Here is a 72,089-nt window from a genome sequence, read left to right as displayed (position 1 = left end):
CTCTTATAAACTTAGAAAGATAATAGAGGTCTTGCATTAGTATGAATTTTCTAAATGGTATGAAATCTGAAACTCAAATGTCTGTCATTATTTTCTAACTTCAGTCTTTAATGATTTGTCACTAATTTGCCAAAAAAACACAATTTTATGAAAAATGGACCAAAAATGTGATGTAAAAATATAAAATAGCAGCACAATACAGCTGGGAACCTGTCAAAGAAGGGATACTTTAATATTAGTACTGCTAACTTGAGCAGCTGACAAAATAAAAGAATCTACATGCATTTATGAAATAAAAGTAATCTAACTGATTATTACAGTTATTTCTTAATTATAAACCCTCCAGGTTTTCTTCCAAAATTGCCATTTTGTGGAGGGATCATTAGGGGAAGAGCAACATTTTGAGCCAAAATCAGGGACAGTTGAGAGATTTGGCTATGCCTAATTCTATAAAGCAATTTATTTGCATGTACCTCTCAACCTGTTAATGCAATAAATCTGGACAAGGCCAAATATATTGGGGGAACATATAAACAGTACTAAAAATTGCTCTTGTATAAACTGAGACAGTTGATAGAACAGGTCTTACACTTCAGCATGCATTTTTCTGAAGGTTATGAAGTCTGAAACTCAGTGTGTCATTATTTAGTGACTTAATTCCTAAATGATTTGCCAGAAAAACACAAATTTTATGAGGAGCAAACCAAAAATAAGAAGCAAAAAATCTATTCATTCTTTGAAAATCTGGACAGTTGGGAGGTATGGTTCAGCTGGGGCTGCCTAAATTTGCCGCCCTTCCCCCTCACAAAACCATGGTCGAATGGAGCCACCCCCTGCAGCCATTCCAATGATCCATTACTTGGCTATTTCACTCCATTTACCATAAACACTAATGTGCATACTGATTTACTTCTATGATGATTTGAACTTCATTTGAAAGTTTTATTTTGCATTTCACAGCACAAACACTAAGAAATCTGATAAACAAACTTGGCATTAAAGCTTCTCTGCCATTGAAACAACATTGAAACCCATATTCAAAGAAAATACATTTTACCCGTGGCAGATAAAGATTAATTCTGGGCTGTTTTCAAATTATAGGCCCCTTGCATATGAAACATACATGTGCTCTTTGATGCACCTAACTATTGCTTTTAACATTGTTCCAGTAAACAATGAAACAAAATGCATGCACCAATGACAAAACTGCCCAATTCAGAACATTTCCATCATAAAAGTCTACTCAAACTTCTACAGTCCACTATTATCAGTAAATATGCACAATTCTACAGTCCATCATTATCAGTAAATATGCACAATCTCTGAAGTAGTAAAAAAGTAATCTAAATAATTCCACATTAAATAAATCTGTAATGAAGAGGTTGCTGCTAGCAATCACCTTTATATTTCATGGTTTCTTCGAAAAATAAAGTGTCTGATGCCCCTGAGGAATAAATTGCCTAAATTACATTAAAAATAAGCTAGTAATATTGCAATAGGAAATGGATGGCAAACTGATAACAGGCTCATAGTTAGTATCTTAACTTTCAGTACGGCAGCATTCACCCCTTATGGGAGTAGAACCAACAACCTTCTGCATCAAAAGCAAGTACACAACCTGTGGTGCTATTAGCAATGCGAGCTGACTTAGCATAATCAGCACTAAACTTCTCTTCCCCTGCAGCTCTCAGCTCCTTGTAAAATCTACTCAATACTCAACTGCATCTCAACTTCGCAGCACAAGAAATCTGGAAAAAGCCAAATTTATTGGGGTGGGTCAAAAGGGCAAAAACCAGTGACACATTAAACATTGCTTGTATAATCTTGGAAAGCTGCTAGAATAAAATGCTGTGCTACCACCATACATTTTACTGCCAAGGTCCCTGTGCAAAAGAGTCAGAACAGCATACCACTATGCCAAATCACCTGCTTTGTGAAAGAAAACTGCTGTGTTACCACCATACATTTTACTGCCAAGGTCCCTGTGCAAAACAGTCAGAGCAACATACCACTACGCCAAATCAGCTGTTTTGTGAAAGAGAGGAAGACTGAAACTTAAATGGCTATCATTTAATGAATTCAGTTCTCACCATAGCTGTCAACCTCTTAGCACAAAACACCTGGACAAACCCAGTAATGAGGGAATACAGCCCTCAAACGTATTCAGTGAATTCAGTTCTTGACATAGCTGTCAACCTTAGCACAAAAAACCTGGACAAAGCCAACAGTCCCAAAAATAAGGACAAATTTCAAGTAGTCATCTTATAAACATAGAAAATTGCTATAATAAAAGGTTGTGTTACTATATATTTATTGCTAGAATAAAAAGTTGTTTTACTATGCATTTTCTGAAGAATATGAAGTTTGAAATTCAAATGCCTGTCAATTTTACTTCTGACGGAACAAAAACAATTTTCAGCAGAGGCCCAGGGAGAAATACTGTAGACACATGTCTTTGTAAAATGGCAGGACATCAGAGCAAATCCATACAAACACAGGGATAAGATGCAGACTCCACACAGAAGGCACCCCAGCCAAGAATCAAACCAGAAAACCTATAGCTGTGAGGCAACAATACTGCTACTGCACCATCAAATATGTAAGGAATTAAACATTCAGAAACCTGAAGTCTGAAATTCAAATGCCTGTCAATTTTATTTAACATTTGTTAATCAGGACAGTCTGACTTGGAACAAAAAAACAATTTTCAGCAGAGGCCCAGGAATAAATAATGCAGACATGTCTTTGTAATATGGGAGGACAGAAAAGCAAACCCACACAAACACAGGGAGAAGATACAGACCCCACAAAGATGGCACCCCAGCCAAGAATCAAACCTGAGAACCTGCAGCTGTGAGGCAATAATGCTACCACTGCACCATCAAATATCAAGCATTGCAACATTTACAAACCACAGATATTATGAGGAACAGATCAGATCAAATATGAGGCAAACATCTGCAATTTTTTTTTACAAATGGTGGTGGGTAGGGAATTCACCTCTTTAACACCTGCATACAAGGTACAGGGTTCAAGCCTGAGGTATTCCCTACCACACCACCATGAGTCTAACCACCAATATATTGCACCTGGGGCATTTTCACACACACAAACACACACACACACACACACACTTACCTGTAGCATAAATCCAAATCCCTGTCGGAGTAAATACGAAAACCCGCCCACGTACATCCCCATCGCAAGATCTTCCCCTGACGAGACTGCAGCAAATTCCAATCCACACCAGACTCTGCCTGTCACGAGATTGATGCCCGACGAGACTGCAGCAAATTCCAGACTGCTGACTTTGCAGTCCGACCCCGACGCGTTTTCCCAGCGAGTTCCAGGACAGTCTATGCAGTTTAAAACTGCATAGACTTCTGGGAGCTCCCAGTCAGGACTGCTGCTGAAATAATCTGCGCATGCTCCAGACTGTCTCAGCAGCAGTCCGGACTAGTGCACATGCGCGAAAGTCTGCGATTTTTAAAATTTTTTTTTTATTTTTATTTCTTTATTTTAAGTTGAGGGGGCTGCAGTCCAATAGCACGGGCCGCCCCTGGAGGAGAGTAGTTTGGGATGGAAAAGGTGCAGTAGGTTTGTTTGGATAAGGGAGGGGGAAATGGAGCGGAAGTGAGGGAGTTGAAGAGGTTGCGGATGAGTGAAAGTGATAGTATGAGTAGAAGGTAGGTATGGGTGAGCTTTTAAGGAGTATGAAGTAGCATGAGAGAGAGGAATAAGAAAGATGAGAAGACAGAAGGGGAGTCTGAAAGTAAGGAGGATTTGGGAGGGCATGTTTGGAATGGGTGGGGTATGGAAGTGAGAAATAAGAAAGGAAGTAGGAATTAGTTGTGGAGAGAAAGGTAAAGGAGTGGAAGGGAGATATAAATTTTTGGAGTGGAGAGGGGAAGGTTAATTATAGTGAGAAGAGGGAGGAGTAAGAGTGGGTGGGGAGATAAGAGGGGGGTAGAGATTGGTTAATTGATGAAGGAATTGAGGGAGGAGGGAAAAGACTGATTGGTTATAAGAAATGGTGGGAGGAGTTAGTGAGGTATAAATGTAGAGGTGCTGGGGGCGGGTGAGATTTGGGGGCAGGGTAGGGGAGCAGAGTGAGCCTGCAGGGTGAACAGAGCGGGAAGAGCCAGAGGAGGAGAAGTGAGGAGGACAATCAGTAAAGAGTGAGTATTCAGAAGGCAAGTTTTAGCAGAGATGTGAATAGGAAAGGTAAGTGAAGCAGAGATGTGAATGGGTAGTAAGATGTACAGAGAAGTGGAGTTAGAGGGTAGATGCAAAGGAGAAGGACAGTGTGAGAAGGAAGAGACCAGAAAAGGGATAGAGGAGGGCTGTATATAAAGCAAAGAGTGGTTAGGATTCCTGGATAGTAGAGAGGGAGAGAGCAGAGGGAAGGATGTTAGAGGGCTGTAATAGGGGAGATAAGGGAGGAGTGGGAAAAGTAGAGGGGATATCAAGAAGGTAGGGAAGCACCACCTAGTGGCCAGTCAGTCTGAAACAGTAGAGATCCCAGGGGGAGAAACAGGAAAGGGAGGAAGGAACTATCGAGGGTCAGGATAGGGGGTAAGGAAATACGGGGAGAACTAAAAGCAGCAGAGAAGGGGGATTGAAAATAAGGGGAGAACTAGTAGTGCAAGCAGTAAAGAAGAGGTGGTAGTGGCTGCTGGCTAGACTGGCAGGGAAGTGTACAGCAACCTAGTAGAATCAACTTATTAACTGCACAGGGTTACAGTAGTACACATACTTTCTTGAATCCTTGTTGTAGGAAGAACTCAGGGAGCAGTGAGGCCTTATAGTTTTGGATTAGGAGTCCGTTTTAGCCGGTTCTTGGCCAGACTGTTCAGGAGGGTATTAACCGGAGGTTAGAGCAGGGTAGGCAGGTGCCCAAGCTACAATATACAGGAGAAAGAAGAGAGATTGTAAGCAGCAGTGAAGGCAATTCAAAGGTACACAAGAAGACAGTTGTCAGGCATACATAGAGTAATTTTGAACAAAATAAAATGCCTGTTGCAGCAAGAAATACAAAAAACAATAGGTTACACTCTTACAGAATTTCACTAAACAGCTAAATAAAAATGCCTATTGCAGCAAGAAATAAAAAAAATAATAGGTTGCACTCTTACAGAATCACACTAAAGCAATTAACACAGGTAGATAACAGAGATACTCAGTTCTGTTTGTATCGAGGAATAAGAGTAGTAGACAAATATATACATGTGAGGCTTCAGGCAAACGCTGAGAAGCCAGGAGATATGAATATGAATACTGTAGAGATTCTAGCAGAACCTAGCACAACAAATACCTAGGCCTATAGCTTGGGACAACAGGCTAAGGAGTCTGATTAAATAAGCAAGCCCCAGCAGTTGAATTACAGTGGTGAGCTTCACGACAGAAAACAAGCATTTACAGGCAGCATTTGTTAGAATACAGTGCAACTAGCAAGGATTTAGTTAAAGGAAAGCCCCAAAACAGTTACAAAAATAAATAAATAAAACACAGCACAAGCTATACAAAGAAGCATTTAGAGGCTATATAGGTTTGAGTACTGTGCGACTAGCACGGCTTTAGTTAAACTAAAGCAAGCCCCAAACATTTAGGAACACAGCCTAGAGCTACTCTTGGCAAACAAAGCATTCAGGAGACATTACTTTGAGCTCAGTGCGACTAGCTCTGGGATTAGTTAATACAATAAACAAGCCCCAGGCAGTTACGGCAAAGCCGAATGCAGCACGTTAGAAACTAAAATGTGCGCTTTCAATATTGTTGTTTCTGTTATGCTTATACAGATAACATTAGAACCCTCAGTGACTAGCACAGTTTTAGTTAATACTATCAGCTATCATAGTATACAGGTGGGAAGACTGTAAAACATAATTTACAAACATGCTTATACAGATTACATAAGAACCCTCAGCGACTAGCACAGTTTTAGTTAAACCTATCAGCTATCATAGTATACATTTAGGAAAACTGTAAAACATAGTTTGAATAACTTTAGTAAATAAAACGACAACAAACAAGCAAGTCCTTTGCAGATTAGACGCCAGTTACGTGAGTAATGCGCTATCTATATGGCATGTACAATCGGGAGAAACAAGTACAAATTCACATTTTAGACAGCCGATAAAGTACCATGAGCAGCCCTGTGTCACAAGAAGAAGAAAAAACAGTAACTTACTACTAGGGTGCGGACGCTGGAGCCAGGGTAGCACAGCGGCTGAGGGGTAGAATAGGGAAAAATAAAGATGGCGTCTATTTGGAAAACGGGAGCTATAATGAGTAGGAGAGGAAGTGGGCAGAGAAGGGGGAGGGAGGGGGCAAGGGAGGAAGGAGAGGGGACAGAGAGAGCAGATACAGGCCGAAAGTTGAGGGGGAAGAGCCAGAGGAGGAGAAGTGAGGAGGACAATCAGTAAAGAGAGTGAGTATTCAGAAGGCAAGTTTTAGCAGAGATGTGAATAGGACAATCAGTAAAGAGCGAGTATTCAGAAGGCAAGTTTTAGCAGAGATGTGAATAGGAAAGGTAAGTGAAGCAGAGATGTGAATGGGTAGTGAGATGTACAGAGAAGTGGAGTTAGAGGGTAGATGCAAAGGAGAAGGAAGAGACTTCAGAAAAGGGATAGAGCAGGGCTGTATATAAAGCAAAGAGTGGTTAGGATTCCTGGATAGTAGAGAGGGAGAGAGCAGAGGGAAGGATGTTAGAGGGCTGTCATAGGGGAGATAAGGGAGGAGTGGGAAAAGTAGAGGGGATATCAAGAAGGTAGGGAAGCACCACCTAGTGGCTAGTCAGTCTGAAACAGTAGAGATCCCAGGGGGGAGAAACAGGAAAGGGAGGAAGGAGCTATCGAGGGTCAGGATAGGGGGTAAGGAAATACGGGGAGAACTAAAAGCAGCAGAGAAGGGGGATTGAAAATAAGGGGAGAACTAGTAGTGCAACCAGTAAAGAAGAGGTGGTAGTGGCTGCTGGCTAGACTGGCAGGGAAGTGTACAGCAATCTAGTAGAATCAATTTATTAACTGCACAGGGTTACAAAAGTACACATACTTTCTTGAATCCTTGTTGTAGGAAGAACTCAGGGAGCAGTGAGGCCTTATAGTTTTGGATTAGGAGTCCATTTTAGCCGGTTCTTGGCCAGAGTGTTCAGGAGGGTATTATCAGGAGGTTAGGGCAGGGTAGGCAGGTGCCCAAGTTTCTTGATTCCTTGTTGTAGGAATGTCTTTGGCACAATCAGAAACCTATAATTCAAAGTGGAAAGGGAAAAAATGAATTCTTATTCTTAATGGATTTGCTCAGTGTCTACTTTATTTATCAGCACTTGGCCTATATAACCGCAGACTATCAAACTTGTATCTAAATGAATGGTAGCAATTGCTGAGGCATATAATCCCATGCAAAGAATACTTTGTAATCTTATACGTATGTTTTTTGCAGGGGCCCAAAGCCTTCACCCTCTGATGTAGGGGTTACATACCTCCCACTGTCAGCTACATTACTGCTTTGATTTCACACAGCACCAGGGAAAGATAAATACATTGTTTAGCAATGAGACAATTAATTTACCTTTTCAGATACATTAACTGACCCTGGAGTATGAATATAAAAGTAGAGAAGGGAGGGGATTAGCCCACATTACTCGTTTTCTCCCTACAAAACATACTTCATTAGTACTCAGCTTGTGTGGCAGCAGCAGTTTAAGAAGATGGACATGAGGGGTTGTAATTCAGTGCTTCCTGTCCATGTTATAGTTTCCAAAGGTTGTCACAGTTAAAATCCAATGCAAGAAATCCAAGCAGATAAAGGACATGCATGACATAAAACCAACAATTTATTTAGTAAAAAACATGTAAGCTCTTTCGCTTAGTACTCCTACGCTTCATCAGACAGGAGTACAACACGAAAGCGCTTACGTGTTTTTTTCCTAAATAAATCGTTTGGTTTTATGCAGTACATGTCCTTTGCCTGCTTTGATTTCTTGCATTATATGTGTAATCAAAAATAAAACGCTGTCGCTTTCCCACCTATCTGTTGACAAGAGAAAAATTTAAGGAATGGACAGTGGAAATAATTCAGGAGTTATTAGAGAATATAGAAATTTCTTCTGAAAATATAGCTAGGCAGTGAGATAAAATTAAAAGTGGAGTTTAAAATAGGGTGGAAATAAAAGAAAGAGATATGGTTAAGAAGTAACAGGAATTATTCAGGGGATTGACTAATGTTAAAGTATTACAGAATTACAGATAGAAATGGTGATATATAACCAACCCACAGGAAAGTCTCCAGAAATAGATGGTATTCCTGTGGAAGCCTAGAAGATAGGAGGGAAAAATGATAAAGATGTGGGAGGTATTGTTCAACAGTATTGGAGAAGCTCCATCATCCTGGAAGAAAGCAGTGGTGCTGTACCACCTAAAGAGAGTAAAGACCCATTAGATCCAGCTTCATAAAGGCCCATTTAAAACCTAAACTATGATTAAAGTGTTTATGTCTATAAAAGAATGGCAAAGGTGGTGCCAAAATTAATAGACATGTACCGTTGTGATTTTTTGGAGTGGAGGCAAACATTTGACAACATTAACAGAACACTGATGTTCCAGGGGGAAGCTGAATGCAAGAAAATACCAGTGTTGCTGGTGGGGTTTAATGCAGAGAAAGCACTTGACAGAGCAAGCTGGGAGTGCAGAACAATGTAAACATTTGCATTTCCAGATAAAATTATAAGGTTGTTTAGGTGGATATATGAAGGATTAAAGGCAAAAATTAAAGTTGGTGGGTTCTTGTCAGATAATTTCTGTTTGAGCAGAGGAACCAGACAGGGGTGCCCTCTTTCCCTTTGTTATTTGCACTATATTTAGAACCACTGGCAAAGAAAAGAAGAGACTCAGAAATTCAAGGATATAATTTGCATGGTAGTCAAGAAAAGCTGGCTCTATTTGCAGATGATACTGTTTTATACCTGATAAAACCAGAAAAGAACATTTCAGTGTTGTGCAACATTTTGAGACAGTTTCATATCTTTTTGGGATACAAAATTAAAGAAGCTAAAATACAGGCAATATCTGTGAATTATGTAACCACACACAAACTGGTTCAGCAATTTCCATATTTATGAAGACATGATAAAATGAAATACTAGGAGTATGGATTAAAAAAGGATTCTGGTGTGGCAGGTAAGGCTATGTGGGAAGAGACGAAACAAAAGATAATACAAAAAACTGAGAAAGTGGAAGTTCTGTTATATGGTTATGGATAGCAAGATACATGCAGTTAAAATGTTTATAGTCCCTTTAGTCTGACACATAGGTCAGTCATATTTTTATCAACCAGGAGAGAGGTTGTGGATAGCAATTAATAATGACCTGAAGGATTTTGTCTGGGAGGGAAAGATGGCAAGAGTCAAGAGGGATAAACTGATTCTTCAGTTGAACAAGGTGATTTTGGATTATCAATTTGAAGGGGTATTTCAGAGCTACACAGTTAAAATTCCTATACACAACACAAGCAGAAACCTATAATTCAAAGTGGAAAGGGATGATGATGAAATGTGGGAAGCTCAAGAAACAAGGAGAGACTGGGATTTTAGATGCAGATCTTCAGGGAGAATAACAATAACTATACAGAATGTTATATTAATAAAGAACTAAGCCACCAAGGGATTGGAGAAAGGAGATTCTTCCAATAGGGATGACTGCAATTAGGGATATAGACAATAGCCAAGAGGGGGCTGGAATGTAATGGAGAAAACTTTTAAAATAAGCAAGGTATTTGGAGCAAATAATTAGACAGGGAAAGGTAATAGAATGGGAATAGTCCAAGAATTCATTTGGACTGCAGGCTAGAGATTGATAATCAATCCTTGAAATGGAAGGCAGGGTATAAGCAAAGAGAAAGAAATAGGGGGATCCTAAGTGAAAGACCATTGCAGCACTAGCAGACTTTTTAGTAGAATCCAAATCAGAAGCTCCTGGGAAAAAAGGAAAAATTAGTAGACCATACAAAATAGTGTATGATAACTATAAGAATCAATCAGAGGTTAGAAAAGATTGGGAAGAGAGATTGAATAAGCAATTCACAAAGGAACAATGGGGGTATATATATGTCTCATAAATATGCAACAAAGTCTACAAGATTTAGGATCTTTACTTGAAGTGTTTACACAGGTATTGTTATACCCCAAGTAGACTGCAAAGAATTTTTCCTCAGGTAGACAACAAATGTTGGAGGTGTGATGGGGAAGAAATGGGTAAATGAGAACATATTTTCTGGGAGTATAATGAGCTGACAGACTTTAAAGATTGCCTGTAGACTGGTCTGTCAGAGATGCTGGGTGAGCAAATTGGTGTAACTAAGGAAATGATTCTTTTGAACTATGATACAGAATCGGAATTGTCTAGACATAGTAAGGCATTGCTGAGTCTAATTATGGTGGCTGCCCAAAAAGCAATTACTAGAAAATTGAAATAAGAGTCTAAACCAACGTTACTAGAAGCAGTGAATTTAGTAACAGAGGTAAAACAACTGGAATTGGAATCTTTAGAAAAGTTTAGGAGCAAATTACATAGAAAAAAATGGGAATTGTGGGAACAATACATGCAGATGAGAAACGAGGTTTAAAAGAAGGCAGGGTTTGAATGAGCTATGTAATGTTTGACTAGCAATAACTGGATAGATTATAAGGGATGTATAATATTTGCAAATAAAATCATATCAATATACTTTTTGATGTATGATGTTTGCAACTAAAATTATGTCAATATGGCTTGTTTTCATTTATATAAATGTATGATTGTCTATGTCATAATTTAATAAAGATGCTTCTTGTTTATAAATAAAATTAACTGAAGTCTCCACCTGTCTGTAGATTGTGTTTTTAATTATAGTCAGCTTTAGAACTGTATTTGGTGAAAATATTTTTTTTTCATTTGATGTTTTATTTCTTGCCATTAATGCTATGTGTGTTATGCAGCTATGTCTGTTGTGCTGCAGCAGTTAACTCACTGTCAATCTGCCCCACCATCTCCTGCTGGGTATCCAGCTGCCAACAGGCTTCCTGTTCCACAGGGTGACTGTCATTATCCATTTGGAGGTGACAAGGGTTCCATTGTAGCCACAGGTGGTCTGTCACGAGGGAAAATGTTGCACCCTCGGAGGATGCCACTAGAAGGTTCTGAAGTGGCGATAGCAGTGGTGGATCAGTAGCTCGACATCTGCATTGGCTACCTGAAGAGTCAGGTAAACAGAGGTACAGTCAGTAGGGAGGGCAGTCATGGAGCCATGACCTTTGGATGGGTGCTACCTTGGGCAGCATGAACAGGAGAGGTCACTGCACCCTGTCCCCCCATTATGATATTCCGCAATTCTTCATCTTAGACTTTCACTTCCCCATCACCAGTTGATTTCTCCTCAGTCTAGAGAGAGGCATACTTACTTTGGGGAAGACAACTGATAATAATGGGCGCTTACCATACAAAAAAAAAAACCCTCTTTCTTCCCTATCCCACCATTCCAATAGGTACTTGCCTTTCTCACAGTGGCATAACCATGCATGTGCATGTGTGAACACACATAGTTACAAGTATGCTACATACACAGTTTTGGGATTTGAAAGTTACTTGATTGTTATCACAATATGCTCCAGTATTCATGCTCAGAGCATTTTACACAGGTAGATTACTTAATCACCCTTAGAGTAAATGCCTGTTACACTGTTAATTACCTTACAGTGTGGCTGTGTAAGGGATATTTTTAAATCCTACGAAAAGTTTCATGTTGTTGCTAGTACAGTTTTTAAAGAAGAGACTCATTTAAGCCTGGGCTTAAATACAGAAAGAGCACTTGATATTTTAGATCACTGCAGAGGATTAAACTCTTGCTTGAATTACCTCTTCTTATATTTGAAATAAAAATGAATGACTGAACTCAAGTAGAATCATATTTTAAAATACATTTTTTTTTCTCATGTCTAATTTCAGGAATAAGTTCCTTAATATAATTCTTGCCTAATTTCAGGAATAAGTTCCATAATATAAATCTTAAGTTTTCTCAGCATTTTCACAGCATAAAAGGTTTTTATTGTAAGTTTGGTAATCAATGTGTTGCAGACTTAGGAAGAAGGCATATTGCAGCAGATAGAGAGTCTTTTAATGTCTGTTATTTTAATGTTTCTCCAAGGGCTTCAGCATCCAAGATGTTGTAGAGATATTTGGCAAGATGTGTGATCTTTATGACATCTTTGACCATGATAAGTACCACTTCAGTATGTTTGTCATATCTAAAACTATTACAGTCTGGAGTATTTAGTCATTTTGCCATTATATTTGGGTCGTATTGTTGCAGTTAAGTTTGCAAGTGATGCAATTTGTTAACAGAAGAGAAAAACAAATGTGGCAATATTGTAGTTTGGCTAAAAAAACAAAATCTGAGGTGGTTTCCTAACTGTACAAGATCATTTTTATTTGCTTTAACTTTTATTAGTGGTATTTGAATTACTCTAAAAATTTATAAGTTTCCTTCATTATTGTTAGAGGAAATTTCTATGTATTCTGTGTAGCAAGAAAAATATGTATTACAGCTGCATAACTAGAGAGCTAGTGAGTGTGTGTGTTTTAGGGGTTGGAGACTGATGGACTATTAATGGAAGGGTAACTAACAGATTATATATGAAAAAGGCCCTATTAAACTGGGATCAAAGCTGAGTGGTTGGTGCTGACTAGATCATAAGTCGTGTGTGCATACCAATTCACTCCCGTACACTCCATTCTTACTAAAAAAGGGCATGCATTCACACGGATACAATCGCAATATCACATTGAAACTGAATATACATGATTATTTATAATGGAACTGCCATAAGCATGACTATGCATGAGTAGACATATAGGTACCTGTATTAAAGTTGGAGTTAGACAAGATATTCAGGTTGTATTATGGCAATGTATCCTTTAGGGGGTAGAATAGTAAGCTATAGGCATAATAATGTTAGTTGTGGATAGTCATGTCAACGACTGTTAAATCTAGCAGTAGAGATACAGCAGTAGTTACAAGATATTTACACTAAATATATTTTATTTACAATTGACTGTCCACTGTTAATTACTAAGGCTCAAATGTTTTGAGGGACAAAAAATGTAACAATGTGGTGGTAAGAGAGTTGGCCATTTGTGTTAGATTTAGCCTGGGGAGCAGCAAAAGCACAGCCAAGAAGAGTCATTGAGATGGCTTTAGTTGATCTTTGAAGGTGGACAGGTTGTTATCAAGTCTGAATGGTACAGGTATTGAGTTCTACAGTTTGGAGAACCGAATGGAATAAAGGGCTTCCCCTGAGTAGTAATTGGCTTTGTGAGTGGATAGTAAGGCTCTTGTTTGTTGAGCATAGGCTTCTGGGGAGAAAATAGAGTTGAAGGATACATTTTAGGCTGGGGAGCTTGTTAGATTTATGTATGAAGTAGTGGGCAACAACTTGTGATGAGTAGCTGAGGTGATGAGGTCGTTTTCTTTTTCTCAATTGCTTTTACTGAAACTTTTAACAACAAAATGTTAATATATAATAACACAAATATTATAAAAATATACATATCTAAAATAATAAACTAAAACAACTATTTAAATGGTGTCTACTATAAAATAAAGCTTTTTAAACAGAAAAAGTAATGTGATAAGTGTAGTTAGTTAATTATTAAACTCTGTTTATCCAGCAGTTCTTTGAATTTTAACCATATATTATATGAAAAGGTGATTCTAGATGTTCTTGTCTTGATTGTGATAAGTTCAAGATGACGAACTTCAGTTGCCAAGTGTACAAACTCCTTCATACTAGGAGTAGTCTAATTCTTCCAGTTCTTGGTGACGACTTTTGCTAATCTTAATATACTCCATAAAAGAGGTTATTTTATTTTCATGACACAAGTGGGAATAGATGTATTAAATAAAATAAAAGATTTGGTCAACATAAATTTATCATTAAAAACAGACTGTGAGAGAGAATTCATATTAACCCAATATGTTTTAAGTTTTATGCAATCATAAAACATATGCTGCCAGTCAACTTTTACATTTAGTTTACGTTTCCAGCATTCTATGTCTTTATTATACATCGATTCAACTTTATGTGGTGTGATAAAGGTTCTATGTAAGAACTTCTAAGAAAATATCCTCCACCTGAGTGATGTTCTGAAGATTGGAGTATTGTTTTTTTTTTTTTATCATCTTCACTTCGCGAGTTATTATTAACAAGTCTAAAATAATCCCAATAGCTTTCTTCGTGACATACTGTTGATTTGTTAAGAACCTTATATATTTTAGATCGATAAAAATGTAGTAGTTGTTGTTAAATTAAATGTATTAATACTATTTTGAGTATAGGCAATTAGAATTACAAAGAAAATCATGATTTATATTTAGGGTTCCTGAAAATGAAATTTTTAAAGGAGGTGTGATGGCCTCTCTACCCCAGGCCAGTAATCAAGGAGCCTCAATCCTCACCACTAACACTGGTGAGAGACAGTCACTAAAAACAGGAATGAAATTAAACAGTATTTTCCGATGGAACTCTCTGAATTAAGCACAGATTCTCCCAAGAGAACACAAGGAATATGGTTCAGACCTGGGACTGGACTCTCTGTCTTTCCAGAACTCAAACAAGATTCAGTTTGGAGCACTGTGTTCCAGTTCCAAGTAGCTGACACACCCACACCTGGGTATTTTTCACATACACACACTCCTGGGAAAGACTAGTACAGATTTACTAGGTGTACTCCTGCCCAGGCTATAAAGTATTTTTCCTGCCACCAGTCAACTACTCTCAGGCAGCTCTTACAAGTGTATTCAATTATACTGAGTAAAGTCAATACTAATATACATGGCAGAGTGTAACCAACGCAGCCAGGCTTTTCGGAGTGGCCAAGGCATCACTAAAATAAGCACAAGTACTCTCAAGATGTTAAAAGTATTCTCTAAAAGACCAGCCACAATGAAAAGTACAAAACAAATTCAACAATAAAGTAGAAAACATGAGAATACTTAATATCCAAGTACAATAAACACCAGAGTTTCAATCACAGGAGAAATAAAAATAACACAGTTGGGCAGATTCAAACAGATGCAGAAAAAAACAATACTCAACTAATCTCACTGTATTTCCTGGCTGTCTAAAGAGTAACTATTCCCTAGCTAACTTAATTAATACAGCAAGGCAAGATTAGATGTTGAGATGCTTACTTCCACAAGACAAGGTGATGAGCTTCTAACTAACTGAACTGAACTCAATCAACTGTATATGATAACTGACATAGATCTTTATATCAGGTTCCAAAGAAAACAAAACAAAACAAACTGTTGTGAGAGTTCCATACTCTCAGTGCTGGTTATAGAATGACATCACATTTGATCACCTGACTAGTACAGTACAGAATAAGAGCTTTGCTAAGATCTGTTGCAGCATTTGAAACTTACAGAACAATTTCAAAAACTTCTACTCTTCCCTTCCAGAATTCTTTGTTTAAACATATACTTTTAATCAGTTATAATAACACTGTTGATATGTTTTTTAACACAAGCATCTGTACAACCCAGTGATAGTTAAATGACACAAAACCATTTACAAAACTCCAGCCAACCACACTGACACGTTACACATGCATTGCCCCATTCTCCCTAGCACAGATGGCAACATGTCACATAGTCACAGAAGGTTATTATCATTTTAATACAATAAGAGTTAACTGTGTTTTTTTATAGAAAATAGTATTTTAATAAACAATTAAAATTTATTAGTAGCTATTTTAGTATGATATGATTTTGTTAAATTATTGGATTTACACCAAATACCTCTCCGAATATCTTTTCGTTTGGCATTATAATTATTTAACCAAGAAATTATTGCCTTAACTATTGAGGATAAGGAATATAATTCTAAATCTGGAAGACCAACAGTACAGTGATGGGCCCTACAAAGGTGGTTGCAGGCAAACCTGGTAATTTTGTTGCAGCTCTGTTGTAAATCGCCATACCAGCCAAATCTCCAATCTGCAAGTATAAGGGAGGCATAAGGTAGTAGATATGCTGATGCTGTAGTTTTTCTACTAGGTTCAGTGAGGTAGTTTTATTCAGTATAATGTTCCAAATTTTTGATTACTTCTTGTAAATGCAGATCACATTTTAAGTTTTCATCTATAATAATACCTAATAGCTTAACATGTGTAACTTTGCGAATTTGTGTTGTTTGAGGAACTGATTTTGAAGTCAAGGTTAGTTTCTGATTGAGATTTAGGGGGTAAAAGAGGAGTAGGTTTTTAGGATTTAGAAGAAGTTGAGAGCTCCAGCCAAGCTTCATAAAGAAGTACATGAAAAGCACCTTTCAAGGCATGTCTTGCACACTAATTCAAACATGCTTCACATTATGTACAGCTGTCCTAGTAAAAATAATTCAGACAGTGTTTAGAGTGTTTGCACAAACTGTTAGGTCTGGAGGATTAGTTTCTAAAAGGGCAGCTGCATAAGACTGTGAAATTTTAAAAAAAAGAGCAGGAGGCATTTTCTTGCCTCCTTTCAGGACAATTTTATGCATGCCAATCTTTTTTTGTTAAAATCACACAAGGGCTATATGTAATGTTTGTTTGCAGTGATGGGAACTTCATCCCTACTCTTTGAAATCATACTGGTTTGGGGGAGGGTCTCCACCTTAACCCAGGTTCACAGAGCACAGCTGAAGTTAATGCTGCACCTGAGACAGGTGTAATCAGTGGAGTGGGTCTGCATTAAAACTAAGGAATACAAGCAAGAGTAAAGGTATAAAGTAATGTTAGTGGGTAGCAAATAGTGTGCAGAAAGAAAGTAAGGCTACTGCAGTGGGCACTAACATTTAAAAATGGAGCTAGTGAGTAGTATGAAGTAACTAAGAGAGAGACAGACAGACAGACAGACATATTTGCAAGGAGAGGAAAAGTATAATCAAAAGAAAGTCTGAAGAGAAAAAGAGAAGAATGGAGGTTGTCCAAAGTGAGAAAAAGGGGAGGTACTAACAAGACCTAAGCAGCGTCAGTGTGATGATATGTAAAGTTGCACATGTCTGATAATGACATTGTCAAGGGAAGTTGTTGTAGGTTTTATTTATTTAAGTATTTTTTGATGGTTAGAAGGAGAATTATTGAAAGAGATTATTTGATTGAGTAGGGACTCGGCACTTTGATTAGTTTCCTGGACGGTTAATGACTATACTGTCTGTATAAAGTGGATAATTAATTGGTTGTCTATAGTATCATTTTGTTTCTGAGTATTTGGTGTTGTCTGTATAGTCTGTAATGGATTTAATACTTTTGAGGCCCCAAACAGTTTTGGATTATTAGTGTGTGTGTGTGTTTTGATTGGTTGAAGAGTAGTTTTGTTTGGTTTCTTACTTGTCTACATGCTACTAAAATTGGTGGCATTTTATTTTTCTCCAGACCGTCCATGCTTTGTCTCTCTATTCATGGGTTGTTAAGTTGCTCTCAATAACCATGGGACAGGGTTGGCTTTGACTCCTTTTATTCTGATGGAGGTGTGTGTGTTTACAACACCTAGGAAGATTTTGGTAAACTCAAAGACAGCATTATCTGACTCCCTCTTAAGGAGATGTAGTGTATTAATAAAGGTGTCTTCATAAGAAGTAGTAAATTTTCTTACCACTCTGTAATTATGTGTTTTGGGGCTGTTGCTTTGGTACTTTATGGTATAGATTGGCAAGTGATCATTTAGGCTGTCTGTCAGATGTCCATGTGGTGATATTGTATTTGGAGAAGATGCTAGGATCCAGTCAAGGGCTGATTGTATGGCTGTGGCTTTATTATATCTAGTTGGTGTGGTTATTAGTTGGGTGAACTTGTGCAGATGTATAGTACTGGTTAGATTTTCAAACTGCATGTCTTGCCAATCTATGTTAACATCACCAGTGTTATGGTTTCATGAGGCATTTTGAGGAGGCCCAACAGAGAATATCTTCCAGTGTTTTAGCATTTTTACCTGGGGGTATATAAACCTTAGCTCTAAATGACTGTCACTACTGAAGTGATTCCCTGACCCCATGTGTAAAAATGGGAAAACAAAGTCATGAATAGATGGATGGATATATATGCCCATGTTTGCAACTGCCTCGTGACTGTTTCATTTCAGCATAGTTAAGTCAGATTATTTCATTTACCGACTGCGAACACCAAGAAGCTAAGGAAATGAAGCATCTGGCTTACACAGTGTAATCTAATGGTCAAGTGAAATGACACTGGCCAGTTTGTAAGTAGTCCTTAAAGTGCAAAGACTATTCCTTTGTGGGGACGGTCTTAGCCACTTTTATATTGTATGGAGGCAAAAAAGTTAATACGTAAGAAGTTCATTTATTGCAACAGATGGAATAAGAAACACAGTGAGTCAAAGCAAGAGAAGAGGACAGAGAAGGTAACGCTTATGACTGTATGGCCAGTAGTTTTAGCAGGAAAAAAAACAGGTTTAGCAGGAAGTGTCATAAAAAACCACACTGTAAAGAGCAAATTATCAGAACATAGCACTACACTGATAAGCAAATTATAAAATCAGCACTTAATATGCATCTGCCAAATTAATCAATACATCAAAAGAATGTTGTATATACCAAAGAGCATTCAATGATTCATTCTATCCTGAAAAACAGAGCATTACAAAACTAATTACCTAAAATTAATGTGTAGCAGTACATTGCACCTACGTAAAAGGAGTGCAACACATTTCTTTGCAACCATAAGGTATCGCAGCACAGCATCATAACTGCAGAGAACCACCACACAAACATTATCACTGCAATGGTATTCTCATTGACAACAGGCACCAACACTGGTACCATACGGTGATGATATCTCACGGACAACAGGCACCAACACTGGTACCATACGGTGATGATATCTCACGGACAACAGGCACCAACACTGGTACCATACGGTGATGATATCTCACGGACAACAGGCACCAACACTGGTACCATACGGTGATGATATCTCACGGACAACAGGCACCAACACTGGTACCATACGGTGATGATATCTCACGGACAACAGGCACCAACACTGGTACCATACGGTGATGATATCTCACGGACAACAGGCACCAACACTGGTACCATACGGTGATGATATCTCACGGACAACAGGCACCAACACTGGTACCATACGGTGATGATATCTCACGGACAACAGGCACCAACACTGGTACCATACGGTGATGATATCTCACGGACAACAGGCACCAACACTGGTACCATACGGTGATGATATCTCACGGACAACAGGCACCAACACTGGTACCATACGGTGATGATATCTCACGGACAACAGGCACCAACACTGGTACCATACGGTGATGATATCTCACGGACAACAGGCACCAACACTGGTACCATACGGTGATGATATCTCACGGACAACAGGCACCAACACTGGTACCATACGGTGATGATATCTCACGGACAACAGGCACCAACACTGGTACCATACGGTGATGATATCTCATGGACAACAGGCACCAACACTGGTACCATACGGTGATGATATCTCATGGACAACAGGCACCAACACTGGTACCATACGGTGATGATATCTCACGGACAACAGGCACCAACACTGGTACCATACGGTGATGATATCTCACGGACAACAGGCACCAACACTGGTACCATACTGTGATGATATCTCATGGACAACAGGCACCAACACTGGTACCATACGGTGATGATATCTCACGGACAACAGGCACCAACACTGGTACCATACGGTGATGATATCTCGCGGACAACAGGCACCAACACTGGTACCATACGGTGATGATATCTCACGGACAACAGGCACCAACACTGGTACCATACGGTGATGATATCTCACGGACAACAGGCACCAACACTGGTACCATACGGTGATGATATCTCACGGACAACAGGCACCAACACTGGTACCATACGGTGATGATATCTCACGGACAAGAGGCACCAACACTGGTACCATACGGTGATGATATCTCACGGACAAGAGGCACCAACACTGGTACCATACGGTGATGATATCTCACGGACAACAGGCACCAACACTGGTACCATACGGTGATGATATCTCACGGACAACAGGCACCAACACTGGTACCATACGGTGATGATATCTCACGGACAACAGGCACCAACACTGGTACCATACGGTGATGATATCTCACGGACAACAGGCACCAACACTGGTACCATACGGTGATGATATCTCATGGACAACAGGCACCAACACTGGTACCATACGGTGATGATATCTCATGGACAACAGGCACCAACACTGGTACCATACAGTGATGATATCTCACGGACAACAGGCACCAACACTGGTACCATACAGTGATGATATCTCACGGACAACAGGCACCAACACTGGTACCCTACAGTGACGATGACTCTCGGGTTCCAAAAACAAAACAGTAACAAAGAAAAGTGTGACAGTTAAGTTTTACTACCTGTCCAAATAAAATGAAAAAAAAATCACCAAATCAAGAGAAAAGGCATGATATACGAGAACATTTTTAAATAAATGTAAGCACATTATGGGACCACGGCAGCATCATTACTGTGCCTACAAGCAATTTAGAAGACGTACTGTCAAACAGCTTTAGTAAAATCTGTACTATAACTACATTTAGTAGATTGTATTTCTATAACTGCTTCAGCACTTTCTGAAAGAAACCAAAAGAGCTATTGTATGATAGACACCATGAGTACAAGAGATGCTAGGAGCAGAAATAGACATTGATTGGGAAAGAGATGATGTTAGGAGCAATTCCTTATCTTACTAAAGTGGTTATCTGCTTGTGACATTAGGTCTGCAAGGTAATCATCATACACTTTATATGAGATGTGTGACTTGAGCATTCAGTTGCAGCTTACTGTACAACTTGATAAAATATTGTATTACTGGAAAGAATTTCTACGGCCTAGACCTTTATTGACATGTAAGAGCTACTGCTGGAGGAAATGCTTGTGCACCAAGCATAGGGACTACACTGTATGTAGAATATACCTTATTTTCTGTGCATTGTCAAAAAGCTCTTGAAACTGAAAAAAAGAGGCTTTTTATTCTGTTTGTGTAAATCTCGATAATAAACCTTATATGTACAAGCATATATACTAGGTGAAGACACATCCCAAGGCATATTTAAAGCTTTCACTTTCAAAAACATGTATTCATTTTCCAGACTTCACCTTATCCGGTTTAGGATTGTAGAGGAACCTAATTTGCAAATGGGCATAAAGTATGTAACCATTGCAAAATGCACACACATCAGGATGAGTACTACAAATACATTTGAAAGCAATTTTCCAGTCCGTAACTGCATGTCTTTGGATGCGAGAGCAAACTGGTAACACCATCAAGGATCCACATAGACAGAGAAATCACATATAATTCTGTGCAGAAAACACCCCAGCCAGGAAGTGAAGTAGAGAACCAACAATATGAGGTAGTACTGGCAGCTATACCACTGTGCCACCCAAATTCTGAAACATTAAACCAAAATTCATTCAGTGCAACCAAACTGAAGTGGAAAAGTCTCCTGACTGTCACCATTATTAACGATTCAGAATCCTGTGAAAGTAAGTTTTAAAACACCACACTATCCAGTAAAATGTGTGTCTCCCCTTGCTAAAAGCAATCAGGTTGACATTTTTTTTCCTAAATAAATTGACTGGATAATATCAAAAAAGAGTTAAGAAACTACAGTTTTGTATGAGATTTTTAACAATTTCAGCATGTTCTTTTTTTAAATAATGTTTTGAAAACTAATTAGTAACAAAATTCTCAAGTAGGTGCTTAAAATAACTACTGTTTGCTGGAAAAATACTTGTCTCCTTATATAACTAAAAACAAAAGATACATCTGCTATTTTTTTCTGGGTCAAAAGACTGGTGGAATAAAAGTTACTTCTACATGTGCATTTTAAAACTCACATGTTCTACTAAGAAACTCAAACAGCAGGAGTTTTGTTTTTCTGCTAGTCCAAATGAAATGATATGTCTTCAAATCAAAAGGAGAATGTTAGGTCAGTAGGTTTAGTAGGAAAAATATAGGTTTAGCAGGAGGTATAGCTACGGAGAACGACATTATGCACTCTATATATCATTTTAACATACATGTTTGAGTCAATGGGACTATTACAGACCCATTACTGTACCTCTCATCACCTTATAAAATATACTAATAGAAGAGAAAATGTTTTCAAACCAACCTCTACAACAAGCAAAGAGTGTTAATAAAATCTGTATTATAAGTAAGTTTAGTATCCTACATTTCTCTGACTGCTTCAGCTTATGACTTAAGTGTTACTGGAAATATTACTTTAGAATTCAAGTTAGTGTTAGTTCAGAGCAAAATGTTGTAAACTTATTAATAAAACTAGTATGCACCTTAGTAAATGACTTTGTTAGACAGACTTGGCTTCAGAAAAAAGAACATGGTTTTGCAATCCACCTCTGCCTACAAACAATAGGTTTATGGGCTAAAGAATGTCTGACTACAACAAGCATACACGTTCTTCATCACTTACATGGTTATTCACAATAAGCTTATACATAATGTGAAATATCTTGCTTTTCTCCAGCTCCACTGGCATAAAGGATAAATTCTTGCATACATCCTAGGTGACCACAATTTGATGAATAGATCAGCCATTTACTGGAGCTAGTGGGGAGCCAGGCAAGGAGGAGTGATATGCCTTAGCCAGTTTGCATCGCTTTAAGAAGGTGATTGTGAGAGCACATGCCCTGGGTGTAAGGACTGCTGGCTTCAAAGGGGTTTGGGCAGGCCTGAGGGACTGCATTATTTAAGGAAGTGAGGGAGAGGTCATCAATGACACCCACTGCACACCGGCTGAGCAAGCAGAAGAGGAAGATTGATAGTCAAGGGGGCAAAAGCCCAAGAAAAACTCTTGTTTCTCATAGAAATAATACTTACAGCAACATTTCTAACAATGAAAATTTTATCATCTAAAATATTGCCTAAATGAATTTCTCTGTTCAAATCGAGCCCCCCCCCCCCCATACACATACTAACCTTTCTGATGTTCTTCGTCTACCATTGCTGCAGTCCTGACATATGGGTATTCCGCTGTCCACCATCGGCCCGAATACCAAAGGGCTAGAATCTGGCGTCGGTCATGGCGCTCGAGGCTGACATCAGTATGTGCCAGTACAAATGCGCATGACCGACGCCATACCCTCAGTCTTTCTTGCCGCGTGGTCCTAAGCAGAAGCAGTGTTTGCAAGTGCCGTTTGGCTTTCTGGAATTGTCGGTTTTCGTGTTTCAGACCGGAGACCAAGCTGGGCTAAGTACCCCGTTGGGGACACTTTTGTCTTTTTCTTGCCTCAGTATTACCGGATGTCAGAAAAAGTTAATAACTGTATTTCTTGTGGGAAACAGATTCCTCATAGGGATTACCATTTACTCTGTATTCCTTGTTTAGGGCCTGAGCACGGCGTTGTTGGGTGTCGCTTTTGTGCTGCCTTTGATGAGCGCACTATTACACTTCGCTTGGACTGTGCTAGGCTAGTGTTTGGTAAACGGTGCAATTATAACATGCCGTCGGATTCTCCGCCCAGTTCGGCTAAAAAACGCAAGGAGTAATCCTTTGCGGTCCAAACAAGATGAGTCCATTGCGGACGCCGGTTCGGTAGAGCCACTGACTACTTCAACGGCTCCTTCTGACAGTTTAGCGGAGTCTCAAGGGGAGCCTTTGCTACTTCAGGAAGTGGCTTCTCCTGTTGTAGGCCAGGCTGCAGGGGCTTCTCATGTATCGGTGGTTCCCTCCCCTCACAGAGTTTCTAGGCCTCCCCCTTCTCATAGTAAAGGCCTTTCTAAATCTAATTCTGCCCCTGCTGGTGTCTGTCCACAGGGTCCAGCTCCTAGAAAGCACATGTTAAAGGTGGCGGAGGATTTGATTACTTTAATTAGGGGTTCTATGCCTCCCCCTGAGAAAAGGCCCAGGGTAGAGCCAGGGATAGGGGTCTGGTTCAGTCTTCCAATGACCCTGATTCTTCTGTGGAAGAGCTCCAGGATTTCCCTCCCTACTCTGATTCAGAGGCTGAGGATTCTCCTCCCTCTGCGTCCCCTCCTGAAGATTTTTCTTTTTCTGAAACCTTGCATTCCATGAGGGAGCATTTTAAATGGGAAGGCCAGGATTATTCTGATTCTCGTAAAAGGCTTAGAGAATTCTTGTTTTGCCTCAGCATAGGCCTTTGGCTATTCCCCCTGTATTGGATGTTGTTCAGGATGTATTTTCTGAGGCTTCTCTTAACCCTGACTCTTTGCCTCCTGCCCCTGCTAAACCGGATAGATACTGCAGGGTACCGGAAGCTCACTAGTATTTATACAAGAGTCCTAGGGCTGACCCAGACACCATTACTCAAGGCCCCAAGGGTGTCAGGGCTGCTGTGGTTAAGAATCCAGTTCCTTTGGACATGGATGCTAGAGCTCTGGATAGGTGGGGTAAGAAGTTGTATACCTCTTCCACTTTAGCTATGAGTGCTTTACATTGTCAAAATTGTTTGCTGGGCCAATTGAAATGTAAAGTTGATGCTTTATCTGAAGGTATTGAATGTAAAGAGCTTCAGGATTTAGTGCATGTTTCAGACCAGGTTGGTAAGCATTCTTTGCAATGTGGTTTTGATGCTTTACAGGCTTCTTCCAGGGTGGCTGCTACTAGTTTAGTTCTTTGCAGGCATGCCTGGTTAAAAGTTCAGACGTTGTCAGAGCATGTTAAGGCTCGGATTATGGCTGCTCCTTTGCAGTCTGATGTTCTTTTGGCCCTCCGGTTGAATCAGTTTTGAAATAATGGAGGAAAAAGCTAAGTCTATGCAGACAGTTAAGGATTGTTTACAGGTTCAGCCCCCTAAGTTCAGTAGGAATTGGCCTACTAAAGGGTGGTCTTTTCCCTCTTCAGATTATCAGTCTAGGGGCAGGTCTAGGTGAGGTAGGGGTAGAGCTTCCTCTCAGGGCCCTGCTACTCCAAGGACTTTGGGTTCTTTTACCCCTTCTGCTGGGGAGGGCAGGGGTCAGTCCTTTCGGAAACAAACTCAATGACCTGCGTCTTCGGCTGCCGGACTCTGCCATGCTGGCAGCTCCTCTAGGAGGAAAACTGGGACTTTTCGCAAAGTATTGGCATTTGGTTACCCAGGACAATGGGTATTGGACATTGTAAATCGAGGCTACAAATTTTATTTCCACACTTTTCCTCCTTTCAAAGGTATGCCAGATGTGCCTCATCAGCAAAGACTGGAAGCACAGGCAAAAATAATTTCTTCTCTGCTTCAGTGGAGGGCAATACAGGAAGTACCTTCTGCTGAAAGAGGCACAGGGTTTTATTCCCGTCTTTTCTTAGTGCCAAAAAAAGTAAATACTTGGAGACCAATTCTGGATTTGTCCATTCTAAACACCTTTTTGGAAATTCCAAAGTTCAAGATGTTAACGTTGCAGCAGTTGCTGCCTATGCTGGGCAGGGCTCATTGGATGGTAACTCTGGATCTCACAGAGGCCTATCTTCACATTCCTATCGGGCCCAGTTCCAGGAAGTTCCTGAGATTTCGGAATGGGAATTTGCATTATCAGTTCTCTGCATTGCCCTTTGGCTTGTCTACTGCGCCCAGGGTATTCACAAAAGTCCTGGCTCCAGTAATTGCTTTTTTCAGACTACAAGGAATTCAAATTTATCCTTATCTGGATGACTGTTTGTTTCTGGCTCAAGGCAAGCAAGAACTTCTTCAACATCTTCACTATGTAATGACAGTTTTAAGATGCCTAGGGTATTCTGTGAACGAAATAAAGTCCAGTCTAGTACCCTCACAAGAGATGTGTTTTCTGGGTGTGAGACTGAATACAGCAACCCAGATGGCATTTCTTACCCTGGACAAACAAAGACATCTTCATCAATACTTCCAACAGCTTTCAGTAATGTCCAGGCTGACTGCAAGGACAGTCCTTCAAGCCTTAGGGTTCATGGCATCTTGTATTCTGGTGCTTCCCAATGCCAAACTGCATATGAGGAAGTTACAATGGTATCTCAAAAGCGTGTGGACTCAACACAGCCACGATTTGGACACTGTCATTCAGATTCTCCCTTGCATACAAAAAGAATTTCTGTGGTGGGCTCAGGAATGTCACCTAAACAAGGGACTCTCTGTGACCCAGCCAGAGGCATGTCAGATATTAACGACAGACGCCTCGGAGTCGGCCTGGGGAGCTCATCTCGAAGGAAAATGGATTCAGGACCTTTGGCCCCCAGAGCTACTTCATTTACATATCAACATGAAAGAGATGCTGGCAGTTCAATTTGCTTTGGAAGCATTCAGGAGCCTACTTCAATCAGGACTGGTGTTGATTCGAACAGACAACACAACAGTCATGTGGTACATCAACAAGCAAGGGGGAACCCATTCTTATCCATTGTGCAGACAAGCAATGCTAGTATGGGAAACTGCTTTAAAACTGCACATCACTCTTGAGCACAGTTTCTGCCAGGAGCACAAAATTCTTTAGCAGATGTTCTGAGCAGACAGATTGTGGATCCTCGCGAATGGAAGTTGGATCATCATGTGTTTCTGCAGTTGACCATGGCTTGGGGAACTCCAGACATAGATCTGTTCGCTTCTCCTCTGAATTATCAACTGCCAAAGTTTTGCACAAGGCTATTTCATCCGAAAGCCTGGAAAATAGATGCACTATCCTTCAGCTGGAGAAACCTGCACGTGTATGCCTTTCCTCCTTTGCCTCTTCTTCCAAAGGTATTGTTGAAAGTCAGGAGGGAAATGCCTCGCATGATTCTGATAGCACCAGATTGGCCTCGACAACATTGGTACCCTCTCTTAAGGAGTTTAATTCATGGGACACCTTGGCCATTACCACAGATTCCTCACTTATTGACTCAGGTGGACAATCATTTTCTCAATATCAGGGTGCAATCTCTTTACCTGACAGCCTGGAGAATTCAGTTTTGAGGAAGGAAGGCCTGCAGCTTCCACAACAAGTTTTGGATGTTCTTTTGGAAGCCGGGCGTCCTACTACTCGGAAAGTTTATGCTGATAAATGGAAGAGAATTTTTCTTTGGAGTGCAGCTCACGGCTTTGATGTTAAATTGCCTAACTTAAGTTGTATTTTGCAATATTTGACTGTTTTGTTAGACAAGGGATTGTCTTTCTCTTCTGTTAAAGTGCATGCTGCAGCTATTTCTGCTCACTATGAATGTGACCCTCCTTTGTTTTCTCATCCATTGGTTAAACAGTTTCTTAGAGGGGCAAAGAATATAAGACCCCCGAGAAGAGCTCCCACTCCAGCCTGGGATCTTAATTTTGTTTTGGAGAAGCTGACTCTGCCTCCATTTGCACCTGCAGCTACAGCTGAGTTGAAGTTGTTGTCTTGGAAGACTGCTTTTTTATTGGCTGTTACTTCTACTCGAAGGGTCTCTGAATTACAGGCCCTCATGGCAGTAGAACCATTTCTGATTTTTCACAAGGACAGAGTTTCCTTACGTACTAATCCTACTTTTTTGCCTAATGTAATTTCAAATGTGGCACTGAACCAATCTATACATTTGCCTGCTTTTTATGCTGACCCCCAAAATAAAGGGGTGAAAGTTTTGCATTCCTTGGATGTGCATAGGCATTTATGATATTATTTGAGCAGAACCACAGAGTTCAGAAGATCTCAACAGTTGTTTGTTTCTTTTGCTTTGACTTCACAAGGGAAAGCTGTTTCAAAACACACTATCTCCAAGTGGATTGGCCATTGTATTGCTTTTTTTATTCTCATCATGGGAAAGATGTTCCTGCTGGGATCAGGCCTCACTCTACTAGGGCTACGGCCACCTCTACTGCTTTTTTGAGAGGGGTAGCTGCTAAAGACATTTTGGAGGCAGCTACTTGGAGTTCTGTACATACATATACTAAGCATTATCATTTACCTCTTTATTCTAGGTCTAGGGCTGGGTTTGCCACTGCTATTCTACAGGGCATGTTAGCAGCTCCTAATTCTATTTAGTTGGCCATCCTCCCTGTTTTCCGTTGCTCTGGGATTCTACCCATATGTCAGGACTGCAGCAATGGTAGACGAAGAACATAGTACAGTTTTGTACCTACCATAAATGTAGATGTTCGAGGATATCCATTGCTGCAGTCCAAGTTTCCCTCCTCCTACCCCTTATTTAGGTTTGGGTTTTGGGTGGTGTTTTTTGCATTCTGACGTCTGAGGCAAGAAAGACTGAGGGTATGGCGTCGGTCATGCGCATTTGTACTGGCACATACTGATGTCAGCCTCGAGCGCCATGACCGATGCCAGATTCTAGCCCTTTGGTATTCGGGCCGATGGTGGACAGCGGAATACCCATATGTCAGGACTGCAGCAATGGATATCCTCGAACATCTACATTTATGGTAGGTACAAAACTGTACTTTCTTCTTACTTCAGTTTCTGAATACATAGAAAGTGAAACATGAACATCTCTCTGTTCTAGAGTTAACTAGTAAACATTCATACTTGGAGGCATTAAAATGTTTATGATACATATTTCACAGGCAAATTTAAAGCAGCAATTACAGAACAGGGAATAAAAACACATGGTTGCTTTAAAGTATGTATCTGCACCGTATAAACAGTTTAGATTTACTTGTCTTCTAAGCAGTCTTGGTGCATTTAAAGTTTTGACGAGGCTCAATTCTACTAAATGCAATGCATTTAAGTTATTTAGTTACTATGTATTTATAAAAAAATCAGGTCTCTGTTAGAAATGCTAAAACACTCTAAAATCATTTATATTTTTCTCTTACCAGATTTTGTTGTTGTAGAATTTTTTCTGATGCCTTTTCAGCATTCACCATTACTGTGTTTCAGTGTTGTTCCTCAACAGAATATGTTACTTTCATACTGTTTAATTGCACCAGACACAGAAAAAAATGGGGACCTTATCAAAATTGTTTCTTTGGGGGTCTTGCTTCTGAATAAAAAATAAATAAATAAAAATTAAATGAGCAGTGTCACTAACACAAATAACGCCATGTAATACATGTTTGTTTTAAATGACTACCATTCACTCACTCATTCAGAAACAAATTAACTGAAATATCTATTACAAGACAATTCACCTGATTCCACTGAAAAGTACCTGCTATAGTACGTTCCAGCTCTGTAACACTCTCGTTAGCATGTACCAAGTTTGTGTCAATAGTACTGAAGCCAAAATTGTTAAACAATGTATTAATACATCTAAAATTGTGTTCACGGCAGCTATTGATAACTCTGTTAGCACAGTCCTTTCTTTCACTGTATGGATTTCTATGTCAAGCAAAGTGTGCGAGCTGGAGTATTGAAATAAGTATCTGTTGCTCTGTTTGCAGCTTCACTACTGCTACCAAAGGCAATCTGTGAATTCAGCTGTTTTTCATTAAGGCAATTAACAGCAAAAATGTTTCTAGAATAGACAATACTTCCTCACTAGAAGATGTCTATGTAGTTTTATTTGTAAATTCACTTTTATATATTATATTTTTATTCTATATTGTCTTAATGAGACCAAAGTTCATAAAAAGCAATAGAAAAAAAATTAAGGCTTTACTTAAGCAAAGGAAGTGCATGTTCCTTAATTTCAGAATGCTTGTCAAAACAACCTTAAATATTCTACATAACATTTAAGTCTTGCTTTAAGCCAGCACTTTGAAAGTTGTAACAGTGTAGTACTAAAATATACTGTCTGGGTGCCATTCTGAATGCCTTTAAGGTCGCACTCCAAGGTATGTAACAGGAAAACAAGACTGAAACCTTTGAGGTTTTCATTCAGGGGGCAGTTATGTTTTATCTCTAAGTCATTCTATAGCTGATAGGTTTTATTAAGACTTCATCAGAATCAAAAATCTATTGCTAATAATGACCTTTTATACCCATAAATCTTAGTCAATGAACTACTTAGTATAAATGTTTTTAAAAGGCTAGCTACAAAAAAGCAGAAAATCATCACAAAGGTTACCAGGTTACCAGAGTAAGTAAAAATGTGTGTGTGTGTGTGTGTGTGTGTGTGTGTGTGTGTGTGTGTGTGTGTGTGTGTGTGTGTGTGTGTGTGTGTGTGTGTGTATATATATATATATATATATATATATACTATCAACCACTAAAAATACATTCATTCTAAAAAACACATGCTTTTTAAGAAAATCATTAAGCAAAATCATTTAAACAAAACAAATGTGAATGTATACTACAGAGGTGTGAATAAAACCACATCAGTGCAAATGTGCTTATACATAAAATTCAAACTACTTAAAAAACTTAAAAAAGCTTAGGCTCTAAGCTCTAAGATTGGTTTCAGTGGAATATTATCATTGATACCTGGGGGGGGGGGGTGGAAGCATTTAGCATCAAGTGTCCCTTCATTTCTCTTTCTTCAAGCAGAAGTTTGTGATCCCCACCCCTTGGGTTGACTAATAATTTCTCTAATATTGCAAATTTAAATGTGTGGCATCCTGTACTGCTAAACAAGTGTCTGTATAAGGCATTGCTGGTATTTTGTTTCCTAATATGGTATGTATGTATGTTCATATATTCTATTTTTCAGTGCCCTATCAGTTTTTCCAACATAAAATGCTGGACAGGACATGCACAAAGCCAAATATATGACACATTTAGTTTTACAATTACCATTTTTAAAAAAACTTTAGTCTTATTAATATTTCCTATTTATGTCTCCGCATTCTTTAGGATAAAAGAACATTGGCTACATGAAACACATTTTCTCGTACCTTGAGGGGGCATAGTATTAAGACAAGGTTTTTCATTTTCTAAATTATTCTTCAAATTGACCCCGGTTCATAGTTTCATAGGTTGGTACAAGCTATCAGCCCTAGGGCCTATACAAGCCTAGCCATAACAATTCCCTGGCTATTTCTTCCCACATTATTTACTTCCCTGGACCCCTGTCTAGCAGGGCGACTGACGTGATCCCCGGAGTGAATTTCCTTTCTCCCATCCAATCGTCAAGGTCCCTTTTGAAGAGGGCCAAAGAGGCACTCTGCTTGACATGTATGGGCAATCTATTCCACAGTCTGGGTAGTCCCTGGGTCAGGAACCTATCTTTCCAGCATGTTTTATTTATTGTGATGACAAGGTTTAGATCCCTGGAGCATGTGGCTCTGAGGGATTGGGATTTCTTTAAGTGTAGCATGTCCAACAGCTCTGGGTTTGACATGGCCTTGTATGTTAAGCAGAGATTGCATCTGAGTAGACGATATGCGACAGAGTATAGCTGGAGTTTTGAAGGTGGTCAGCGTAGGGCATCTGTGTTAGGCCTGTGATTCTTTTAGTGAGGTATTTCTGTGGCCTTTCCAGTTGTTGCAGATGTCTTGAGAGGTACATACCAAACGGGGCGTTGTATTCTATAATGGGTCTAATGAGGGATGAGTACAGTGGGACAATGACCTCCTTTTTTCTGGATGAAAAGCCCTTAGTGATGAGGTGTGCCACATAGAAGGATTTCCTGACTGTTGTGGCGATGTGGTTATCGAAGGTGAGACCACTGTCCACCTGTGTCCCTAAGTCTCTTATCACACTTTCAGTGTTTAGTATACTGCCACCTATATGGTAATTCACGGATACATGTTTTTTTCCCAAAGGGGATAATTATACATTTCTTGGCATTGATCTTGAGCCCATGGCTCTGGCACCAAGCATCTGTTTCTGGAAGGCCCTTTTGTAGAGTATCCATATCATTTGGGGATTCAATAATGGCTCCCAGTTTGCAGTCATCTGTGAACTTTGTTAGCCAGAGTCCCCTAGTGTTGGCCTGTACTTCAGAGAAGTAGATGCCAAACAAGAGCGGTCCCAGGACTGAACCCTGAGGTACTCCACTTGTTACTTGTCTGGAGCTGGATTTGGAGTCGGCTACTTTTACAGTGTGGGTTCTATCAGTAAGCCAGTTAGCAACCCATTGAGTGACATAGGGATTAATGTCCAGCTTAGTAAGTTTATCTATGATTCCAGAGTGAGGGATGGTGTCAAAGGCCTTAGCAAGGTCTAGATAGGCTGTGTGGACCGCCCTACCCTTGTCCATGGCTCTGGAGACTGATTCGAAGAAGTCAGTCAGGTTCAGGAGACATGATTGGCCCTTCATGAACCCAAACTGGGTGGGGTCCAGTGTTTGAAGGTTGCCAATGTCTTTGTTTATAAGTTCCATGATAATACGCTCCATGGCCTTGCAGATAAGGCTTGTCAGACTGATGGGATGGTAGTTTCTGGGATCCAAGGTGGATTCCCCCTTGTGGAGTGGGATAACTGTAGCCCTGCGCCACTCAGTGGGCATGAAACGTGAGGTGAGGCTATGATTAAACATGACACTTAGGTGAGGTGCCAGTTCATATTGTAGTTCATGTAGTACACAGCCCGGGATGTCATCTGGTCCCATGGATGCTGTATTCTTAGCTTTGGAGAGTGCGTTTTTTACCTGTGTGGCCGTTATTACTGGAATTTGGCAAGCTTCCGGTATTGAGATGGGCCATTTAGGGGGTGAGAGTGGGATGAAGTTGGCACTGAATCGATCTGCCAGGATATTGGCAATATCCTTGGGATCCGTATATTTAATGCCATTCTGTTTTAGCTCAGAGCAAATCTGAGCATTGCCATTTAGATTCTTGACATAGTTATAGAATGCCTTGTGGTTGTCTTTGGAATTATTGGCAATTTTATTTTCGTAACTAGCTTTGGAGGATTTTATGTGGGATCTCAGTTTCTTACTGAGGCTGGTAAGGGAGTTTTTTGCATCCTGGGATTTTCCTCTTTTCTGCAACAGTTTCTTCCTTTTGTTGTAAAGTTTTTTATGGCAGGGGACCACCAGATTGTCATCCATTTTTTGGATGAGAGCATCTTGATTCTATTTGGGATGCCACGATTCATGAATGAGTGGATGTGCTCGTACAGTGCCTTAGTGTAGGATTCAGCAGTCGAACTTTCAGTTCCCGTCTGCATGGGTGTCATGAAGTTTGTCACTTCTGACTTGAGTAGCATGAAGTTGGCTTTGGAGAAGTTTTTTATGGAGGTTTCCTTACCTAGGGGTGGGGGTGGGATGTGGATGTTAAGGGTGATTAACTTATGGTCAGACCTGACTAACAAGGGGGTGACCATAGGTGTGGAGCATTGATTTCCCATGTTGGTAATGACCAGGTCTTGGATACTGGAGCCCCTGGTGGGACTATGGATTAGTTGATCCAGGGTGTTGGAATTTATGAATTCCAAGAACCGTTGGGCAAAGGTGTTGGTACATGAGTAGTTTTCCCAGTTAATGGCAGGGTAGTTAAAATCACCCAGTATTAGGGTGTTTGGTTCTATCTTAATATTTTCCAGTACGTTTAGAAAGCTGTAGTGAGAATCTTGAGGTATGGTGGGGGATCTGTAGCAAGCTACAATTTGGATTACAGTCTTACCTAGTGTTAGTTGCACCTGAGAATTTCAGATGCATTGTGTTGGGCACCTAGCCTGGTGGTGTGAATATCCTTGGTGAATATTGACACTCCTCCACCTTTAGTGTTTCGGTCCTGGTTTGGTGGCCGAAAAGTGTGGTAAGAGTTGTAGCCTGGTATTGCAGGGGTGCTCTCTGGAGCCTTGAACCAGGTCTCAGTTACTGCACAGATATCGATGTTCTCCATTTTTAGGAGTGCCTCGAGAGAGTACATTTTGAGGTTTAGACTTCTAGCACTGAGTAGCATTACCTTCAGATTTTGCATGCTTGTACCTGTTATGCTGGTGGTATTGTCCTTTGAGCTTTGCCTAAAAAAGGCACTATAGGGGTGGCAAGAGCCTTAGCCAGTAACCTGAATCCCAGGGGCGACAGGTGCAGACCATCTCTGGCAAAGCATCGTGGTCTGTCAATCATGTCGTCCCAGGCAGACAGATACTGGATCTCCTTTGAATGACACCAGAAGCTTAGCCAATTGTTGAAGTCAGTCATTTTGTCCTTGTATTGTGGTATCATTCTGGGTGAAGGCAGATACATATACAAAACAAGGAGATTTACCTAGAAAATTATAAATATCTCCGTTGCTCCTAAGAATGTCCAGTTCTTGATCAAAACTGACTTAATCTGTTTGGTATAGGGGCACCAAGGCTTTATTAAAATTTTTGTCCTTAATAGTGTCAGCTAAGGGTTGCAAACCTTGTCCCAATAGGGGTTTATAACTAGTGCCCCATTTGGACAATACATAGTCTACAATTTCATTGACCAACTTAGATGGGTAACCCCACACAAGAAACATACCCCCCACTTTATCTAACTCCTTGACCACATCAACATAAGTAGACATCATTCTAGCTGACCTGATACATTGTCCCTTTAGTATACTTTTTTGCTGACTAAAAGGGTGACAGCTACTATATTCAAGGTATGAGTTACTGAAAGTTGGTTTATGGTAAATGTTCAATTTGAACCCTTTATTAGAGTGAGAAATAAATGTATCTAAATAGAGGATACCAATGTGGTCATATGTGTACGTGAATTTAAAGAAAGAACAGACATTTTCAAATAATTTACAAAATTGTCAATCTCAATAGTAGTCCCTTTCCTCAGAATAAAAACATCATCGAAAAACCGTACATATAACTTAAAATTGCCTGAGAAATCACTTTTAAAAACATGTCTATTTTCCCATTCAGTAAAAACTAAATTAGCAAAAATGGGGGCACAAGATGCACCCATAGCCACACCTTTTATTTGCTTAAAATATTCCCCTTTGAAATAAATGAAGTTATTTTCCAACACTGTCATCATGAATTCAACTAGTAATTGTACTTTATCCCATTCTAAATTTGAATATTTAACCATGCTGTCATGAAATAATCCCAACTCTTCGTTCTTGGGTACAGAAGTAAACAGATCAATGACATCAATAGTTAAGAATATTAGGTCATCTTCCCAAAGTTCATCATTTAATCACCCTAAAAAGTCCCAGGAATCCTTCAAGAGGTGTTATACTTTTGTGTATGTATGTTTTAACCAACTATCTATAGCAACTCCATAGGGAAAAGTTTTAGATTTACTACCAGACACAATAGGATGAAAAGGTGGTTTTAAAGCATCTTTATGAACTTTAGGGACACCAAACATAGTTGCTAAAATTGGATTCTTAACCTTTAAATAATTATAAGTGTAGAAGGAAATCCTTTGATCTAATAAATATTCTTTGAGGCATAAGTCCATTCTCCAATAAGCTATATTGATCTCATTAATGGATATTGGTTCATAAACACCAGTATTATTTGAAATATCGTACATCTTATTAAGATACTCAAATTTATTATACAGTACAATACCCCCTCCATTATCAGGTTTCATAACCCTAATGGACGTGTCATGCCATAGCTTTTGAAATATGTCCCATTCAGTTTTAGTTAAATTAAAAACCGTCCTCTTGTTCTCTTTTAACTTGTCATGAGTTTTGTATAAGTCTTCTATAATGACGTTTTCCAATACTGCTAAAGAAGGGTGCAAGGGTGGGTTAAAACTACTTTTTTTCTTTAAAGTTGATGTATTTTTCTTCTTGATTTTTGTCCTTAAAAACACTGGTAAATTCAGTTTCCTAATAAATAATTTAGTCTCTATAAGTGTATCAACTAGTTTGAAGTCAGTAGTTGGGACAAATTTAATCCCTTTAGACCACAGCGAAAAATGCTCTTTGCATACTTCAATGTTAGTATAATTAAATATTTTAAAACTAAAAACTACCTCATGTTGTATGTCAAGTCTCCACTGGGCAACCCTTTAGTATTGGGTTGTAGGTGCCCTGTTCCATTGCATTTGATTCCTTTTCTGTCCTGAGTCCCAGTGGTCTTGCCTGTTGTTCATATATCTTATGTGTCTCCCCCTCTAAAAATTTTTAAAATTGTTAAAATGATAATCATAATCACCATACCTTTTATTAGCTTGCCCTACAGTATAACCATTTGTTTCAATTACACGGGATTCAGCTTGTCCATCTATCCTGTGGCTTTTTTCCATGGGTAAGCTATCATACTATTGTGTAACATCCCTCTCAATTTTATTTATATTTTATTGTAGACTCTATCACAGTTTTTATTCACTAATGTTTCCAGTAAAAGGCTTACCACTCCGGAAAAATTAAATCTTGTGTAATAGCGTGACTCAGTGCTTCCACCTCAGTAAGTAAACTACTAAGTTTTGCATCATTATGTTTCATTAACAATCACATGTAATCAAACCCGAAGTTGTCAAACAACACATTAAAATCCGAAATAACATCATCGGAAATATTGAGTCTATATTATATAAGCGAATGCAATGAATTGGAAATGCTATATAATTGACCCCCAATCCCTGAAAACCCAAAATGTTGAACACACGGATCAGTGATTTTTTTACCCAGGGAAAAAAAATCGCCGATTCGTTAAAAAAAAAAATCAAAACACAAAATAAAGTGGGAGGCTATGCCCCCCATACCCATCCTACTTAAATATACCAACTCTGAGATCACACCCCAGTGGAGGAAATGGCAAAGTTCCAAAAACAGCCCAGTGATTTTTTTCCCCTAGGAAAAAAAATGCTGTTTCGTGCTTTCGGTATTTTGCCATGTCGCGTAACAACGTTCGACTAAACAGTATTCGCAATTCATTGCATTCGCTAAAATAATAGAGACCCGAAATATCGACCCCCAAAGGTATTTTAAAAACTCTTAACACCTATGGAACAATTTTTAAATTAATACACTTAATAAAGTATGCATTATCTATTTGCAAATATTTAATTTTATACAGTTTTCTCTCCATGAGTAGAATTTTGTCTTTTAAACAACCTTGATTGAATTCTTACTCGTAGCCTGCATATGCAGTGGAATAACAATATTTCTGACTGAAAGTATATTCAGCCTCAATGAATTTATCTAAGTTATTGTTCCTATTTACATTTTTTAAGTAGTTTGAATTTTATGTATATGTGAATTTGCAGTGATGTGGTTTTATTCACACCTCTGTTTATATGTTCACATTTGCTTTGTTTAAATGATTAATGATTTTCTTAAAAAAATGTGTTGTTTAGAACAAACGTATTTTTAGTGGTTGATAGTATATATACAACCACTGTCCTTCTCTCCTTCTCTCACACAATAAATCACAACTGTAATCAAAACCTGCTATCCTCTGCCCTCTTCCTTGATTTGTCAAAAGCATTCGATATGGTAAATCACAACCTACTCTTAGACTCTCTCAAATCTCTGTCCATAGACAACCCAGCAATAAACTGGTTCCACTCTTACCTGCACGGTAGATAACAATCTGTCTTGTGGAAAGATCATCTATCCCCCCTTTTACCTGTCACCCTTGGAGTACCCCAAGGTTCTATTCTGGGTCCCCTCCTTTTCTCTATATTCATCAATGACCTGCCCAAAGTTATCCCACACACAACTTCTATACACTATGCAGATGACTCTACGCTAATCTGCTCAGCCGCAACTCCCACAGAATTACAATCCCTATCCCAAACCACCTTCAACAAAGTAGAGAACTGGCTTACTAATCGCCACCTCTTATTGAACCCAAATAAAACCAAACTACTAGTTTTCTCCCCGACCCGTAGACTAACACCACCAATTTTTACAGTCTCTTCAAAAAAATGGCACCATAATCTCTCCTGAACCTTACACTAAACTACTAGGTATAATCATTGATAACAATCTAAACTACAATGTCCAGATAGACAAAACCATACAAACAGTAAATAAAAAAATAGGCTCCATGTATAGGATTAAGAAATTTCTAACCCCAACTACCAGAACATCCATAGCTCGCACACATCTTCTGTCATCCCTTCTCTATGCATCACCCATCCTCACTAATCTATCTAAATCAAACCTCAACAAAATCACTGGCTGCTATAACAATATAGCAAGATTTGCCACAGGCTCAGCATACAGAACCCACCACTGTCATAATCTTAACAAATTAGGCTGGCTAGAACTACCCAATCAAATATACTATAACCAATTCATAGTCATTCATAAAATCCTCTACCAACCAACCAGTACCCCTAGTCTGTCTAATATTATTCCCCCTATAGCAACCTAGCATCCCTCCACTCATCCAGCAGAATGCTTGTACAAACGACCAAAGCCTACAACTCAGCTGGAGATTCCTTATTCTCAAACTCTGCTGGAAAAAAATGGAACTCCCTTCCTGCTGAACTAACCACTAAATGCTCCTTGCCTCAATTCAAAACATCTCTAAAGACACACATGCACAATGACTGGCTATGTCCATGTCTAAACCCTGACTAACCCATACAATTATCAGACAGAGTTAGAACAATAAATAATCATGCACATATCTAAACCCAGACAAACCCAAAATATACCAAGAAACTATTAAACCAAACTCAGCTCCAAAATGGCAGGTCCCTTTTTCTTCCCACACCCTCGTTCTAGATATTTTTTAATTCTTTACTTGTTTCTAATTTCCAATTTCTGGATTATAACCTTCTTTTCAGCCCGTGCTACCTAATCTGCTTCTTACCTAACCTACTTTCTCTTTTTCATTCATCCTTTCCTTCTAAATGAAAATCCACTTTCTTATATGCACATTTCTCATAATGTTTGTTTTCCAGTGTATAATTATTCCTTCTCCACAATGTTTTTGTCTTTCTCCTATCTAAATGTAACCTTAATTTAAATTTGTCTTTGTTATGTAACCTCATTTGAATTTATCTTTGATTGATGTTAATTATCAAAATATTTCTGTAACCTGCATTTTAAGGTGACTAAATCTTATTTTAATCATGGAGCTTTTCTCCCCGGGCCTCAGATGAAAATAGATAGCTATCCAGTCGGACTTTCCCAGTTAAAAAATGTAAAATAAAAAAATAAAAAATAAATAAAAATATAGGGTCTATATTATATTCTTGAAAGCTGACAATGTTGAATCTGACATTGTTGGCACGAGAATATCACACCCTCAGAATCTCGAGCTTGTAAATGGAAATCTCCATAAGGGGAGATTTCTGTTTACTGCAATGTAGTGTGGTCTCGGAATTGGTATATTTAAGTAGCGGGGGGTGTGGGGGGTGCAGCCCCCCATGTGGGGGGTGCAGGGGGCTTGCCCTCTTCTTAAACCCGTTAGGGTAAAAATTTAAAATTGTAATTTTTTTTCACTTTCAAAGTTATGGAACTTCGACAATATGGTGTCGACCATATTGTATTCAATGTTATAATATAGACCCTATATATATATATATATATATATATATATATATATATATATATATATATTTTTTTTAGGTACTGTGGTAAACTTTATGATGATTTTCTGCTTTTTTGTAGCTAGCCCTTTAAAAACTTGTATACTAATTAGTTGATTGACTAAGATTTATGGGTACAAAAGGTCATTATTAGCAATGGATTTTTGATTCTGATGAAGTCCTGTTAAGCAGGACGAAAGCACTTAATTTGAATAAAAAGTTTCATATGCAGTGATTTTATCTTCATGTTCTTTGAGAGTCTTTATTGTCCTTGGTTCCATTTATCAGCCTGTGATAGCAGTTACAGTTTTTCACGTTTTTAGTTGGTTCTTGGTGCCGCTATTTGTGTTTTATTATTTAGGTTTTATTAAGAGGTATAAAATCTATAGCTAATAAATTTTATTAAGAGATGTAAAAATACTGGCCATATCCATGTATTCCATTCCCAAGGGAAAAATGCTTTTGGATAGAAAATAAAGCACCATAAGTAAAGTCCTGTGATTTTGACTGTTGTGACTAAACACAAAACTCAGCCAAAAAAAAATCAACAAAAATAGTTTTGTGAAGCACAGATAAAGAGATATAATGGGTGTTACAGGGGAAATAGAACACACATGGAGGTGTTGTGAGGTGTGATGCTTCTGGGCCATTGTTCCCATCTAACAACCACCCTGTATGGGGATTATTGTGCTTAGAAAATGGATTATCAGTTAAAATTATTTTGTAGTTATTTTATTATTTATACATGCATTTTTATATATTTGGTTTAAAATAGTTCTTCTGCCAAATGTTTCAGAGCTGGTAATTGATATGAAATTTTTGTTGGAGGAAATATTTTACATTCATAATATAAATTATCCAATTATTTAATTATCCCTGGAATTTAGAAAAAAATCACTAATGCTTGTGTAAATTACCTACCTCAGGTGAGTCAATTTATATGGTCTGTAAAAAAAATGCGATTCAGAAGCAGTTTAGCCATGGTGAGGAAGATCCCATTATAGGTTCATTTGCATGTCTCTGACTCACGTTTTTCTGCCACTACCAGTGTCAATGCTGTAATGGTGGGAGAGTTTTCACTGGCAGCCCATACATCCATTTGGAACAGACACTCTCCCTCCTCCTCCTCCCATACTGTTACACATGCACATTCAGATACTCATGCACACACAAAACACACACACAACACATACATGCACAGACACACACATGGACCACAGTAGCTGTTTCTGTAGTTATTTGTTTTAGTTTTGTTTTTTGTTTTTTTTTTTTGTTTGTTTTTTTGTGACAGAGGGGAAAGGAAATTGCTAGATCATTGAAACTGCTGCTGCTGCTACTACTGTAGAAGTCACTTGCATTAGAGCTGTTATTTTTATTTCTTTCTTTCTTTATTTATTTATTTTTTCTCTTTACTATCCATGGCTTTTTATTAGCTGTAGTTAGCAAGGGAAAAGAAAAGTATAGCACCAGTAAAGGATATCAGTCCTGGTACCAAGATTTCATGCTGGAAAAGGCACAATTCTTTTCAACAGGCTTTTCCTGCACATTAACAACCCCCTTTAAAACACTGAATGCCCAATGGGAGTCATTAATTCTCCAAGCCAATTTTCAAATGGATGTTAAAAAATAAACCACACAAATTGTCATTTAATTTACTAAGACTACTTTAAATAATATTCACATTTTAAATGAGTCAGTAAATCCAAAACCAACAAAGGCCTCATAATGTTCCTAAAAAATGATAATAATATTTCATATTTCTGCCTTTACACAAAGCTTTTAAAAAATAAGTAATCTAAAATAGAGTGCTAGTGTATATTATAGCAGCTTGGCATAAATATTCCTTCCATTCAAGGCTGTGAAGATTGGGGTAAGATGGGTGAAGGCTGCCAGCCTAGTCAAATAGAATTTGATACATAATTCTATCATTTGTATAAATAAATGTAAAATACAGGCTTATGTTCTTAAATGAAAGAAAACACTGTAAAATGTGAACTTCAAGATTGTTGCAACATTGCCATTTGCTGTAAGGAAAATCAAGCCAAGCATTTAAAATGTTCTTTGAAGTTACAATTATCTAAAAAATGGTACCGAAGCGTCTGGCTGAACACATTCTTTCTATTGTCTTAACTTAAGAAATAATTGTTAGATTATACATGTGAAATGCCTTTTATTGTTGTAGTTTCCTGAGCAGGTGTTACCTTGCTAAATAATGCAGTTTGTTTGCCTGGGAACTCCAAACTAAGTGTCAAAATGATATAATGTGAATACTGGGAAAACCTAACCTAAATGTCAAATGATGTAATTTGGGAGGGCCTTAGCAGAGCTGTTTGTTAGTGTTTTAAAAACTATTGTTCAGTGAGAGACTAAAAGCATTTGTCTTGGACCATCAACCCCAGTACTGCTTATGCTCTTTATGTATGTAAGTAAGATTATAGCACTGTGTTTTCTCTTAAAAATAGCTAAAGATTAGAAAGTTAGATTAAGTGTTTTTCTTTGACATCAGACCAGTCCTACTGTATTGTTTTAAGTTTCTGTGTGATCTCTGAACTCTTAGATATCTCTGTGGTGTAGTAGTATTGTCTTGTGTTTTAATTATTTATTATTAAATATTTTGAAAACCTCTACCTGTGGCTGGTTTGTGTAGAGACAAGTTAGGCTCTAGAGTACATTGCATATTTATAGAGTTTACTGTAATAAGCCACTCTAATAAGCCTTAAGACTGAATAGTCACATTACCAATTAGATAATAATATTGCACATTAATAATTGGATACCCTTTCAAGGGCCTTTGGGTAGCTGATAATATTAGCTGGTGGTGGCAGGAATTACTACCGTATAGTTTGGGTAAAGGGGCACAGCTGGAGAATCTGTGTCAGCCTTTCCCAGGAGTGTCTGTGAAGTTGTATAAATACTTATCTCAAAGTGTGGATGTGTATCAGCTACAAGGGCAGGGACACGAAGCACTGGTTGGACAGAAAGGGTACTGGAGGTTAGCTTGCCAACTAGGCTGAAATCTGCCAGTGGGGAGTCTTACTGGGGACCTGGAGAGCAAGGGAGCAACCAGCCCCAGATTGACTGTGATCTCTGTGTGCACTTAAGGGAAATTGTACTTTACTGTGTGTATCTGTTATCCTTTCCTCTTCTAGGAGACGACCTCCCTGGTGTTAGTGGTGAGGATTGAGGCTCTTTGATTGTTGGACCAGGGCACGGTCGTCACAAAGGCTATTGATAAAATCACTCCCCACTTTGACAATATTGCACTTTCTAACACCAGACATAGAAACAAAGGATTTACATATATAAAAATGTGTAAAATATCATTTTTCTCTTTCTCATGTCTAATTTTAGCCCATTTTTAAGTAATATGGCTCTTGAGTTTCTTGTATATTTTCACAACACAAAACGTGGGTGTGCACTGGTGCAGTGGCTAACATTGTTGCCTTACAGCAAGAGGTTCTGCGGTTCTAATCTCAGCTGAGGTGCCTTCTTTGGAGAGTCTGCATGTCCTCCCTGCATTTGCGTGGATTTCCTCCTGGTGCTCTGGTTTCCTCCCACATTTCAAAGACATGCATCTGGAGAGTTTCTCCCTGGGCATCCACTGAAAATAGGCTCTGTCCTAGTCAGACTTTCCAGATAAACAAATGTTAAATAAGTAAATTACACTTTTGACAAGTAGCAATTAACAAAATACACTTAATATTTCAACCTTCAACATCTGTGATAAAAGCACTTGTTTAATCTGTGATAAGATAAAAGAAATGATCTGTGGACTTCCAGTCAGGTATGGACATATATGGCTGTGTTTAGGTGTATCTCAAAAGTGGGGCTTTCTTTCTGACAGGTGTGCTTTATTTTTAAGTAGTCTGGCAGTTTTCACAAACCTCCTTGCAGTACTTGTATTTATTAAGTGATGCCCCTTCTTACTTTCTGTAGGTGCATGTGATGGAGTCTCAGGGCAATGATTTTGTTGAAATAAAGCCTGCCTAAGTCACAATTCTACACCCCAGAATCAGAAATAACAGCAAAGACCTTTGCACTATGATACACCATATTTTTCTCAGCTTTGTAGCCATTCCATGAAATTAAAAAAGGTAAAAACTATTCCTGAAAATGTACCTTCACAGAAACTGCAAGAAATAACAGCCTTGATAGACATACTTTCTTACCTTAGTATGGATGATACTGAAACACCAAATAGACTTACAGAACTTTAATAGAAACTGTCCTTTGTGGTGTATTTTGTTATGTCACTGAAAAACTAGAATTCATGTCAGGATCTCTATCTTATGCTACTAAAAAGATTGAACTTAAACATAAAGATTAAGAAGGCAGATCCAGGTTGAACTACCTTATCTTTGACTTTCATTGTGGATAATAAAAGCAGTAATCTCATTATTTTTTGTATAAATACATCAAATATGTAAAAAACTAAACTTTGACCCACTCACATTCATCTCATCCCTCAAAGAATGTAACTGGCATCCTCTAAAGTACCTCAGTCTTGATGACGCAGTTGAATTTTTTAATACTACCTTCCTGAGCATCCTTAATTATCATACCCCCATAAGACTTTCCAGAATCAAAGCACAACCCTCCCCATGACTACAGAAAACCACTAAGTCAGAAATGAAAAACAGGGATAAAGCCTGGGAGCACTGGCACAAAACCAAAACCCCCTCAACTAGACAGAAATTCCTAGAACTACGCAATAGAGTCAAAAAGCTAATAAAACAGGACAAATTCCAATACTACCAGTCTGCCCTAGACTCCTCCCAACACAGCCCCAAACAATTCTGGTCTTCCATAAACTCCATCCTCCACCCAGGTAAAGTCAGTGCCCCTCCTCCTAACATCCCTCACTCCTCAGAAAATATTGCTATCTCATTCAACACACATTTCACACAACCCATACTGTCACTAGCTAAACAACGCAACCCCCCTCCCCTCCATCCCACACCTTCAACTAGTAATCTCCCCACTGCCTTCTATTTTTCTCCTGTACCTACCTCCAACATAAAAAAACTCTTAACTAAACTTAAGCCCACCAAATTAGCAGCAGGCAACCTCCCAAGTGAATACCTACAAATCACAGCTGATGCTCTGGCCTACCCAGTATCCATCTTGATTAACCAATTTCTGTCAGAAGGTTACATTCCCACACTGTGGAAAGTATCACATATAATTCCCCTCCACAAAGGCGGACCCTCCACAGAACTAACCAATTACTGCCCCATAGCTATTCTCTCTCCACTCTCCAAAATACTAGAGAGATGCATACACTCTCAGGTCTCAGACTACTTCCTTACTAACAACCTCCTTTCCAATATTCAGCATGGTTTCCAACCAAACCATAGCATCACCACTGCCTTACTCTCCTTTACTAACATTATCCTTCAGCATAAAAACAATGGCTATCTCTCCTCTGCTACTTTCCTAGACCTATCTAAAGTATTTGACATGGTCCCACACAAACAACTTATCACTGTCCTCAATAGCCTATCCTTCTCACAATCAGCCACCAACTGGTTTTAAAGTTACCTGTCTGACCACCAACAATCTTTTGTATGGCAGAATGACATATCTCCCCAACTACCTGTCTCCATAGGGGTTTCCCAAGGATCCATCCTTGGACCCCTACTCTTCTCTGTTTTCACCAATACTCTAGCCTCTGCCACCAAACCTGGCACACTCATACAATATGCAGATGACTCAACCATCATCTGCTCAGCCCAGTCCCTACCCAAAATGCAAAAAGTCACACAGGAAGCCTTTTCCTCTGTTGAAACTTGGTTAACCAATGCCCAACTAATACTCAACACAAACAAAACTAAACTACTCATCTTCCAACCCACCAAACATACTCAAAACACTCTCACTTTAACATCACAGCAAAAGACAACACCACTATATACCCAACTGAGCACACCAAATTGCTAGGAGTGGAAATAGACAATAAACTAAAATTTTATATTCACATATCCATGACCATAAAAAAAGTCCACAAAAAACTAGGAGCGTTATACAGACATAAGCAACTTCTCACCAAAGCAGCAAAGATTTCAATAGCAAATTCCCACCTTATCTCCACCCTACTTTATGCCTCTCCAATATATATCAACCTAAGGCAATGTGATCTAAACAAGCTAGAGACCTGCTACAACAAAATCGCCAAATTCACTACTGGGGCATCCTACCATAGTCACCACTGTCTCTCACTTGCTGAACTGGGCTGGCTTGAACTCCCTCACCTCCTTCAATTGTATCAACTCTCACTCACCCACAAACTAGTAAACCATCCACTAAATGTTCTATCCCTTCAGAATCTACTCCAACCCTAACGCACCACCAGACCACTAAGATCCTGCAACAAAAATCACTTGCAGATCACTAAATCCAATAACTCTGCTGGTGAAGCACTATTCTCTTGCACCATAGCCAAATTATGGAACTCCCTCCCACCCACAATTACCTCCATACCATCATGCACGCACTTCAAAACTTTACTAAAAGCGCACCTAAAAACATGCTGGCTGTGCCCTTGCAACTCCCACTCTTAATATCACCCACCCCATCCAACCACTACCTTTCTTTCCACTCCACTAACTACCTTGATTATAGCAAGCTCAGATGCTCATAAGCCTAGTGCTTATTATGCAGCAGGAACTTGTTATTGTAACATTTGTTAATGTCTGTTATGTACTTCACAGATAAAGATTCTAGTTGTCTACTGATGTACTATGTTCTTCATCTGTAAATATGTTGTAAGTAATTGCTATGTAAATTGTTAATTGCTATGTAATCCAATGTAACTACTGTCGGTTTGTTTTAACTGTGGAGCTTTTCTCCCCGGGCCTCCACTGAAAATGGACCTACGTCCAGTCGGACACTCCTGGTCAACAAAGATAAATAAATAAATAAATAAATATAATCCATTGCTGAATGTAGCTGGCCCATTGAGGCAAGGTCCATCATATATTATCCAATTATGTATTCAAGTCCCTGGGACAAAAATCCACTTTCTCAACCACTCCTAGAATAAACAATGGGGACAACAAAACCAAAGCTACTCTACCTCTTTCCTCTTACATTTTCCTGATAGCCTCCATTCACAAGGCATCCTCTCACTTACCTACAAGTATGCATTGACTATCAACTCCAGGAGATGTTGGCCCGATTCATCAGCTTCAGAAAGTCTTTAGGGGTTCAAACAAGCTAGAATTCATGGAGGATTTGCTACATGGACTATAAATGAATACAGAAGCATCTGCTTCAGATTATTACAAATTTCATTGAAATTTTGGGTGACTTATCTTGCTATACTTTAAGCTTAGTTCAGAACCTCTGGGGTTCTTTTTACAGTGCAAGCCAATGTAATGCTCTGCAAAGAACTGACCATCTTATTTAAATTGTACAGGACTTATCCGTGTAACTGTTATAATCTGTAACCAATTTTTCTGTTTTCAACCATTTGCAATTACTGATTAATTTTTCTAAGATTGTTATGCATTACATTCACTGTTCTTGTTGTAGATATGGAAGGATTTTTATATAGGTAGGACCACCCGAGTATTGAATAAAAGAATGTATGAACATAAATATGTGGTTCAAATAGGGGATGAAAAGAATGCCTAAAAACACAGCATCAATGGGACCGGATGGTGTCCCCGGCTGTGTGCTACATGAGTTAATGAGGAATTAAACCCGCACATAAGGCAGCTGTTTAATCTCAGCCTTACCACAGGATACGTGCCCAAGGAGTGGTGTACGGCAACTGTGGTCCCACTCCACAAAGGCGGTGCCTCTACGGACCCTGGTAATTACCGCCCCATAAGCTTAACAAGTCTAGTCTGCAAAGCTATGGAGAGGATCATAATGGAGCTCATAAACAAAGATATAGGGGACTTGCAGACATTGGACCCGACCCAGTTTGGCTTCGTCAAGGGCAGATCATGCCTTTTGAACTTGGTCGACTTCTTCGAAACAGTCACCAAGGCCATTGATGAGGGAAAGGCAGTCCATACAGCCTACCTTGACCTTGCAAAGGCCTTCGACACAATACCCCACTCGGGTATTGTAGAAAAACTTACCAGCTTAAATGTAAACCCATATGTCACTAGATGGGTTGCAAACTGGTTTAAGGACAGAACCCACAGGGTTAGAGTTGCTGGCGCTATGTCAGACTCCAAGCCGGTCACAAGTGGTGTCCCACAGGGCTCGGTCCTTGGCCCCTATTGTTCGGCATCTACTTCTCAGAAGTACAGGCCAACATGGGAGGACTTTGGCTGACAAAGTTTGCAGACGACTGCAAACTGGGCCATAGTGGAAAGTGCATCGGACACGGATATCCTTCAGAAGGGACTCACGGAAACAGATAGCTGGTGCCAGAGCCATGGCCTGAAGTTAAATGCCAAAAAATGTATAGTCATACCCTTCGGGAAAAACAAGGTAACCCCAAGCTACCATATAGGTGGCAATTCACTAAGCACAGAAGAGGTTATCAGGGACCTGGGGACCCAGGTTGACAGTGGCCTTTCTTTTGACACTCACGTTGCTAAAGTGGTTAGAAAGACCTTCTACATTGCCCACCTGATCATGAAGGGATTCACATCCAGATCTAGTGAGGTCATTGTTCCCCTGTACTCTTCACTTATAAGACCAATGATCGAGTACAATGCCCCATTCGGGATGTATCTCACCCGACATCTGCAGCAATTGGAGAGACCCCAAAAGTTCCTCACCAAAAGGATAAAGGGACTCCAAAATCTGTCATATGCTGCCAGATTGAAGAAACTCCAGCTCTATTCAGTTGCATACCGTCTGCTCAGAGGTGACATTTGCCTGACATACAAGGCCATGTCCAACCCGGAATTAATGGACATGCTCCACCTCAAAAAATCCAAATCCACCAAAACCACTAGAGCAAGCGACTTAAACCTTAACACAGATATAAATAGGATGTGCTGGAGGGATAGATTTATTACTCAGAGACTCCCTATGCTGTGGAATAAAATCCCAATCCATGTGAGGCAGAGCACCTCGCTGGCTCTGTTCAAGAGAAATCTTGACCTGTGGATGGGAGATCGTAGGTTTATCCCGGGAATCATCTCTGTGTCACTGCTGGACAGAGGCACAACAAACTAATGGGCACAGTATTTTTTCATATAAGGGGTGGCGTAAGCCACAAAAATTTGGGCTAGGCTTATAAATGCCTTAGGGCAGATAGCCTAGTATAAACCTATGAACCTATGAACCTATGAACCTTGGGGAAGCATTATAAAAATGATGTTTGTAAGGTTAATTTTAAGTTTGTTGTATTGGAAGTTTTAGACAATGCAGAGTGTTTATTAATCCTTGAAGAGGAGCTGGGTTGGCTTGAATATTCATGGCAGGTTAAGTTAAATGGTTGTTTTCTACCTGGTTTGAACAATCGTGAGGATTTTATTCTTCCTCTTCTTCTTCTTCTTCTTTTGGCTTTTCCCAGTTAGGGGTTGCAACAATGTTTTGAATTTTCAGTGTTTTAAATTTTCAAGATTTTGGTCTCAATGTTTTGAATTTCAGTGTTATGGGCTTTCAATCTTCTAAAGTGAATCCTCTGAGACATGCAGTCTGCATCAGTTGCTAACTAATCTATGCCCAATTGCAAAAACTACCTTTGGTACAGGGTTGTAAGAGGATTTCTCTTGAAAAGAGAGAAATATTATGGCAAATTAAGTTGCAGGCAGATAAATTCCCAGGGTTAAATTAATCTATTAATATTAAATGTTTTTAAAAGATAAACATTATGTTAGATAGTATTAATGCATTAGTTATTAATATAGTTTATGATTTTTTTTCTTGTTGTTTTTAAGTGGTTAACTAAGAGATTATTATTTAATTAATACTTTTTTTTATTAGATTATATTAGTTTAAATATTATTGAGTTTTGTAGTCCAGTAAAGTGATGAAGTCCATTGTGGATGAAAGTGCTAAATGGAGTAAAGTGACTTCCTTTCTTCTTCATTGGCATGTTTTTGGGTGATTATTTTGGGGTGATTATTTGTTGTTTTTTAGGTTTTTTTGTCACCCAACCTTTTTCTCAGTATAGTGTTTTATTAGACATGAAATAGTCATCCAAGCCTTAGGACTAAAGGTGAAGTATTTCATTCTAACTTTTATCAGTGTTTCTGCCCCATGAAAAACGATAAGGAAAAGCTGTGTAGCTTAGAGACTACACAGCTGCATGGAAATCCCCTCATATTAAACATTTTGTCTTGTGTCCACTTAGCTGTAACTGCTAACTCAGAAATGGTCATTTCTAGTTATTCTCACTGTATGAGCAGGTTGTTTTCTAATTCACCTCCGTTAACCTCTTTACATGAACAGATCAACCTTACTTAACCTCCTTACATTAATCACATAATATTTTCCCAGCAAAACCTGTTGAGAGGAATGCAAAAGCAGAGTGTCTAGAATAGTAAGCTCACAGAATATTTATAATAAGAGTGGACAGTCATCGTATATCCATGGATATGTGAGAGTGGTCCCTTATGAGGGAAGGAAATCAGGAGTAAATATGACAGAAAGGTAACGTAGTCATCGTTTTACTGTAGCTTACATTAATTCTAAGGGATTATCAAGGGAAGTATTTCTATGTCTCACCTCCCTGACTTCATCTTCTGCCATCTATCTACTTAATAGATTTTAAACCCCAAGTATTTCTTAATTCACTATAGCCTTTCTTTCTGCACTTTAAGTCTCGTTTACTATCACAAAGCCATGCACTGTGATATCCCTTCATTTGTCCTGCCCTATCTTCCCATTGTATTTGTGTTTCATCTGCAAAATGGCAATGCAACACTCTCTTTGTTGCAGCCACGAAATCACATTTAAACTGATTCTAATCCTTTATGCTTCCCCTTTCCATGTTACCTTCTATTTGTGATTCTTATCTCATCTTTTGGCTTCCTTCCTGATTTTGCCTTTGCTTTTCACTTTTGTGAACCACAATGGAGTTAGGACCCCTGCATTTTTGGAGTGTTGTTTTTATTCTGATGTACTCTGAGATTAGGGAAAAGAAAAGAAGAGAATACCTAACCACCATCTGCAGAACTACTATTAAAATGAAGAAAAACAACATAGTGACATGTTCATATAGGTGTATTTAGGCAAGTGAATTATAGGTACACATGTCTCAGGACTGTTGGTGTTTTAGCGTGTCATTAAAGCTCAGCATTACTGTCACCAGCTATGGTTCTTTTATTGCTTTTATACTCTGAAACCTGATACACACACACAAACACACACACACACACACACACACACACACACACACACACAAATACGCACACAGGCACTTTCTCTCCACCCCTATATTACATCTCCATTTGCGCTACCAACAATTCCGCACTAAAGAGAAGGAAGCCACTAGAGACAGACTAAAGAAACTTTATTTTTATATGCTATTTTTTTCTCTCTCTTATCAGCACCCACATCCAAAAGTAAGAGATTGGCACTGATATTATGAGATGCCATTGCGTATTTGTGATTGGATAAAGAAACATTCCAGACAGAAACAGCTTATTTTCAGGCACAGCTTAGGTTAGAATTCTAAAGGAATGGCATATCTGTGGCAGTTGAAGATGTGATAGCAAAGATATTATTTAAAAGGGAAACAAATGTAAAACCATGTACAGGCTAGATCTTAGCACAATAAATGATGAGCTGGCATGTGCAAACACAAGCACATACAAAGATGCGTTAATATATACACACTCACAAACACACACACATGCATGCACAAATGCTATATTTATATTTTTAACATTGCTGTTTGTTACAAATGTATCTTGATAGACAGACACACATTAACCTCAAGCTAAATATGGCTTTTAAATAAGTCTCGTCTTTTCGCTCTTTGACAGTAAATGGGCGCCTTTAGAATAGATTGTTATTCTATTCATTGCACTATGTTTTCATTTGTGAAATGGCTTTTAAATTATGAAGCCTGTGCCATATTCCTCACTACAGAAGTTTAAGTGGTTTTACTCTTTCTTTATAACTGTAGCTGACACATATTGAAACATTATCAAGCACCCTCCCACCTAGCTGCAGCTTGGCAAAGGTTCCTTTGTTATTATTTTCTTCATAAAGATCTGTAAAATAGCAAAAAGTAAGTTTCCTGGTCCCCTTCAATAAACACATCACACCAAATGACATTTGACGACCTTTATTAAAGTTCCATAAACATAACTTTGTTAATCAATATTAATTACAACTGAAATAAGTATAGTTGAGTTAATCACAGCATAAACATCCATGTAATATTAACAAGGACAGTATGACCTTACTCATCCTGATCCAGTAAGCAGCGTCCATACTGCCACTCGCTTACTTTACTTATGAAGCAACGTCCCATCACTCACTTCATTTACCATTTATTGAATTAAACATCCAACCAAATAAAGAGCGTCCTTAATGCCACTCACTTATTTTATTTATCAAGTAGTGTCCAACTCCTCACTTTCCAAACTCATTGAAATGAACCTTCACAACCAGAAGAGGAACAGAAGAGGGCAAGCTTGTCCTCTTCTCCATCCACCAGCCTGACCAGGCTGCTCCTCCTCTGTCCTGCCACACTCCCAACAGCCTAACCACTCATTAAAAGGCCTTAAGCCAGGTATCATTTGGTGTACTCCCATCCCCTCTAACCTGTCATCCCCACCCAAAACCCCATCACTAGCTCAGTACCTGCCAAATGCACCAAACAATAAAAATCCCAAGCCATACAAAACCATGCAAGACCAATTGTACCATCAAAGCTAACTGACCCATTTTACTATCCATGTCTCTATTAATGCCCAAAAGAAACTTACTTCCAATCAATATATTAATAATCCAGCAGCACCTGCTACCAAAATATAAACAAGGAAACATTTACACTTTCAGAATAACTAAATACAGTCATGACATAAATGCCACTGCAACTATAACCCATGAACTCCCTATCCCAACACTAATCCCCACATCAAACCCATCTTAACAGTCATGTCCGTCCCTCTTCCCTGTCACCTACCCCAACCCTTCGAACCAATGACCACTAACCAAATTAGTTCATTCAACCTGGGCATTTATGCAACTCATGTAGTCCTAACTACATCTTCCCAACCAACTGAACTAGCTTGCCTTGCTCCCAATCCTGTCAAATAACTCCTTCCATCAAAATTTACCCACCTACCCCTGTAAACCACACCCGAGTAAGCTAGCCTCACCATATCATATATGTTTGACTTATAAAAAGGTGCCCCAAATGCCTGAATCAAGCTTTTAACCTTAAAGCCACTCAATACACCTCCGCAAACAGACAACACAACCCATCCCACAAACCTCTTACACAATCAAAGTAAATCCTAATCCCTAACACCGTTAAACCCAATCAATCTCATATCCTCCTCTACCAGATTAAATTAAGACTCCAAATGTTCAAGATATCAATCATCATTCCTGCCATAAAAACACCCCCCCCCGCAAATTATTATACCCACAACCCAAAACATCCTGCCACAGTTATAACCATTGCAAAACACACCAATGATGAGCTTAAAAAAATAAATACCCATTGGTAAAACTTTGCAGCAAGTTATGAGCTCCCCTTACAAATCTCTGTCCCACTCCTCCCTAACTATAAAGGGGGCCAAATCACATGCATCCTCCTAAATACATGCCCCCAGATGCCACGTTCAAACAAAATAACACTGGCCCCTCAGAAACCCCTTGGCCTAACCCTTCCACTGAAAAATCAATGAACCAATAAGCCATTCCCCTCCTCAAATGATAAAAGTATGACTCTTCAACCCCCTGTCTTCATCTGTGATGCTTAAGTACAGGAATACAAAAACAAAACCAAACATCCAAAACCCTTAAGTGTCTTCGCTCACATGTGTTCAATAACCAGAAAACTTTGCTTGACATTACCACTGAAAAGTAGTCCCTAGGTTTCGCCATTCTGCTAGACAAACAACATTACCGATACACATATACACCTTGTGTGCATATATTATTATTATATACACACCCATATATATATATATATATATATATATGTATGTATATATATATATATATATATATATATATATATATATATGTATGTATGTATATATAGATATATATATATATATATATATATATATATATATATATATATATATATATATATGTATGTATATATATATATATATATATATATTTATATATATATATATATATCCATATATATCATATATGCATATACCCATACAACACACACACACACACACACACACACACACACACACACACACACACACACACACACACACACACACACATGCACCAGCCCATGTACCCGTACAGTTACAAATTCAATTAAATTCATGGAACAGCTTACCAATAATTATCCCCTCATAGCCTTATAACCAGCATAAAATTCTTAACAGACAATGAGTACAACTGTACCCATACCTCTCAATCTCATAGACAAGAAATGTGGACAGAGCCATAACTAACCCCCCCCCCCAATATCAGCAATGGGGGGATGAGGGCCCAGAATAGGGACCCTTTTTGAATATTGCTCTTACAAACTCAGAAGAGTAACAGAACACCAGGTGTTTCATTTGCATGAATTTTCTGAAGGGTATGCAATTTGAAACTCAAATATCTGTCATTATTTTCTGACTGCAGCCCTCTCTGATTTGCCATAAAAATCACAATTCTGTAAGAACGGACCCAAAACCGGGGGCAAAAATCTGGACATTCTGCAAAATCTGTAAAATTGAGAGGAAGTATTCTTACCCCTGAAAATCTACTTCACAAGACCATCACCACCCTTAGCGGGGAAATAAACTTTATAAAATTAAGGAGATCACTGAGCAAGACTATCTTGCCAAAATCCTGCAGGGTTCTGTACTTAACCAGCATATACTGTGCACATGACCCCCAGTAAATAGTTTGCACTGGAAACCTGAACTAATGTATGTACATTCCACTAACTCTTAACCACTGAAAGGTAAGGCCCCAATCCTTCATCCTGCCCTCCCCCAAATGGGAAATCCACACTGCACCTGCACAGTGAATGACCATGACTCGTGTGCCTGAAAAGCCCACGAAACAGTCACGGAGCTATACCTCCACACTGTGGTGAACCAAAGTGAAAGCCAATGCCATAGAGCAACCTAGCCCAAGAAAGACAAAGAAAACCACATCCACATACTACCTACCACTCAACCTCTTAGAGCAAGAAATCTGGACAAAACTATCAATAAAAGGGGGAGAAAGGCTCACAAATAGGGACACTTTAAATGTTGCTCCTACAAACTTAGAAAATTGATAGAACAACATGTTTCTCATTAACATGAATTTTCTGCAGGGTATGAAGTTTAAACCTCAAATGTCTGTCATTATTTTCTGACTTCAACCCTCATTAATTTGCCAGGGATTTGTCAGAAAACCAGAATTGTATTATAAATGGGCGCAAAATAGATACATTTAGATCGCGGCATTATGTCTTCCTTTTTGGGATCTTTTGGCCTACTTCACATTGTCTGACAGGTTCTGTTTAAGTGATCTCTTGATTTAACAGGTCTGGCTGCAATCAGGCCTGGGTGTGGCTAGTGAAATTGAACTCAGCTTTCCCAAAAATGTGATTAACCACAGTTACTTCATGATTTAACAAGGGGGGAAGTTACTTTTAAATATAGAGCCATGTAGGTTTGGATAGTTTTTTCCTTAATAAATAAAATCATCACTTAAAAACTGCATTTTGTGTTTACTTAGGTTCCCTTTGTCTAATATTTGTCTAATATTTAAATTTGTTTGATGATCTGAAACATTTAAGTGTGACAAACATGCAAAAAAATAAGAAATCAGGAAGGGGTAAATACTTTTTCATTACACTGTACACTTCTTGCATATTATTTATTCTAGTTTTTTATAATATCCATACATAATTATATTCATATCTATATTGTTTGCATCAATAATATTCTGAAAATATTTTTCTTCACACCTTTTCCATTTAAAAAAAAAACATGTTCCATTTTCTCTTCCTCCCAACAAAATAAACACACGATTTCAAATTTCTTTTTAAATGGCATATTTTCCTTTACCAGTAACTATTATATTATCAATCTCCACAGGAAATCCTGGCATTCTACTTTAGTACACCATTTTTTCCTTACTGTAATGGTTTTTATCACTTCTTCCGGTAGATTTTCATATGGATTTGCATAATCATTTTGTTTCATTGCATTATTATACCACACCCTTCTTCTTTTCTATATCATCAATTTTCATTTTCTGTGTTAGTATTTTTTTTGATAAATTTTGATTTCTTCATTTATACAGCCTGCATCACTTTTTCCTATTCTCATCCGCTCCAATTTTTTTGAACTTATATTTAAATATTTTCACTCTTAATTTCTCATTCTCTTCATATCTCCACTTTAATACAATATACACATTTAAAGAAGCAAAATGAACAACTAGATTTAATAAACTGAATCCCCCTTCATCTTCACTCATATACAACACATCTCTTTTCACTGATTTTAATCTTGAACCCCATATGAAAGAAAACACTTATTGCACAATTTCTTTTTTATATTTTTCTGGAATCATGTAAACATTTGACATATATGCTATTTTTCCCATTAAAACAAAATTCACTGGATAAACCTTTTTTAATGCTAATCTATAAGTCCCCTACATAACACATATTTCTTTCACTTATTTTATCAAACCTTCCAATTGCCTCATAACTACACCATTTTCCCAAATTTTATCCCTAACAAATATAATTCATAAATTAAAAAATATACATCTCCAATTTTCACAGCATTGCACAAACTCTTACTTTTATCTTTATTTGAGGTCATACCCATTATCTTTACACACTCATTCAGGCAAACCAACATTTCCCTCATCTATATTTTATCCTTAGCAACCACAACTATTGTCTGCATACATTAAACCAACTGGAATCACCACTTCTTTTTGCATCAGATATCTAGCATCTTTCATTTTATAAGATATTTCACTACTGAAATATTTTTTCTATTTTTATTTATTTATTTAACATTTGTTTATTGGGAAAGTCCAACTTGGAACAAAGCCAATTTTTAGTGGAGGCCCAGGGAGAAACGCTCCAGATGCATGTCTTTGTAACAAGGGAAGAAACCGGAGTACCCAGAGAAAACCTACACGAACACAGGGAGGATATGCAGACTCCATACAGAAGGCACTCCAGCTGAGAATCAAACTAGAGAACCTCTTGCTGTGAGGGGACAATGCTATGACTGCACCACTGTGCCATCCTATATAATATGTTTATCTAATCTAATCTATCTATTTTTATCTAACTCACCTTTTATTAATCCATCCTCTTTTTATTAATACCTTCCCCTACTTCCTGATATTGCAATACTTTATTCATTATTCTGTTCAACATTATATTGCTTATTTATTTTACAATCAAACCAAAAATGCCCTTCACTGTTACATATTCTACATTCCTCTTTACACTTCTTCATCATATGACCTTTTTCCCTGCATTGATTGCATCTTATCTTTTTACACTCATTTATCAGATAATTGAAATCCCCACAAAAAATACATTTTTAGCTCTCCCATATACCTAATTATTCCTCTGTTACCATATACATATATAACACTTGGTAATTGCTTTATCACATCTTTTTCATGCTTTAAAATAACACCCACTTCCCACACCTAATACCAAACACCCCTCTCATTTTTAACTTTAATAATATCAGAAACTGAATAATGCATAAATGAAAAATAATTTTAAGATCAATTAACTCAATTTCATCTGTACAAAACAGAACAGAATCTTTTTTTCTAATTGAGCTCCTTGACCGGTAAATATAAACTCATTCCATGGATAAAAGTCTTTTTTCACAATTAAATAATAATAATCTTTCCATTAAATCTTCCATCTCAAATGTTAAATCACAAAATGTCTCTTTCCCCAAATGAATCAAGGATCTAATGTTTTTTTTGCATCAAACCCAAAGGTAACACTAAATTATCCCACACAAAATAGCTATTATTTCATTTTCTTCTCTCTTATCTGAACAACAACCCATTTTAATAAAGTTTACAGTATCTTTTGTTCTTCCAACTGCATCAGCATATGATTCTTCCAGACTGCATCCCACCTGTAAGATTATGTCAATTCTGCCAACTCATTGTCCATTCCAAAAAGTTTTTCCATCATATCTGACCATGAACTCTAATACTCTTCTCCAGGATTACCTTTGTTAAATTAACCAACAAATTTTTCATCAGGCAAATCTCCAGAAGTAAAATTAGTTTCAACAACTTCTTCAAAATCCTGAGGTTTAAAGTCAACTAGATGCTGTCTGTACTATCAATTTGCTTTTCAACAGTTTTCTGTCCAGTTGACAGAACCACACTGCTATCACTGATGGAACAACTCTCTTCTTCATTACTGCATAGCTTCTCCTAGCTGCCTCAATACCAGGAAGAGAAGCAAGGAGTGCAGTAGCAAGAATCTTCCCCCCTCACAACCAAAAACATTGGGGAATTTCTCCGATGCCCTAACCAAACTTCCCATGTAGTGTAAATATCACCTCAGGTCTCTCCTGAAAAAAGGTTCCTAGCCTTGTGGGACTAACCTGTCAACAAATGATGGACAGATAGATAAATAAATAAATAAATAAATAAATAAGCATAATTTGTAATCTTGCTGGAGCTTTGTGAAGAAATTTCTTGATCACACTTTGAATATATTTTGAAACGACTTGTACTCTGATACCATAAAAATTTCTTTTTACCATACGTATAGTCATAGAATTTTGGAAAACCAAAACTACAGCAAACAATATGAGTGTAGCATATTTGGGGGTGTCAGTCGAGGCTCTTCACACATAGGTTATCATCTACATTTGTGCAGTCACACTGCATCAAGGTCTTGTTAAGTAGCATCAACATGAAGAGTAACAGACATTGTGACTTCATAGAATTTCAAGGTAATACATGGTAGTGGTGCTGCGGTAGTGTTGTCACCTCACAGGTAGACTTTGCCTGTTCGATTCTCAGTTAGAACGTCTTCTGTGTGGCGACATGCATGAACGGGCATTCCTTCATTGAAGGTTGTGCGTTAGGCCCGGCAAGCCAGCCCGTAAAACTCTACTGCCAATCATTAGCGGACTGGAGTTCCGCTGTGGCAACCCCTAACCGGGAAAAGCCGAAAGACACAAACAAACAAACATTATATAACTAATCTTTTAAGCACTCTAAAGCACCTTTCTTGTTCCATTGACCAGTACAAATTAATGTAATATTCAAGTTGTTAACTGAATGGTAGCCTTATATCTGACAAATATAGAATGGACTTAGCAACATATTGTAGCACACCAAAGAATCACATAAACCTACACATAAGGTTACTACATATCCACAATTGTCCTGATATTATCAGATCAGGAGCAAGTTTAAGACTATCAGAATGCAACATGTAAACCACATACTAAAGGCAAAGTTGTCTAACTTCTTGCTTCTTTGCCTTAATCTGCACAACAGTGTTCTCTTGCTTGGTAGCATTTGTTAATAAAAGATCATTAGTCATATTGTCAAGACCTTTTAGGCATTCAGTCATTTCTTTTAATTCTCTTTGGAACATTTCTAGTGCTAACAAAATTCAGAGTAGTAGTTTTAGACAATGGAATCTGCCCAAGTGAATATTAAAGTCACATAGTTTAATCTAATCTCCTTTAACCTAATCTGCTAGAAGTCTTGGTTAGTATCAAACACATAGAACAATTTAGCTTTAAAGGCATTATCAAGTTCCCCTTTAATCATTTGAGGAGGATACTCTTCCCTTTGACCCATATGTTTAAGGCCTAAAGAGTTATATATAGTCTCAGTCTGTCCTTCTTCAAAACTGTAACCAAACCGTTTATCCATTCTGCCAATTCTGTTGTTTAGAAATTAATTACACTGCTTTTATGCACTTAAATTCTTGCTTAGACTTATTTCTGAGGGCAATAGCAGTTCATTTTGGTCCATAACTTACTAATATTTCTTCAGAAAGTCTTGATATGATTCTTTTCTCCTTGTAGACAATACAAAACAAAGCTTTGCAACTGCCTTTGGTGTTATATTTTGTGATAACATGTATGTTTGGACACAGTGCCCTTTCAATATTATCAGATTTACTAATTTGACCATTAGCTTTGCTCCTTGTGATTATTATCCTTGTCAACAAATCATTCTGTAGCTTCACAGTTTAAGTGCTCTTAAGCATAACTAGTGATTATAGGATCATGGGAGGTTACTAGGCTAATGGCCCTGAGGCCCTTACAAGCCTAGCCAAGAGTTTATCCCCAGAAAGAAACTTCAGTCAGCACCTGTCGTACCAGTATTACAGCTCAGTAAGTTTAATTGCTTTGGGTACACTACTTGAAAAAATAATTTGTATTTTCTGCACATGGACTGACAGCCTAGCCAAATCCAGCCAAAGGGCTTCAATTTGTTCCTAAAATGTGTCAAAAGCTTACACTTTATTAGATAAATTCAATGCCTTCAGCACAGAGTCACACCTCTAAACATTGCTTTTCAGATCAACAATCATACTGCTGTTCTTAAAGCTTTTATTGCATCTACTTTATGCATCTCAACAATACTTACAAACATTTTATTTTACTCAAGTTATTTTGCTTCTGTTAAATACTAGCCCTGATGCAGCTCTTTCATTAAAGTTATACACATTTATTTTAAATTATTACAATCCCAGCATAACCTACAGACTATACTGATTGATTTACAATGTGCGTTCCCATGCCCACAGCTGTATTGCTTTTCAGTGCCATTTTGAATAGCATGTAAAGAACTTCATGTTCCACTCATTGCTACTTACAGATTTTAATTTGCACACTTCCAGTTCTTCAGTCATGCTTTGAAGCTGTATATTTGAAAGCTTGCTCAGTATACAAAGTTGTTTTTCTTTATTTCTTTATTTATTGGCATTTGTTTACTGGGAAAGTCTGACTGAGCAGTGTTCCTTTTCAGCAGAGGCTCAGGGAGAAAATCTCCATTATGCAGACATCATGGACATCATTTGTATTATTTCATCATTTACAGTCAGTTTCATTCATGAGCAACAGTTCCATTATTCAGACACCATTGACATCAGTTACATCATTTACAGTTTGATTAAAATGACAGTTACATTGGTTGTATATGAATAAAATAATTAAATATAGGTGAGTATATGTAATGCAGTATCCGCAGTATCCACAGATTGTCAAGTTTCACGTAAGAATATTTGTTACTGTAAAGACTTGTTCGAAATCTAGGAAACAGGAAGGAAACATAAAGAGTTAGAGCAGCCCAAGGAAAGGAAGTAGGGGCGAAGGAACAAGAAAGACAAAGGAGATTAGCTCACAGAGGAAGGTATAGCTGTGATAACAGTGCATAAAGTTTTGTCCAGCAGAGGGTTATGTCATAAATTTGTATAGCTATAATAGCACCAGTTAAACCAGGAACAGTTCAGGTACAGAGCCATTTATCTATCAGCTGTTGCTTCAGTTGGCGTTTATGTTCTTAAGTGAAGAGGGATGGTATTGCAGTTACTAGCAATACAGTGTGAATACAGAAAGTTTCCTGCATTGTTGTTACGTTTAGTTATGGACAGAAATGTTTTATCCTAGTAGTGTAAGGTTCAGTGATAGACTGAAGAGATGGGGATTTTTCAGGGTTATGCAGCAGTTTGAAGGTTGTAGTTCATTGTGAGTATAATAGAGAATTATTTGGTTTGAGCCACTTTAGTTGTTTTAGAGAGAGGCAGTGATGTGATTGTTATTGTTGGCTGGTTGTGAATTTAGTTACTTTATTGTAGCACTGTTCGAGTTTGGCTGATAGAGAGGAGCTGAGATTGGTTAGGATTGGAGAGGTATATTATAGGGTGGGGAGTAGAAAAGAAGAAACTATGTTTTGTCTAGCAGAGTCAGTAAGGTAGTATTTTTCTCCACAGAGGCAGCCTAGCTTTTGGTGTATCTTCTATGAGACTTGCTTAAGTTGGAAATCAAATTTCAGGTGGTGTATATAATCACACGTAGCAGCTTGGTGAGAGATATCTGTGCTATATTGGTCTTGTTGAATGATAATATATTAAGGTAGTTTTTAGGAGGAAAGAGAGTTGAGGCAAAGTGTAATAGTTTATTTATTTATTTATTTGTTTCTTTGTTTTTTATTCAGGAGGAATCGTGAGTTGTAGAGCCAAGCTTCTATGGAGGAGAATAATTTCTGGGTAAGCGTTTGGATTATGGGTGGTGTCCTAGCAGCACATATTATAGTGGAGTCATCATTCTAATGCTGTATCATTTAACAGACCATTTCTTACTTGATCATTTCTGATTCCACACATAATTCTGTCTCTTATTATTGAATCCTATAAGTTAACAAGCTCACTTTCCTGTATTCTGTGTTTCGGCTCAGTCATAAAAGCATCACTTGACCCCTGAATCCCTTGATTTGTAGTTTAAAATAAATGTATATAGTAGCTTTTCTTTGAGTCACAATAAGCTTGAGACTTGTCATCCTTAAGGTTAAAATTGTTCAATATCTTAATTGTTTCATTACTTGTGGTATGAAGGAACAATGCGCATTGGATTTTTCCAGGTGGGGGGGTAACAACACCACTCACAGTGGGATGCAATTCAGATCTTGGAATTTAGAGTTTACAATTTTTTGACAAGTTTCCATGGAGTTTTAAAGATGTTGATGGCCGTGGCATAGACATTTTGACCCCAAAATTAAAGTCATGCATTTGACTGACTGATAATTCAGTGCGGGATGAATAACATTTACTAGATCAAGGTTCCTAACTATGTTCTTCAGAATTAAAGTTGTTTATATGATAAATGCATTAAAATGTGGAAAGAAATTAAATTGAGAATTTTTTCAAAAGATGAAAAGACAAAACACTTATTCTTTGAAAAGAAGAAACAAGGCTGTCCTTTTTCATCATAAATGAGAGCTGAAATTGGCCTGTACTTATCTGCAGCTGTGGCATGACAGAGATGTCCTGAAGAATTAAAAAAAAAGTCAGAAAATAGCTTCAACCAACAAGGTCAGAGCAAAATGAATATATAACAACAAACAAAAACTATTTTTCACATAATATGACTTTATTTCTGATACAGTACTCCTCTTAGAAGTAATGTTTACTTTACACATAACCATATATGTGACATGCTGACCTGTAATTGTCAAGTATAGAATTTGCTATAGTAAATCTCTTTCCACTGTCACATACTCTAAATTAAGATTTATTTTTTTCAATGTTTCAGTGTTTTTGAATATACAGTCTCCATGCCTAATCTAGGCCTTCAAAGAGACTTCCAACTTTCAACCATGAATCAAATGCCCTCTTTCCCAGCCAGTCTCCAATACTTCATTAAAAACCTCTGAGTACCCAAATTGAGTCGCAAAGGAATATAATTACACCATCTTCCTGCTCTGTGGTGAATTACCTTACTGAGAAAGGCTCAGTAACGTCAACAATTTTATTAGATTTCCTCATCTCTATAGCAGAAAAGTTAAATGATACTCCAAGGGTAGCTCCAAAATAATTGTTTTCTTATAAATCAGGATCAATCCTCCCTCAACAAACTATAATAAAGTGTAAATAAGTAAAGTCATTTTAGTATTTCTTATACTGCATATGTTAAAATTGAAAGAATTTGTTTTGTAAATGTTCTTTGAATTATTTCAAGTTTATTAATTGAATAAAGGTTACAAATGCATATAGAGGCACCATATCCAGGTAATAAGTTGCTAACAAAGCAGCTGCATTTCTACTACTCATAGCCTTAGCATAACCTTTAATTCAATGTAACATTTTCTAATGACCTCAATAAGTTGAGGCCAGAAAAACATTCTTAACAATAATAAGTCCCAGGTCTCTGATTGTGTCCATACTTACTAAAACAATATCATCAATGGCATATGGATAACACAAATGTTTCTTGCCAAAGTGAACAACTTTGGCTTTAGTATCACTGAAACTCATTTTGCCCTTCATCAAACATGTCTAGGAAATTCTGAAAAATAACTGGGTCATTTCTATTGGTGAACACAGCTCCAGTCTTCATATTATCTGCACATTTGCTGATACCTATCTTACCTGCAAGAGGATAACCAGATGTAAAGACAGAAAAAAAAGGACTGAGTCCAGTACCTTCTCCCGGGAGAACAATCACATTAATGCTGATTTTATCAGAACAGTTGTCCTCTGTTCTGATTATATGCCTTACTATTACTAAGCCTACTGTCTATCCTCCTCCCATTAAATCCATTAACCTCATACTTTGCCAGCAGAGTTGAAATCCCATTATGGGAAACAGTACTGAAATTCTGGATAATGTCCAAGTAAACTGCATCCATGAAAAGATGCAAGTCCACTTCCTCACAGATATACTGGTTAAAATTTAGGAGATTTTTAAGCAGGACGTATTCAGAGTAAATCCTCTTGATAAGGATATAAATGTGTAGTCATGTTCTCCATTAATAAATATTTTTCTACTGTCTCAAAATATGTTCCCAGTCTTATGTTTCTGTAGTTAACAAGGGAAGTTTAATTACCACCTTTTAGAATACAGACAGCTATTACATTCCTCCAGCTCTATGGTACAAACCTCTAATTTAAAGATTGCTGAAATAAATACATCAGACACCTTCATATGGTACCAGCAAAATTACCAAAAAAATAATTCAAACCATCTAGGTCTGCAGTTAAGGAAGGCTTGAAAATCCCCAATCCTTTCTCAAGATTATTTTAAGAAATTACTACTTAGGGTTCACCAACTTCAAATTCAAAGTCCATATTAGAAGGTCTGTTAATGGCAATACCCAGATTTGCTCTGAGCTACTGAAAAATGGTATCTCCTATACTGAGCCAACAGATATTGCAAATATACTGGCAAACAGATTCAGTGCTAACCTTACCCCTCTCTCCCACCCCAAAGGACCAATCACAATACCAGTAGAATGCCAGGCACCCAGTATTACTGCTGCACAGGTTAAAACAGCACTGTGCAAAGCCAAAACTACAGCTTCTATGGGACCTGACAGTATCACTGGCTGTGTTCTGCATGAACTATAGAGTGTACTGGCACCTCATCTGTCTGCCCTGTTCAATCACAGCCTCACCTCAGGCTTTGTCCCCACCGAATGGCGCACTGCTACAGTCATCCCTCTTCACAAAGGAGGAGTGACTACAGACCCTGGGAACTATTGCCCCATTAGCCTGACAAGTCTGATATGTAAAGCTATGGAACGCATGATCATCAAGGACCTAATAAACAAGGATATATGGAATCTGCAAACTCTGGATCCTGCACAGTTTCATTTTGTGAAGGTTAGATCATGCCTCCTAAACTTAGTTGACTTCTTTGAGTCAGTCACCAGAGCTGTGGATGAAGATAAGGTGTTTCATACAGCCTACCTTGATCTGGCCAAGGCCTTTGATATCATTCCCCAATCAGAAATCATAGAAAAACTTACTAAGCTAAGCACCAACCCCTATATCACTAGGTGGGTTGTAAACTGGCTCACAGACAAAACCTACAGTGTGAAAGTAGCTGACTCCAAGTCAGACTGCCGACCAGTCATGAGTGGAGTCCCGCAGGGTTCAGTCCTGGATCCTCTCCTGTTTGGTATCTACTTCTCTTGAAGTCCAGGCCAGCACAAAGGGACACTGGCTGACAAAGTTCACAGATGATTGCAAGTTGGGAGCTATTATTAACTCCCCAAGTGATGCTGACATCCTACAGAAAGGCCTCAATGAGACCAACGACTGGTGTCAGAACCATGGCCTTAAGCTCAACGCCAAAAAAATGTGTCTTCATCCCCTTTGGGAAAAACCCGCTTCCCTTGAATTACCACATTGATGGTAGTCCACTGAACACAGAAGGCGTTATAAGAGATCTGGGAACACAGGTTGACAGCAACCTCTCTTTTGACCACCACCCTGACACTGTGGTCAGAAAGTCCTTCTATGTGGCACATCTCATTACTAAGGGTTTTGCATCCAGGAAGAAAGAGGTCATTGTCTCCCTCTACTCTGCCCTCATTAAGCCAATCATTGAGTACAACGCCCCATTTGACATGTACCTCACTAGGCACCTGCAACAACTGGAGAGGCCACAAAAGTACCTTCCAAAGAGGACCCTAGGCCTTAAACACTTGTCCTATATGGACAGACACAAAAAACTTGAACTATTCTCTGTCTCATATCGCCTGATTGGAGACAATCTCTGCTTGACTTACAAAGCCATGTCTGACCCAGCTCTGTTAGAAATGCTACATCTAAGGAAATCACAATCCCTCCACACCACATGCTCCAGAAATCTTAACCTCACTACCACAATCAAGAGAACATGCTGGAGGGACAGGTTCATAACCCAGAGACTGCCCATGCTATGGAATAGACTTCCCATACATGTCAAGCAGAGCACCTCACTGGCCCTCTTCAAGAGAAATCTTGATGAGTGGATGGGAAATAGAAAATTCACCCCGGGGATCACTCCAGTGGCTCTACTCGACAGAGGCACTAGTAACTAAGGTTGGGTGGCACAATGCCAGGGTAATCCTATAGGCTAGGCTTGTAAAGGCTCCAGGGCCATTAGCCGCATACACGCCTTTGAACCTATGAACCTATGGACATGGGAACAAAAACATTTTCCTGAAACAGTATAAGCAATTGCTTCAACTCTGCAATCACAAAGTTCTTACCTGCTATACTACCATTTTGTTTTTTTCTTTTTTAATCAGCTTTATATGTTTAAAGAAAACCTTCTTATTTCCCTAGTGTAAAAAGCTAGTTTCATCTCATACCTACTATGGGATAGATGTAAATACTACCTAAATGTCACTTGAGCTGTCTAATGCTTGTTATGATTGGTCACACTGGGACCATGTGGGACCATGCGTATACTTCCTGCAAGAAAAAATGAATAACCACCTTCTTCCACCAGGATGAGTGAGTCACATAGCTCTGAAACTATTAGCACAAAGAAATCTGGACAAAGCCAAAAATAATGGTGGGACAAAGGCTCAAAAATAGGGATACATTTTAAATATTGCTTTTATAAACTTAGAAAGTTTCCAGGATAAAAGATCTTATGTTATCATGCATTTTTCTGAAGAACATGAAGTCTGAAACTCAAATGCCTGTCATTATTTAGGAAATTCAGTCCTCACTGATTTGACATAAAAATCCAGAAAACTACAAATTTTATGAGGAACAGACTAAAAATAAGATGCAAAAATGTGGACATTCTGTGGCAGTCTGGACAGTTGACAGGTATGGTGAGTCAGCGTAAGCTGCTACTGGTAGCCATCAATTGGCTAGCTCACCTAGTGCTTGGGACACTATTTGACCCTTGTCATCTCTGGATCACAGTCAGAATTGTAGTCTCCTATTGTATGGAGCTGGTTTATTGCAACTAATTTCTGACAGAATGACTTGTTTCTTTCATTATCAGGGTATTCCTATATTTTTGTTCATAGGTTCATAGGTTCACAGATTACTACTAAGCTAACTGCCCTTGTGAGCCATTTTAAGCCTAGACAATTATCCCATTTGAGAATCAAACCCTGCACCTTGTGTTTGTAAGGCAAGCACCTTAACCATTATGCCAAACCTAATCCCGTCTGTATATTCATTATTCTGTGTGGAGAAAATATATGGAAAGTAGACACTCTGGTCCTACAGGCTATAAGGAGTCAGATTATGTGATTTGGATACTGTATAGTAAAGATTATTTCTGAGTGTCACCCTCTGTAATCATACACAAGCACAGCCCAAAGGGATGATGCACCAAGGCAGTCTCAGGTCATAAGGGATGGATTACACATTTACATAGTGAAACAAAGTATGTCCTATAACTATACCTTCTATTTATGTCTGAAGTTTTACATGTGTACTATAAATTAACTCCGGCCAGTTCAGCCTTCTTTTCAGTGGACCATCCAACTATCTGTCCAAACAGCTGTCAATCCAGACTTCCATCCATTCATCCATGAATCTATCCATCCATCATGTATTTTATAAACCACATGATCTGCTCCAGGTCATAGTGGTAACCTGCTGCACAAGGTAGAGCAGATTTTCCTAATCCTAACAGCACCCCCAGCTCATTCCGTTTGATCCCCAGGCAAGTTGAGAGATATATTCACTCTGCAGTGTGTCCTGAGAGTGCCCTTGGGCCTTCACCCTTTGGGCTGTGGTCGGTACACCTTCAGGGGAAGGGACCAATGGAGAATCCTCATTAGGTGCCCAAACCACATCAATTTACTCCTCACATCCTGGAGACGCAGAGGTTTCACTCTAAGATTCTCCATGATTGTTGATCTTCTCACTCTGTTATGGACCGTGAACTTAGCAACACTGGGAAGGAACCTTATGTCTGCTGCATGTATCCATTGTCTTCCCTTTCCAAAGCACATGATCATAGGTGAAGATGGAAACATAAATTAACCTATAAACTGAGAATAACATAACTTATCTTGGCTTTTACTTCCTCATTACATTCTCGTGTAAAGCCTGCAGTACTGTTGCCTCTGTACCTACCCATGGATAAACTGGCAGATCCCTCTACCCTCACCTGTGGCTATGCTCCCTGAACACTTACATTGCTTTTAATACATTAAATCTGTTCACTAAACTGACATTTTCCTAAACTGCTTATTAGTATTGGATGGTTAGCCACTAGCCACTGGAACTGTACTACACACATGCATCTCTTTTGTCCTTTTTGACATAGACCTAAAACACAGTAGTGAAACTGGTGGTCAGTGATGTACTGAGCTGCAATTTTTTACTACTTTTGGCAAATAAATTATATTTTGCTGGAGGGCCAGTGGAAAGTACCAGTATTGTAATTTACCCCATTTGGGTTAATTGGGTAACTCAGAAGGAGGCAACTGCTCAGAGCTGCTCAGAGTTTGATGACTTTAGCCAGAGATCTGGAGTACAACTGAACTGAAATCCAAGGCATCCACTGCAAACAACTGAAAAATAAGTATATTTAAAGCCTGTATTGCACTTTGTTAACTGTATTTATTTGAATTGCTGTGTCATTTTTGCTGATTGTGTCTGCATTTTTTTCTGCATTTTGAAATTATATACTACTGCCTTATATAGCATAGGCGAGATTCGGACTTGTTTAATCTAGACTGTTTGGTATAATTGTGCTTTAAACCAGCCATCTTACATTAAGAGGGCCTCCCTGCACCTTTGTGGCAGAAGTGTTTAGCTCAGGTTCCATCTGAGTTGAGGATGCCTGGAGAAAGGCTCATTTTGGGGCTTTCCCATTGGTAAGTTTGTCTTAAAACTATTGAATTTCGCCTGTATTTAAGTCTCACATTTGCGCATAGCTGGGCATCATACAACAGGGCTTAGCGCCGCACTGTATAGATGCAAACACCTGGAAACTTAAATTTTCCTTAGACGTCTGTCAGTCAAACTCTCTCAAGTTTCTTGTTGCACTGCGGGCAACTCAACTTCACACTGAGCAGCATTGCCACAGCTCTTCACCCTAAACTGTCAACAGATTAAGCCCCTCGGTTATTCCTACATCATAAAATGATCTAACTTACCCACTCCCCAACAGTACTACAGTATAAACCTGCCATTATGGATGGTCACCTTCCTCCATTTCTCTGGCCAGCCTGATTGATTTGTGTATCCTGAGGCAATGTAGTAATCACCTCATAGATACTGACAACCACTTAGTCCTGGAACATAGAAATACTGTATGTGAGAGATGTAATTACACCATCAATTTTGTTCAAATTAAAAAACATTCATTCACTTCTTTTGGCTGATAAGGAAACCTTACCATCACCAATAAAATCACTTATACAAACCCAACCCCAAAACCAATCATGTGATCTTAATTTTAACATTTGATTGGAATTCATGCTATTTAAACTTTGTTGACTTTGTTTTATATTGGTCTAATGAAGCAGTATTGTACACTGTGAAAGCACTCACTGTTTACACTAAGTTTCTGAAGCCGTGGCAGCCTGGAGTTTTTCTTTGCCATTTGTTCTGTTTGCTTGTTATACTCCACGCTCCTACTCAGCAGCTCCTGTTTTGTTTCTGGATTTACACAAATAACCTATATAATCATCTTAGCAGCTGTATAGACTCGGCTGTACCTGACCAGATTAAAACCAGACCCTCCCAAAAAAACAAGCCATCTTGGTGGAAATCTAGTATAAAGAGATTGTGTAATCAAAGGAAGAAACTGATGTCCTAGAACAAGAGGCAACTGCCTCTCCAGAGGAAGAATTCCCTCCACAGACTGAACAGGCAAATCAGAAGTCTTGTAAAGTCCTCTAAAGCTAATTATGAAGCTAAAAAAGCATCTCTAGCAAAGGACAATCATAAGGCATTCTTTAGCTACATCTGAAATCTAAAAGGGAGTGCCCAGCTATGTGCCAAATTGGTAGTAGATGGCACTGCTCATACTATACCAGAGGAAATTGCCAACCTGCTAGTTGACAGATGTGGAGCAAACTTCAACCCCCTAACCCAACAAGCCATATCCCAAAGCATACCCGATATCAGTTCTTTACCTAGTATCTTTAGAAATCAAGTCATGTCTGTGCTCTACAAGGCCAAAAAACACAGCCTCAATGGGACCAGATAACATCCCAGGTTGCTTACTAAGCAATCTAAAACAGGACCTAGCTGACCTACTTGTCATTCTCTTTAACCATAACCTGAGAACTGTCTTTGTACCAGCAGAATTGAGAACAGCAACAGAAATCTCCTTGCATAAAGGGGGAACTTCAACTGACCCTGGGAACTAAAGAACTCATCTGCAAGGCCATGGAAAGGATCATCATGGACCTTATCAACAAGGACATAGGTGACCTTCAAACTCTAGACCCAACCCAATTTGGCTTTGGTAAAGGTAGATTGTGCTTATTGAACCTGAGAAAGTCACCAAAGCCCTGGATGAAGGTAAGATAGTGCATGCCACCTATCTGGACCTAGCCAAAGCCTTTGACACAATACCCCACTCAGGTATCATTGAAAAAGTATCTCAGCTGGGTGCTAATCCTTACATCACTAGATGGGTAGCTATTTGGCTCACCAACAGAGCACATGCTGTCAAAGTCGGTGACTCCACCTCTACCAGTAGACCCGTCACCAGTGGCATATCGCAAGGATCTGTACTGGGCCCTTTACTATTTGGAATCTATTTCTCGGAAGTCCAGGCTAAAGTAGATAGCCTTCAACTTACTAAGTTCGCTGATGATTGTAAACTAGGCACAATCATTGAGTCCCCCAATGAAGTTAATATATTACAGGAGGGGCTAACACACAAACAAATGACTGATGCCAAAGTCACAGTATAAAACTAAATGCAAAAAAAGTGCACTTTTATCCCATTTGGCAAAGTGGAATTCCCCACTAATTACAATATTGACAGCACCCTTCTAAGTTCAAACTCTGTATACTGAATCCAAAAGCTACATTGCCTCCTAGTAAGGGAAAACTTGCTTTTGATGGAATGCCAAGGGCTTCCTTAATCTCTGTGTAAGTGTGACTTCAAAGTTAATTATTTTTAGTTAGCAAGGGTAGTGCAAACAATAGTGTTCCCATATACAAATATTTAGAAATGCTACAATTTATTATTTAATTATTTTACATTTGTTGACCGGGCTAGTCTAACTGGATATATATCCATTTTCAGTAGAGGCCCGGGGAGATAAGCTCCAAGACATAAACAAACTGATACAACTATAATAACAATAACAAATAGGACAAAAAATTTTATACAACAGTAACATATGTAGTACAGCATACAGGTTAGCATAGAATATTCAATGTGGCCAAGAATGATAACAATGTATTTCACAGGTTCAATGCATTATACAGGTAAAGTCAATAGTACAAAGAAGTTAATTTTGTAGTGATATTGATGGAGTATTTACTTAAAAACCAGTATCCACAGAGCATCGAAGTAATGTAATATAGAGAGAGATGATAAAAAATAGTAATAGGAAGGTATAACAGTAGGTGAGAAGTAATGGATAGGGAAAGGCCAGTTCGAAAAGATAGATGACTAGTCAGGTTTGGTACAAGGGCATAGCCAGTGTGTTTTAAGGTAAAGTTTAAGTCTATTTTTGAAGAGTGGTAAACAGGAGAGTGAGGAGAGGTCACTGGGAAGAAGATTCCAGGATTTTCCAACAGCATTAGAGACGAGAGAATACCCAGCTCTGTTGTTAGGTTTAGAGGTATGTACAAGCAGCTTGTCTGCTGATCTTATCAAACACAACATGTTATGATTTTTATAAATTTCATGTTAGGACCATAATGTTATCATTTATACAGCGTTTGTGCTTTAATGTAGTATTGAGAAATGATTAATGACACATTTGTAGTTTTATAGTCAAGTTTTTAATTGTTAATTACAAGGATGTCAATGACTGGTCATGTACCTAGACAAGAAATGGACTCTGAGAAACTAAGCAGGCAACTCTCAGGTAGCCCACAGCAAACCAGATCAGGGCTCTTATACCTGAAGTCACCAAGTAAAAGTGCTTATGAGGAACAAGTCATTGTATCTCCAAGCAAGCTGGTAGGCAGGCCTGGTTTGCATCTGATTTTTATATTCTTTCAATAAATAAAGTTTGTTCAATACCTCTGCTAGAAAGAGGTTTATGAGAGATGTAAAACAAATCTCCCCAGGTCTCCGCTGAAAATTGGTATTACCCATTCGGACTTT

Source organism: Protopterus annectens, chromosome 14.part0 (assembly GCF_019279795.1).
Source record: "Protopterus annectens isolate FY-2018-M chromosome 14.part0, PAN1.0, whole genome shotgun sequence".
Taxonomy (NCBI): Eukaryota; Metazoa; Chordata; order Ceratodontiformes; family Protopteridae; genus Protopterus; species Protopterus annectens.
Note: the sequence above shows the minus strand (reverse complement) of the source record.